Raw genomic sequence first — 72,089 nt, 5'->3', positions numbered from 1 at the left:
TCAAAAAATGTTTGTATGTTATCCAATAAAAAAAAATGTTTGTATGTTATTTAATCAAAAATTAAAATTTTCTTTATTAGAAATATTTATTTGTCTTTTAAATTTATTTGTGTGTTGTTTTTATAAATATATGTAAATATACAAATGTTGGTAATTAATAATATATACATGTAAAATAGCAATATGTAACTGTAGCCGATTAGACGTTTTTTAATATAATCTATTAGAAATATTTGTTATCGTGTCTACTAGAAAATTTTAAATTATAGTCTGTGTGAAATATTTACATGTTGTATATGAAATATTTTTATTTTCTATTAAAAAATATTAAAAAGTTAAATAAAATAAAATACGGATCAAGTGCGCTTGAAAGCCAAATCACAACGTAATATTAGGAAAAGAAATATATTTTACTTGTTTGAAATTGATAATATAAACTCCATCTTCAGTATGTTGCTTTCTTTCTTTTCTTTTTCCTCTCCATGTTGTAAAGTGGGAGAAAAAAAAGTAAAGAGCCGCGTGTTGTATCTCAGCGATTGTATTTTGACATCTTGGGTTGAGATTTGGCTTTCACATGCACTTGATGCGTATTTTAATGTTTTCTGTTTGAAATATTTTAATGTTGTCGATTATAAATATTTCAATGTTGTCAATTAGAACTATTAAAATAGTGTCTATGAGCACATGTTGAATATTCTCTATTCAAAATAGTTGAATGCTGTAAATGAGATATATTTGCATGTTGCCTATTAGAAATATTTGAATGTTGTCTACTACAAATACTTAACTGTTGTTTATTAGAAATATTTAAATGTTGTCAGTTATAAATATGTAAATGCTTTCACTTACAGATATTTAAATGTTTAAAATTAGAAATATATGAATGTTATTGATTAGAAATATTAAAATGTTGCCTATTTATAATTTTTTTATGTTGTCTATTAAAAATATTCAAATGTGGTCCATTAGAAATATTTGAATGTTATCTATTAGAAATATTTAAATGTTGTTTATTAGAAATATTTTACGTTGTCTAATCGAATTTTTTTGTATAATAAAAAAAATGTACACCTGAAAAATTTAAACTTTATAAAATATTAACATGTATAACATACTAAATGTACTCCTGAAACACATCAACTTTATAAAATACTTAAATGTATAAAATACGAAATGTACTCCTGAAACACATCAACCTTATAAAATACTAACATGAATAAAATACTAAATTTAATCCTGAAACACATCAACTTTATAAAATATTAACATGTATAAAAGACTAAATGTACTCCTGAAACATTAAAACTTTATAAAATACTAACATATATAAAATACTAAATGTACTCCTTAAACATTAAAACATTATAAAATACTAACATGTATAAACTACTAAACGTACTCCTAAAATATTTAAACTTTATAAAATACTAACATGTATAAAATACTAAATGTACTTCTCAAACATTTAAACTTTATAAAATACTGAAATGTATAAAATACTAAATGTACTCCTGAAACACATCAACTTTTTAAAATACTAACATGTATAAAATACTAAATGTACTACTGAAACATTAAAAATTCATAAAATACTAATATGTATAAAATACAAAATGTACTCCTACAACACATCAACTTTATAAAATACTAACATGTATAAAATTCGAAATGTACTCCTGGAACTTTTAAACTTCATAAAATACTAAAATGTATAAAATTATAAATGTACTTCTGAAACACATAAACTTTATAAAATATTAACATGTATAAAATATTAAAGGTACTCCTGAAACATTTAAACTTTATAACACACTAAAATGTATAAAATACTAAATGTATTCCTGAAACACATCAACTTTATAAAATACTAACATGTATAAAATACTAAATGTACTCCTGAAACCTTTAAACTTTATAAAATACTAAAATGTATAAAATACTAAATGTACTCCTAAAACAAATCGAATTAATAAAATACTAAAATGTAATAAATTCTAAATGTACTCCTGAAACATGTAAACTTTGTAAATACTAACATGTATAAAATACGAAACGTACTTCTGATATACATCAACTTTATAAAATACTAACATGTATAAAATACTAAATGTACTCCTGAAACACATCAACTTTATAAAATACTAACATGTATAAAATACTAAACGTACTCCTGAAACATTTAAACTTTATAAAAACTAACATCTATAAAATACTAAATGTACTCCTGAAACATATCAATTTTATAAAATACTAAGATGTAATAAATTCTAAATGTACTACTGAAACATTTAACTTTACAAAATACTAACATATATAAAATACTAAATGAACTCCTGAAACACATCAACTTTATAAAATACTAAAATGTATAAAATATTAAATGTACTCCTTAAACTCATCAACTTTATAAAATACTAACATGTATAAAATACTAAATGTACTCCTGAAAGACATCGACTTTATAAAATTCTAAAATGTATAAAATACTAAATGTACTCCTGAAACACATCAAATTTATAAAATACTAACATATATAAAATACTAAATGTACTCCTTAAACATTAAAACATTATAAAATACTAACATGTATAAAATACTAAATGTACTCCTGAAACACATCAACTTTATAAAATACTAAAATGTATAAAATACAAAATGTACTCCTGAAACAGTCAAACTTTATAAAATACTAAAATGTATAAAATACTAAATGTACTCCTGAAACACATCAACTTTTTAAAATACTAACATGTATAAAATATTAAATGTATTCCTGAAAAATTTAAACTTTATAACATACTAACATGTATAAAGTACTAAATGTACTCCTGAAATACATCAACTTTATAAAATACTAAAATGTATAAAATACTAAATGTACTCCTGAAGCACATCAACTTCATAAAATACTAAAATGTAAAAAATACTAAATGTACTCCTGAAACACATCAACTTGTTAAAAACTAACATCTATAAAATACTAAATGTACTCCTGAAACATATCAACTTTATAAAATACTAAAATGTATAAAATACTAAATGTACTCCTGAAACATATCAACTTTATAAAATAATAAAATGTAATACATTCTAAATGTACTTCTGAAACATTTAAACTTTATAAAATACAAACATGTATAAAATACTAAATGTACTCCTGAAACACATCAACTTTATAAAATACTAAAATGTAATAAATCCTAAATGTACTCCTGAAACATTTAAACATTATAAATTACCAACATGTATAAAATACTAAACGTAATCCTGAAAGACATCAACTTTATAAAATACAAATATGTATAAAATACTAAATGTACTCCTTAAACAGATCAACTTTATAAAATAATCAAATGTATAAAATACTAAATGTACTCCTTAAACACCTCAACTTTATAAAATACTAAAATGTATAAAATACTAAATGTACTCCTGAAACACATAAACTTTATAAAATACTAAATGTACTCCTGCAAAACATCAACTTTATAAAATACTAAATGTACCCCTGAAAAACATCAACTATATAAAATACTAACATGTATAAAATACTAAATGTACTCCTGAAACACATCAACTTTATAAAATACTTACATGTATAAAATACTAAATGTACTCCTGAAACACATCGACTTTATAAAATACTAACATGATTAAAATACTAAATGTACTCCTGAAACATTCAAACTTAATAAAATACTAACATGTATAAAATACTAAATGTACTCCTTACACAGTTAAACTTTATAAAATACTAAGATGTAATAAATTCTAAATGTACTACTGAAACATTTAAACTTTATAAATTACTAACATTTATAAATGTACTCCTGAAACGCATCAACTTTTATAAAATACTAACATATGTTAAATACTAAATGTACACTTGAAATACATAAACTTTATAAAATAATAACATGTATGAAATACTAAATGTACTCCTGAAACACATCAACTTTATAAAATGCTAACATGTATAAAATATTAAATGTACTCCTGAAACACATCAACTATATAAAATACTAAAATGTATAACAAATAAAATGTACTCCTTAAACTCATCAACTTTATAAAATACTAACATGTATAAAATACTAAATGTACTCATGAAACACATCAACTTTATAAAATATTGACATGTATAAAATACAAATTGTACTACTGAAATATTTAAACTTCATAAAATACTAACATGTATAAAATACTAAATGTACTCCTGAAACACATCAACTTTATAAAATACTAAAATGTATAAAATACTAAATGTACTCCTGAAACATTCAAACTTTATAAAATACTAAAATTTATAAAATACTAAATGTACTCCTGAAACACATCAACTTTATAAAATACTAACATGTATAAAATACTAAGTGTATTCCTGAAACATTTAAACTTTATAAAATACTAACATGTATTAAGTACTAAATGTACTCCTGAAACACATCAACTTTATAAAATACTAAAATGTATAAAATACTTAATGTACTCCTGCAACACAACAACTTTATAAAATACTAAAATGTATAAAATACTAAATGTGCTCCTGAAACACATCAACTTCATAAAATACTAAAATGTATAAAATACTAAATGTACTCCTGAAACACATCAACTTTATAAAAACTAGCATCTATAAAATACTAAATGTACTCCTTAAACAGATCAACTTTATAAAATAATCAAATGTATAAAATACTAAATGTACTCCTTAAACACCTCAACTTTATAAAATACTAAAATGTATAAAATACTAAATGTACTCCTGAAACACATAAACTTTATAAAATACTAAATGTACTCCTGCAAAACATCAACTTTATAAAATACTAAATGTACCCCTGAAAAACATCAACTATATAAAATACTAACATGTATAAAATACTAAATGTACTCCTGAAACACATCAACTTTATAAAATACTTACATGTATAAAATACTAAATGTACTCCTGAAACACATCGACTTTATAAAATACTAACATGATTAAAATACTAAATGTACTCCTGAAACATTCAAACTTAATAAAATACTAACATGTATAAAATACTAAATGTACTCCTTACACAGTTAAACTTTATAAAATACTAAGATGTAATAAATTCTAAATGTACTACTGAAACATTTAAACTTTATAAATTACTAACATTTATAAATGTACTCCTGAAACGCATCAACTTTTATAAAATACTAACATATGTTAAATACTAAATGTACACTTGAAATACATAAACTTTATAAAATAATAACATGTATGAAATACTAAATGTACTCCTGAAACACATCAACTTTATAAAATGCTAACATGTATAAAATATTAAATGTACTCCTGAAACACATCAACTATATAAAATACTAAAATGTATAACAAATAAAATGTACTCCTTAAACTCATCAACTTTATAAAATACTAACATGTATAAAATACTAAATGTACTCATGAAACACATCAACTTTATAAAATATTGACATGTATAAAATACAAATTTTACTACTGAAATATTTAAACTTCATAAAATACTAACATGTATAAAATACTAAATGTACTCCTGAAACACATCAACTTTATAAAATACTAAAATGTATAAAATACTAAATGTACTCCTGAAACATTCAAACTTTATAAAATACTAAAATTTATAAAATACTAAATGTACTCCTGAAACACATCAACTTTATAAAATACTAACATGTATAAAATACTAAGTGTATTCCTGAAACATTTAAACTTTATAAAATACTAACATGTATTAAGTACTAAATGTACTCCTGAAACACATCAACTTTATAAAATACTAAAATGTATAAAATACTTAATGTACTCCTGCAACACAACAACTTTATAAAATACTAAAATGTATAAAATACTAAATGTGCTCCTGAAACACATCAACTTCATAAAATACTAAAATGTATAAAATACTAAATGTACTCCTGAAACACATCAACTTTATAAAAACTATCATCTATAAAATACTAAATGTACTCCTGAAACACATCAACTTTTTAAAATACTAAAATGTATAAAATACTAAATGTATTTCTGAAACACATCAACTTTATAAAATAATAAAATGTAATACATTCTAAATGTACTCCTGAAACATTTAAACTTTATAAAATACTAACATGTATAAAATACTAAATGTACTCCTGAAACACATCAACTTTATAAAATACTAAAATGTAATAAATCCTAAATGTACTCCTGAAACATTTAAACTTTATAGAATACTAACATGTACAAAATACTAAACGTAATCCTGAAACACATCAACTTTATAAAATACTAACATGTATAAAATACAAAATGTACTACTGAAGCACATCAACTTTATTAAATAATCAAATGTATAAAATACTAAATGTACTCCTTAAACACATCAACTTTATAAAATACTAAAATGTATAAAATACTAAATGTACTCCTGAAACACATAAACTTTATAAACTACTAAATGTACTCCTGAAACACATCAACTTTATAAAATACTAAGATGTATAAAATACTAGATGTACTCCTGAAACACATCCACTTTAAAAAATACTAACATGTATAAAATACTAAATGTACTCCTGAAAGACATCAACTTTATAAAATACTAACATGTATAAAATACTAAATGTGCTCCTGAAACATTTAAACTTGATAAAATACTAACATGTATAAAATACAAAATGTACTCCTTACACAGTTTAACTTTATAAAATACTAACATGTATAAAATACTAAACGTACTCCTGAAAGATTTAAACTTCATAAAATACTAACATGTATAAAATACTAAATATACTCCTGAAACACATCAAATTTATAAAATACTAACATGTATAAAATTCTAAATGTACTACTGAAAAATGTTAACTTTATAAAATACTAACATGTATAAAATACAAACATGTGTAAAATACTAAATGTACTCCTGAAACACATCAACTTTATAAAATACTAACATGTATAAAATACTAAATTTACTCCTGAAACATTTAAACTTTATAAAATACCAAAATTTATAAAATACTAAATGTACTCCTGAAACACATCAACTTTATAAAATACTAACATGTATAAAATACTAAATGTACTCCTGAAACATTTAAACTTTATAAAATACTAACATCTATAAAATACTAAATGTACTCCTTACACAGTTAAACTTTTTAAAATACTAAAATGTATAAAATACAAAACGTACTCCTGAAAGATTTAAACTTTATAAAATACTAACATGTATAAAATACTAAATGTACTCCTGAAACACATCAACTTTATAAAATACTTACATGTATTAAAATCTAAATGTACTACTGAAAAATTTAAACTTCATAAAATACTAAAATGTATGAAATATTATCCTGTGTAAAATGCTTAATGTACTCCTGAAACACATCAACTTCATAGAATGCTAAAAAAACATTACATTTGTAGAAGCTCTATTCGTTATTTTTATAAAAAGTATGATTAAATTAAATCAAAATCGGAAACATGCTTTCGAAAGTCTTGCAGCACTCATTAACCTCCTTTGCCTTAAATCAACTTAAAGAGCTATGTTCTAAAACTGAAAATCATCGGGTAATTAGTTTCAAAGTTTACCTCACGCAACTATATAATGAAACACACACACATACACACATATATATATACACACATATGCGTGTGTGTGTGTGTGTGTGTGTATATGTGTGTATGCGTATGCAAAGCGAGTATAGTTTACTGATTTTTCTCGTTTATGCGAAATCTTAACTAATTTCGAGTGATCCTGGGACTAAGCAAACATTCTCCTCTCCTGGGTATTTCTCACTCTTTTTCTCTATTTCCCCCAATCTTTTTTTCGCGTTTCTACTTTCTAACGCACACACAGTATATTTCTGACGCACACACAATATATTTCTGACGCACACACACTATATTTCCTGCGATGCATGATGGTTGCTTCACGTCGCTTCTTGGGTCAACGGGTATGAAAGATGGTGATGTCAAACTCTTATAAAAATTCCATGCGGTGATTCTGTGTACCCAGATTACATGTAACCATCAGCGGGGATCCGATTTTGACCTATTAGCAATACCGCAACCATATGAGCATAAGTGCAAAATAGCTAAACACACAGGCACACGCACGCATGCACTCATATAGATGCTGCTGCTGACGATGATGATGCTTAATCCACGTATAGTTCTGTTGTAGTTTAAAATATGTTTATCGGCTATATATGAGGTTTTTGTTCATATTTGATGAATAATTTAGTATTTAGAGAAACGCAAAAGCGTGTTACTTATAAATGCTAATGTAATTTTGATATTTTGAATATTTTTCTAACTTTTATTAAAAAAAAAATGTATATATTGGATTGAAACCGAATTTGAACATTTTTTGAAAAATTTAACATTTTCCAGCTTGAATACTATTTATTTTGGACGCCACGAGAAAGATATATGATTGAATTTTGAAGAGTATATTTCGTTTTTATTATCAACATCTCGTCTTTAGCGTCTGTTAAGCTTTCAATATATCTTTATTGATGTCAATCACATAGAAATTGTTCAATTCACAAGGGATTTTGTCAAAACAAGATATTATACAAACTGACCTTTAAATGACATATATATATATATATATATATATATATATATATATATATATATATATATATATATATAAATACACAACAAATCCCACAATAAATCAATGTACAAATAAGATTAAGAGAATGCATTGTAAGAAAAAAATTAAAAGGTGAAAAATGAAAATATTAAAATAAAACTGACGTCATAATATGAAATTAGTTGAATCTTACATCCCATTTGCATCTGTTCCTATCATTATCATCATTATCATGAAATAGAGGGTCGTTCAACAAGATGTTTCTATTTTATTGCTATCATTTCTTAGAAAATGAACTATTGTGTTTCGGATAAAACTGATCAGTTAACAGAATAGTCGGTTCCAGAGAGGATGGAGATTTTATCGAGCTACTTACTGGCGAAATCATCAACAATTTTTTCCCGGAGAAGAAATACTCCAATCAGACTCAGAACAAAGAGCCCTCACCCTGAACATCTGGACGTCAGGAGGACAGAAAGTGCGCCGAATAACACTGAAGGTCGCGGTAAATCATGACTGTATACAACACTGTAGCTGTAAGACAAAGAACTTTTTTAACACGAGCAATTCAATTGTGAAAACTGATAGAACGCGTGATAATGAAAGCCGGATTCTCATGCTTTTTTATAAGTTCCGATTACTTCTTTATTGGGTTTCAAAGATTAACGCCTAAAGTTAATCTCCAAATAGAAAATATGCATTTATACACGCGAAAAAAAAAATCTTCTGAGGAAAAATGTTTTCACAGCGGCTCCGAAAATTCGAACATCCGAAAATTCGAGAATTCGAAAATTCGAGAATTCAGCTAAATAAATAAGTTGTGAAAATCGTTTGAAAGATAAATATTCATTCCTGAAATTATTTTCAAGATAATGAGTAAAAGTATTAAGATACAAAATCAAAAATAAGTATCTTTATTAAAAAAAATACTTAATTTTCTCCCTCAAAACATAGTTTTCTAACAGAAACTGACTTTCACTTAACTATAAAGATTAATATTTGCATATAAATTTTAAATTTAAGGGGATTTTTATAATAGCCAACAGTATTGTTGGTTCAAATTCCCAAATTCAGTAATATTCTGAAATATTGATGAAGTCAGTGCTAAAACAATTATGTATCACTAATAAAATATAATGGATTGAATCAGATGCAAATCCTATTTTTGTTGTTGTCCACTCGTACTTCTCCAAATAAAGCGTTAGTATAAATAATTCCATTTTGTAAAAATTATTCTTTTATTGTGACCTCAAATTATTGATTTTGCAAGATTATAAAAACAATTCTAACGCTGTTATTTCACATCCACGCCTACTGGGAAACTATTATAATATTATGTTTGAAATTTTTGTGAGAATTGTTGTCATTAGAATCACATAAAATACTTTTGCAAATTTTTATTAATTTTTGGTAAAACACTTAACAAACAATGCTTAATTCAATGATAATATCGTTAGTTCGAGAACTTAATTTTTCTTCTAATTATTTTAATTTCATTAATATAGACTTTGGAGTTTTTATCGTAATGTTTCTGAAATATTAACAATGTGTTTTTTGTAAACATCTACGATGCTATATTTGCATTAAAAAAGCTAAAATAAATTTATGTGTTTTTATTAGTACTTAAAAGTATAACTTTAGTAAACCTGTTTTTTATATGCACAAAATGATACATTTTAATTAAGATTCTAATTCATTTCGTGATCGTTATATAATAAATACTGCAAATTACATTAAAAGTGGTTGATTTCCCTAATTTCAATTAATTTTAAGTGGAGGGTCAAAATGTTTATTCATTTTGGTAATCGACCATTAATTTCGCACTGACCTACACCTTAACTATTGAACTGTGCTCGCAAAAAATATGACACGCAAAACTTACATATCTGTAATATAGGTCCACGAAAAGGAATTTTAGAGATTTCCTTAAAAATAAATGCTGTATCATCACAAATGCTTGCACGGTCTAGGATCACAACTATTACGCAACCGGGTGTAATCGCATCTTGTATATATATGTTCAGATGAGGAATGAGTTTAACGATCGTGTCAGCTGCGGAATATTCTGCAACATGATTTTGAGCATATTGAATACAAAGAATATCATGATGGTGAAAATTATCCAACAAGAACATAGAATGATGCGTGGCTCAAGCGCTGGTCAAAGTTTCTCCATGAACACCTAAGGCTAAAACGAGTTTTAAATTATAGCATCCCATATGACGATTATCAGTAAGGAAGAAGGGAATTAGTAAATGGTTCTTCATTATTTATGCATGCATGTGTGTGTATGTATGTAAGTATGTATGTGTTTGTATGTATGTGTGTATGTATGCTTTTTAACACAGCATCGTGACCAAGGTCTGCCCATTACACGTAGCGTTTCTGTCGGATATTGTTTTCATTTATGCCTTAATTTATTCATGTGTTCATCATCATTATCGCCATAACACATCAAAAGAGACCAGCCATCTTTAAAGCAGTTTTTCCTATATGAACTTTCTAACAGAAGATCGCGACCAAGGTCTGCCCATTACGCGTATCGGTTTTTGTCCGATATGTATTGTTTTTGTTTATGTATTTATTTAAATAATATGTATAAATAGTTAAAAGCAAATTAATTAAATTAATTTAATTGGTCCCATCATCACCGTCGTCGTGACCGATGGGGAGTTATCCCATTTTGGACGCTCCTTCGGTTTTTGATTTACACAGACATCGCAACTCATGGCCACCTTTTTTACGTGTCGTGTGCTTTGGGTTTGTTTGTATTTATTTATTGTTGGGACTGATGAACAGCCTATGTCCGGCGCTGTATAACAGAACACCACTGCCTTGTGGGCCAACCAAAGGCTAATTGTAAGGAAACCCTGCCAGAAACCTCCAAAGAAGCTTGGGCCCTCTTCACTGCGGCATGCATGACCCACCGGTGTGTGGAATACGCTCCGGTGCCCAGCAACCCAACTCCCAGACATGTATCGAATAGCATTGGGGTAGAGAAGGCTCCCGTAAGCCGTGGTGAAGACAACCCCTCTAGAAGAAGCAAATCTCTGATTAAAAAAAAAGATAAAGCGGAAGACCAGTACCTGCATTAAGCTGGTCTGCAGTTTGACTTACTGGCTATCATACTCTTTCTTGTTGCTGGATCTAAAATTTTTGAACCGAGAGAGAGCTGTAGTACAAAGCTAACACTGTGCAATAACAAATAACATCTTTGTACAGATAATCCGTCAGACATTTGTCTACAAAAATATTTTTTCTTACAGGCTGCCACCTTTATATGTATGTAAGTATGTATGTTGTATGTTGTATGTATGTATGTGTGTTAATACGTATATATATATATGCATGTGTGTATATCTGTATGTATATTTATATATGTATATGTGCATGTATGTGCATATATATGTATGTATATGTGTATGTGTATATGTTTGTGTATATATATGTATATGTGTGCCTGAATGTATATATGTATATTTTTGTGTATATATGTATGCATATGTATGTGTATATATGCATATATATGTATGTGCATGTAAATGTATGTTTATATATGTGTATGTGCGTATGCACGTATATATGTATGTGTATGTATGTATGTATATATGTATATATGTGTATGCATTTTTTTTACATGGAGGTCACCACTTATCAAGGCCCAGAAGCCACTCGGAGAAAATTGTTATTGCGTGTACAGTAATCAATGCGATATTCGTTAGTATTGGAGATTTGATAAAGTTTCATTACTTAAGGGGCGGTTCATCGGGAATTTTTTATGTTGGATTTGAAGACATCCAAGTTGAAGCCAGGTGTAAAACAGGCAAGCGGTAGGGAGTTCCACAGACGTGCATTTCTAAGAAAGAATCTTTGTTCATGGAATATATGTTTTGATTTAGGCACAGATAAAGAGTGGGGAAAATTATTGACAGTGGTTTCAGCTAGTCGGGTGTTTATCTTCTACTAGTGTTGTAGTATGCCATAAGTGTCAACGAATGATTTAAGTCTGTGCTTTGGGAGATCCGTGATGTAGATCAGGAAGAGAGTTGGGTCCAGGCTGGACCCTTGAGAGTCTCCAGCATTAATACTACGGGCCTCTGATTTCTGCCCATCAACCTATCTTATGAGCCTATCAGAAAGAAATGATTTAATGATTGAGAAAACATTTCCAGTTATACTGTAGCTGGAAATCTTGTGAAGTAGGCCTTTATGCCAAAGTTTATAGAAGCCTTTGATGTGTCAAGAGCGATTGCCCTAGAAATGAATCCTTTGTCGAGAGATTCGCTAATCCTATGAGATATAACCGCTGTAGATCTAACAGAACGGAAACCATATTGCGTGTCACTAATAAGGTTATTTCTGCTGAGGTGGTTAACTACTTCTCTATTGAATATGGATTCCAGCAACTTACTCATGACACACCGGAGACATTGGTCTGTACTGAGAGGGAGATGACTTATCACCTGAATTCTTAAATACAGGGCATACTGATGAGGTGTTGAGAAGCACTTCTTTTAAAGGCAACGCTTAAACAGTTTTGTAAGTATGGGATAAAGTTCTGGTTGAAGCTTTTTTAACACTATAATTGAGATGCCGTCAGGGATTAGTTGCTTTACTGGATCAAGGTTCTTTATTAGCTTGGCGACCTCACGCACATATATTTGTATGTTGCATAGCGTGTGTGTGTTATAGGAGAAAATACGGGGAGCTGATAGCCTTCGTCGCATAGGGTAGAATTAGCTTCAAAGTTCTTGTCAAATAGTTTGACCTTGTCTGATACTAATGAGATGACCTCTGGTCCATTGATAATGGTTCGGAATGATCGCAAACTTCTGTTCAGGATCCTTTTTGTTATTTGCCAAAACTGGTGGGAACCAAGCCGCTGCTCAGCTACTTTGGATTTAACAGACTGAGCATATAGCTCTCTTACATTTTATTACTCTTTTACAATGATTGCTGGCAGTCCTGAAAGCAGATTTAGTCTCAGTGCAACTATTACGTTCGTAGCTATGGAAAAAGTGATTTCTGTACGCGATGGCAGCAGCACATTCAGGGGAGAAACATGGCTGGCTGTTAGTTTTTTTTGGGGGGGGATTTTTTTTGAGTGTATGAAACGGTCTATGCCTACAATTAACCATTCGGTCAGGTCTGATAATATAGAGGACACATCCTTTTTAAACACGGAATGCAGGGGTAGATCAGATATGAATGTACGGAAGCTATCCAAGTCAGCCATAGCATATCGGTATACAGTACGGTGGAGAGGTACGTCATTTCTATTTTAACTGATACAAAGGAGTGATCGGAGGATCCCAGAGGATATAGAAGGGAACCTTAACATAGCTCAGGGGAAGTTTAGAGAAAAAGATATTTGATACTGACAGGTAGTATCGGGCACACGGGTGGGCTTGCGAACAATTTGAGTGAGGTCATAGACAATGGCAAAATCATGACAGAACCTCCCCTCATCATCTGTCTTATTTGAGAAAAGACAAGAAATCCTGTTTTTTAGCACATGATAAGGTAACGCCGTAACAATTACCCACTAGTAGGGCATCGAGAGGCCCCACCGTGTGTGTATGTATGTACATTATGTGTATCTATGTGTGTGTATACGTATGTATGTATGTGTGTATATATGTGTGTATGTATGTGTATGTATATTTAGGTCATGTCATATGCTACTGGTACCATGTAACCCAGTAGTACCTGCCTCATGGTCGGGTCACCGGCGACTAAACTGGTTCCTCCACCAGACTTGCTTGGTGAGGAGGGTGGCTAGTCTCCCTGAAGGATTAAAAACAAGACCTTCCAAAGGGCGAATGAACTCTTTTTCTGGGTCAACGGCCAACTAGCACAGTATATATTTGTGTGTGTGTGTGTGTGTGTGTGCGTGTGTGTATATGCGTATTGGCGTGGAGAGGGCTCTCGTAAGCCGTGGTGAAGGCAATCTTTCTAGGAGAAGCAAATCTCTGATTTAAAAAAAACAAAGCGGGAGACCAGTACCTGCATTAAGCTGGTCTGCAGTTTAATTTGTTGCTGGCTATCTTGCTCTTGCTTGTTGCTGGATTTCAACATTTTTAACCGAGAGAGAGACTTAGCTGTCGTACAAAGTTAAGACTCTGTAACATCATCTTTGTAAAGATACTCCCTCAGGCATTTGGCCTCATGGATTTTAAATGTCTGAGGGAGTGGCACTCGTCTGACAAGACGTTGCAATCATCATCATGTATATGCATGTATGCATGCGTATATGGATACGTGTATGTATGCGTTGTGTATGCATATATGCATATATGTGGGTAGGTATATATTTGTATGTGCATATGTGTGTATGTGTATATATGTGTATATATCCATGTATGCGTATATATATATATATATATATATATATATATATATATATATATATATATATATCAATGACCGTCTTCAGTGTTATGCCTGCTTGAAGGTGTGCAAGTCGCTGGCAGAACTAAATAGTCCTCTTCGGGCACATGGACTTTCAGTGACTGAGGGAGTAGCACTCGTCTGACATGACGCTGTAATCATCATATTATGTATGTATGTATGTAAGTTTATGCCAGGTCATGTCATATGCTACTGGTTCGATGTAAACCAGTACTACCTGCCTCAGGGTCGGGTCACCGGCGACTAAATAGGTTCCCCCACCAGACTTGTTTGGTGAGAAGGATGGCTAGTCTCTCAAGGATTAAAAATGAACCCTTTTCGGGGTCAACGGCCAACTAGCACCGTGTGTGTTTGTGTGTATGTATGTGTGTGTTGGGGTGGAGAAGACTCCCGTAAGCCTTGGTGGGGGCAACCTTTCTAGGAGAAGCAAATCATTTAAAAAAACCATAAAACGGGAGACCAGTACGCGCATTAAGCTGGTCTGCAGTTTAACTTGTTGCTGGCTATCTTGCTCTTGCTATTTGTTGGACCGCAACATTTTGGACCGAGAGAAAGAGAGAGAGAGAGAGAGAGAGAGAGAGAGAGAGAGAGAGAGAGAGAGACTTAGCTGTCGTACAAAGCTAAGCCCCTGTATCATCATCTGTGTATAGATACTCCGTCAGGCATTTGTCTATTAAAATGGTCCTGTGGCGATGGAATTAATTTTGGGGCTCATGAACATTAAGTGTTTGAGGGAGTGGCACTCGCCTGACAAAACGTTGCAATCATCATATATGTATCACCTAGTTACTTATCGCGCTATACGGACCCACTCTTTTAAACACGACATATCTTAACACATATATATAAAAAATAAATAAAAAGTGTAAAAATGTATATTGACAAAAAACATGCAATTAAATAAGCAAATAATTTTATTAAAGGTTTCACGTTTAGTATAAAAACCAGAAAAATATGAAATAGATGTTATAATATTTACGAAAGATAAAATAGATACAGGGTATTATTTTCGTTGCATTGCCGCGTGGCTTTGAGAGGAGTTTGAACTCGTTTTGTTTGTCCCTATTCAATTGCCTTCGTACATCACACAGTTGCACTGTGAATTGAGAACAAAAATGAAAAATATCACAGAGGGGTTGTTTTCATTCTGGCGAACAAATACTACACTTTTATCCAACTTTAATTTTTTTCTCATTTTCATTTTCGATCCATCTTATATCTCTATTTTGATTATGTTTTACCCTCTATTATTTTTCTCGTGTCTCGGAGTTCAACTTGAAATAGCAAAGTGAAATCCCTTTCTACAATTTGAACGTTAGCATTAGTTTCTCTATAAAAAGCGTAAAATAGTTTTCACTTTGTTTTACTTACTTTCTATGAATATCAAAATGCTGGCATGAAACCAGAAGTATATTTCAATTAATGACATATCTATATATTCATTGTATTTACAAGTATGCTGTGCTTACTAGCGAGGCATCATGGAAATTCCATGATGCTTTCGACACTAATCTGCACAATGTTTTCTGTTCTATTCATTTTAAAATAATAAATGTCAGCGTCAATGTCAATACTATTAATAAAATATACCCTTTTTTCTTCCGTAAAAATAATTCCTATTTTAGCTAAATATTCTGCGAATAAAACGAATGTTTTTCATATTAATTTTTGTTTCGGTTTAGATTGGGACTTGTCTATTATATAAATAAACATATTTATGTGAAAAATATAACATACGATACATTCATAAATGTAAATAAACATATTTATTTATAAATCTATTTCTTATCTAACTCTTCTTTAAGTATCATTGCGTTTTTTTGTAGTATGAACATTTACAGTTTGTGTTAAACTTTGTTACATTAAATTAAGTAGTTGAAAAAAATGTTGTGAAAATCAGCAGTCAGTTTTTTCTTTTATTACAAATTCTCTAATTTTTCGTCAGTTTTCATATTTTCCTGCTTTATTTATTTAATTTTTTCTTTTGTAATGTTAAATCGTAAGTTTGACCCTGGAAACCAAAGAGGAATATTCAATACTTATATTTTGTTGTTATTATTAATTTTTTGAACTTTGAAGCAGCATTGGTGTTAGCGTCATAAATTTTTCTATGCAAATATCTACGAATTCAAAAGAGCAACCGCGAGCATCCAACACCATTTGTTAAAATAGTACATTATCTCGATTTTGTTTACGTAAAAAAATAATGTTTTATCGACAATAATTTGATGAAAGAAAAAGCAAAATAATAATAATAATAATAATAATAATAATAATAATAATAATAATAATAATAATAATAATAATAATAATAGAAACCTTTTTAAAGAGTGGCTATAGTTTTATGCCACTAAACGAGAAATGTTAAAGAAAAGGATAAAGAACAAAGCGTGACCAAAAATTTGTCGCATTCGATTGGCTGGTTTCAAGATACACAATTTCGAAAAAAGTATTTTTAATATTGTAATAATTTTTATATTAAGTATAAAAAAACATGGTTGAATGCCACTAGAAAGCTATAGCGAAATTTCAAAATTTATTTAAATTTAGATTATCGGTTAGTACATTTTGTTTATATAGATTATTATTATCTATATATTAATATGATAGCATGTTTGTTCTTTTGTGTGTCACGCTTTCCGGCAAATTTCATTGGGTGAGATTTAAGAACACACATGCTGGAATCTTAAGGAGATATCAACCATACCAGTTATCATAGATACCACAGGCCTTATGGAGAAAAACCTAAAATCCTACCTAACATATTCCTGGTGAACCAAGTGCAAAAGAGATCCATACAATTGCACTTGAGTGCGTGGTAATGTTTTTATGTATTAAATTCGAAAAGCTGCTAAAAATTTTCATTTAAACATTTCTTTATTTCAAGTATATTTTTAACAGTGGGGTGGGGCATATGAAGTCAGTCCGTAAATGGCTAAAACTGTTTACGATTTAAACACTACTTTATTTCATGTATATTTTTAACATTGGGGTGGGGGATATGAAGTCAATCCTAGAAATGGCTGAAACCGTTTACACATTAACTATTATTTTATTTCATGTATATTTTTAACAATAGGGTAGGGGATATGAAGTCAGTCCCGGAAATGGCTAAAACCGTTTACCATTAAACATCACTTTATTTCATGTATATTTTGACAGTGGGGTGGGGTATATGAAATCAGTCCCGGAATTGACTGCAACCATTTACGTTTAAACATTACTTTATTTAATTTATATTTTTAACAGTGGCGTGAGCAATATGAAGTCACACCCGGAAATAGCTAAAACAGTTTACGACTTAGAGATTATATTATTTCATGTATATTTTAAACAGTGGGTTGGGGATATAATGTCAGTCCCGGAAATGGCTAAAACAGTTTACGATTTATAACATTTCTTTATTTCCTATATATTTTTAACAGTGGGGTGGCAGACATGAAGTGAGTTCCGGGATTGGTTGAGATAAGTGCAAATATATACTAGTAGAATATCCAGTGTCGCCCAGAATTGAAGAGCTCAGTGGAATACATATAGTAGCAGAATAGCTAGCATCGACCGGGATCGAAGGAGATAGATCGAAGAATACACGACGTCATCAAGGATTATATAAGATAGGTGGAACATACATACTATGAAAATACATTGAATTGATTGATGTGTGTAATGAAATAATCAGCCCAGGCGACATTGTGGGCATTAATTATGAAAAATGATGGTCGAAATTAGTAACGTATCCAATAATTATAAAAATTATGAAATATGTGTTCATTGATTAGTGTGTTTGCAATGAAATAATCAGCCCAGACAATATATTAAAAAAATATTATTTTAGTAAAAGCAGGGGCGACAATTTGGATTAAAATTATAAAAATTTATCGTCGAAATTAGGAACATATCCACGAATTATAAAAAAAATGATAACATGTGCGTCGATTGGTCTGTTTGTAATGAAATAATAAACCCCGGTAATATATCAAATTATTTTAATAAGGGAAGAGGCTATAATGTGGGTTAAAATCATGAAAAATTATTGTCAAAATAAGTAACAGATCCAAGAATTATGAAAAATTATAAAATGTGAGTTATGAGATTGGTGTGGTTGTAATAAAATTATCAACAAAAAATATATCAAAATATTATTTTAGTAAGGATGGGGCGATATTGTGCGTTAAAAAATATAATAAAATGATTGTCGAAATTAGTAACATATCAAATATTTATGAAAGTTAATGGATTAGCATGTTTGTAATGAAATAATCAGCCAAAACTATATATCAACGGTCTTATTTTAAGAAGAAGTGCCCGGTAATGTTTGTCAAAGTTATGAACAATGATTGTCAAAATTAGTACCATATCCAAGAATTATGAAAAATGATGAATGTGAGTTATTGATTGGTGTGTTTGTAATGAAATATTCACCCAGATAATACATCAACGTTATGATTTTAGTAAGTTTTGGTGATAATATGGGTTTAAGTTATGAACAATGATTGTTGAACTTAGTAACATATCAAAGAATCATGAGAAATTATGAAATGTGAGTTCCTTGGTGTGTTTGTAATGTAATAATCAGTCTAGGTACCATGCCAAAGTTATGACTTTAGTAAGTGGGGATTTTGTGGGTTAAAATAATGAAAACATGATTTTCGTATTTAGTAACATATCTATAGTTATTATTTTAGTATGGAGGGCGATAATGTGGGTTAAAATTTACAAAAAATGATTGTCGAAATTAGTAACATATTCAAGAATTATTAAAAATTACGAAAGATGAGTTAAATGATTGGTGTGTTGGTATTGAGATCATCAGCCCAGACAATACATCAAGGTTTTCATGTTAGAAGACAAAGGGGGGGACGATAATGTGGGTTTAAATTATGAAAAATAATTGCCCAAACTAGTACCATATCTAAAAATTATGAAAAATTATTAAATGTGTGTTTATTGATTGGTGTTTTTGTAATGAAATAATCAGACCAGACAATAATATCAAAGTAATTATGTTAGTAAACGGGTATAATATGTGTTTAAAACTTTTAAATATAGATTGTAGAAATCAGTATTAGATCCAAGAATTATGAAAGATGATGAAATGTGAGTTAAATGATTAGTGTTTGTAATAAATTAATCACCATAGGCAATATATTGAAGTGTTTATTTTAGCAAGTGGAGGTACTGTGGGTCAACATTATGATTTTTTTTCGATATTATGAAAAATTATGAAATGTTATTTAATGGTGTGTTTCTAATGAAATAATCAACGGTAATATATCAAAGTTATTATTTTAGTAAGGTTGGGCGATAATCTAGATAAAAATTATGAAAAATGATTGTCAAAATTAGTAACATATTAAAGAATTATGAAAATGATGAAATATGTTTTAATTGATTGGTGTGTTTTTAATGAAATAATCAGCCCGGACAATCCACCCACGTTATTATTTTAATAAGTATTGGGGCGATATTGTGGACCAAAATTATTAAAAATGATTGTCGTGTATAGCAACATAACCAAGAATATTGAAAAATTATTAAATGTGTCTTGATTGATTGGTGTGTTTGTAATAAAATAATCAGCCTAGACAATATATCAAAGTTATTATTTTAGTAAGGGGACGACAATATTAACTTAAATTATAAGAAAATGATGAAATGTGTTTTAATTGATTGGTCTTTTTGTAATGAAATAATCAGCCCCGGTAATATATCAAAGTTATTATTTTAGTAAGGGAGGAGGCGATAATGTGGAAAAAATTATTGTCGAAATACGTAACATATCCAAGAATTATGAAAAATGATGAAATGTGATTTAATTGATTGGTGTGTTTATAATGAAATATTTAACCCAGATAACGACGTATTTTTTTTAGTAAGAGTGGCGATAATATGGGTCAACATAATGAAAAATGGTTGTTGGAATAAGTAACATATCTAAGAATTATGAAAAATGATGACATGTGAGTTAAATGATTGGTGTGTTTGTAATGAAATAATCAGCTCAGACAATATATCAAAGTTATCGTTTTATAAAGGGGGTCGATAAGGTGGGATTAAATTATTAAAAATAATTGTTGAAATTAGTAATATCCAATATTTATGAAAAATGATGAAATGTGATTTTATTGAGTGGTGTGTTTATAATGAAATAATAAGCCCAGACAATATATCAAAGTTATTATTTTAGTAAGTGGGGGTAATATGGGTCAAAATTATGAAAATAATTGTCGTATTTAGTAACATATCTAAGAATTATAAAAAATGATGAAGTGTAAGTTAATTGATTAGTGCGTTTGTAATGCAATAATCATCCCAGGTAATATATCAAAGTTATTATTTTAGTAAGGGGTCGGCGATAAAGTTTTAACAAAAGGGCTTGAATAATATGAGAGTGTCTTTATTCATGCTAAACGCCCACAGAATGCCAGCAGTAATATATTACGTATGAAAGATGCCGCTGTGGAATTTCCACAGGTCCTGCTAGTTATTATTATTATTATTATTATTATTATTATTATTATTATTATTATTATTATTATTAATAATAATAATAATGAGGTTTTTACACAAACCATCATCAAAAAATTATCTTTGACAACAATCTACGGTGTTCTCTTGGCTGCGTCTTTGTGTTTCACTTGTTTTGCAGTTTCTGTATACTCGGTTATAGTTTGTCGCTAATGTGCATATATGCTTACTTCATGAAACAGTGTATTTCTTATCAATTTTTGAAACTATAAAGTATGGCCTGGGGAAGTTGTGCTATTTTCCAATTGAAACGTAACCATGTTTACGCATATTTGTATGAAAAGCAATTTTATACCATGTATGTATAATTCAGTATCTTAAATTTAAAAGTAAGACTAAAACTTAAAAATGAAAAATAAAAAATAATTTTAATTAATAATCTTAATTATAGCATGTCTCTATACTATGTTTTGCATCTTCCAGCTGAAGAAAAAAATGCACATTTTTGAAACCCTATTTAATAAGGAAATAATTAACTTTACCTTATATTTCTTGTTTTTGAACAATAAATATTGTAAATTATAATTTGCATAATTTTCAACTCCCTTCATACCCCCCACCCCCCCACATATATATATATATGCATATATATATGCTTGTATACATATAATCCAAGGTAATCCAAGATATATGCTTGTATATATATAATCCAAGTTAAAGTCCAATGTAGAGTGGTCCATAAATGGAGTAAAAAAATCCTCGATGCAACAGTAAAGCTAACTGTAATATTTATTTTTACTTTTAGTGAATACAGAATATTATAGTTTATTTTGGCAGACACATCCGATCTGCTTCGTCAGATATTCCGTATTAAATGGGAAAAAGAAAAGATGGCGGTAGATACCCGTGATCAAGCAAACCAATGATTGTTATAAATGCTGCAGAAAATATGACAAGTGAAAATATATAAAGTAAAGGGAAATAATAATCATCATCATCATTATCATCACCACGGGCCCCTAGCCTGGACCAATGTGACTCTTCCTCTCCAGAGTTTCTTGTCTTCCAGCAGCTGCCTCAGATCTTCAGGTTCACAGTTGGCGTCGTGTGCTATTTGCTGGATGTACGTGGATCTAGGTAGTCCTTTGCTTGCGCGTCCGTGTCCATAGAAATGCACCACTCACCAATTCATGCTTGCTCCTCAGACAATGACCAGAAAATCGTAGCCGTCTTTCTCTGATGGTATTAGATATGACAGGTAGGTTGCCATAAAGTTGCTGCTTCGTGGGATGATTTTGCCAAGATATATTTAATACTGTTCGTAACATACGGGTTTATGTGCCGTCTAGTTTTCTTTCCAATCTTTTGGTGAGTGTCCAGGTTGTATCACCGTAAACAAGGACAGACTCTTCTATTGCCCTGAAGAACTGCCTTTTCAGTTTGTTAGTTAAGCTCGAAGTCCATACTGAACGCAGCCCATCCAATGCGGCCCATTCTTTTGAGATGCAAATCTCTCTGTGGAAGCTCTGTTGTTGCTCAGATACGTAAACTCAGCGACTTTTTCAATGCTGATCCAACCAGATCCCTGATCTCTCCTTTCACACATTGAAATTCATAAGGGAAATAATACTAATAGACTAAATTAAAATGATGTATTATATACTTCGATAATACTATACTTTCATATTGCTTTGATACTTTAAACATCAAATGTGAGATTACCATTGTTTTCTTACTGAGATTCTCGTAGCATATTATCTGTTATTTTTAAAATTAACAATGGAGAAGGTGTGATTGCTGGAAAAATGATCTAAATTATTTTGGTACATTAGCATTTTTTTAAATATCTGCGTACAAAGCAAATGATATTTTAAATCTAGAAATAAACGATGATGTCCATGTAATAATATGACAACTAAAAAGTCCCAACAAACTTTATAAAATCGCCTATTAAAGTTAAAAGCGAATAAAAGAAAACAAAACGAAACTAAAACAAATCAAAACAAAAAAAATCAAAACAAAAAGAAGTTGTATATTCTCTCCAACATGATCGAGGACAAAGGTCTGGGATGTAGTTTTCTGTTGTGTCAGCACGTATAGATTTACGTTATACTGAAGTATTTGCTAAAGCTGTTTTTAGGGCTGTGTTTATGTCTGTGTTTGAGAGATTTTAATTAGCGTCTGGTACTTCTAAATGGCCGCTACACTAATACTGTGTGAGAAATTCTATATTCAACCGCCATGTTTCTTTTAGGCCACTTACACAGTTTGCTAGCCGGTCTGTGATTGGTTTAAATTTGAATGTATCAGGTGATTTTGATTTGCCGCCCTTTTTGTATTCATGCTTATTTTTCAGTCTAAGAAAAACCACGGAACGGAATAGACTCAACGCAGCGGCACCTCTGTCGAGGAAGCCAATATAATTCTTTCATGGACAACAAACAGTCGGTGAATGAAGAACTCAACTCTACAAACAGAGACAACCTATTTGCCGAACCTATTCAAACCAAACGTTCGGCATGTTATTATCCGATTATTGGAACTTATCTTATTTCTCCATGAGTCATAAGGGACTTACTTTATGCCTGCATATAGGCGCCATCATTCCCACCGTGTTCTCCATGTACAACATGGATCCTTCCAAAGGAACAATGAACTAACATTCCACCAGAGGCATCCTTACTAAAGCCTCCATGAGTATGGAGACAAATTCGACCATCGTTTTTGCAAAGGACTTACCAGGACCAAAGAACTTTCAGTGCTGTTACATTGTAAATAAAATTTTAGTTTAAAGGCATGGCTTTGTTTGTGGAATTCATTTGCTTCTGCAGGGAGGAAAATTGAGCGGGTAGGAAAGAAATTTCTTACACACTCATTTTATTGCAAAAACGATCAGTTTAGGAAGATTTTCATTCTAATTCAAACGCGAGTTAAAAATGATTCGCCTGTGCAGACGTTTAGATTCTTATTTTGCAAAATGGCTTGTTTAAATATATTCTCAGTTTTTTTTTTTACAAAGCGTAATAAGATCTCATTTTGCTAACGTAATGATTAGTTATAATTTGTGTAAATTCTTGATTTAAGACGAGCAGAATTTTTTTTCATAATTTGAGCAGATTAAATGATAAAATATTTTTTTCTGTTTCATCAAATCAGAAATGTAATTATTTCGTTAAGGTAACTTATGTCGCAAAAAAACTAATAAGACATTAATAAGTTTCGTTTAACGATGTCTTGCACTCTTAAAAAAATTGGAATTCTTCTTACGTTTAAAATAACGTTAGATAATATTTAATTCGACCTTGATATTGGGGTCGTAAATTACTAGCGTATTAGAACTGTATTTTTTTCAAATTAAGATCCCACGTGGATCATTTATACGTGACTAAATTGAAAAAAAAAAACTTCGGTTCAAATTCTGTAGACGTATTGAAAAAAACTCACAGGAACCGTTAATGATTTTTCGCAATTTAACTGTTAATTGTAAAAGTCACTCTTTGAATGTGTTATATTAATTTGATTCAAATCATTGATTAATTTAAATTGAGATTAATCGCTGGCGGCCATTTCGTTAGCGTGTTTAAATTGAAATTGCTAATGTTGATTGTAATTGTGATGCCATGTTAATGTATTAATGGCTTGTGCGGCTCTGTCAGTTTTCAAATGATAGGGTGAATTGAAAATTTGTTATTATTAAAAAAATCTTTAGGGGACAAGAAAGGGTTTAATCCCCCCACTTGCTAAGCATCATAGGTAGCTCAGGTATTTCGAATTTGGTTATAAATGTGTAACTCGATTATTCGATAGAGTTTAGCCCTAAGTTGGCTTCTTAATCGCTGGCGGCCATTTCGTTAGCGTGTTTATTTTGTGATTCGTAATTCTATTTGGAATAATATTGGCGATTTTCACCATCTTAGCCTTTTGGATAATTATAACGCTACTATTTTATTTAAAAATAGTGGGAGAGTTTTTATTTGTGATTACCTAATTCCGTTTTGGAATATTGGCGGTTTCGCTACCTTAATCTTTGCAGATAATTACATCTGTTATTTTATTAATTGTTCTCGAGGCACGAAATATGGCCCTAAAGGAACTAACGTCCAAATGGGAGACCAAAAGGTTTCGCATTGATAGTGCAGTAAAATGGTTGGAAGGTAACGGCCATTCACCAGATTTTTTCAAATCCGGAGAAACGGTAATTAGAGTTTGGTTAAGAAACTTGGATGCCCTGATAGACCAAATTCAAGACTCCAGAAGAGGAGAAATTACAGCTTTGCAAGGTTTCAGAAAGGTTTTCTTCAGAAATAGAAGAAAAATTGCTTTTCATTAAAATTAAAATGAGATGCATCTCAAGTTATGCAAGCTTCGATGGTTATGCCTGTAAAAATGCAATTGAACTGCCCGAGGTTTTCCGGCATGTCCACAGATGAAAAATTGTCGCTCAGAACATTTCTGAACAAATTCGAATTTTGCACTGACAGTTCGTGTTGAAATCAAAATGTTCTATCGCATATCCCTCCATATCTCCATGAATAAACCGGAAACCAGCAATGGCGACGCTAGGACAAATCTGTTCGTCGGCACAACGCAAATGAACACAATAAATACACATGACAACATGATATCCCATTTCTTTAGATACACACATCATTAGAATAACTCGCACCTTACTTCAACAAAGAAAACAGCCAGAGAAATCCGCACAGCAATAGAAAAAAAACAAAATACAAAACATAAACAGTACAGTAAACGCAACTCCTAAGCATATAATCACCAATATATAATTCACAAATCATTGCAACTTCATAACACCGACTAGATTATATTCACAATTTTATCAGTTTCAAATCGATATAACACATTCATACATACACCAAACAGGACGGTTCACTACAACACATTATAGCACGAAAAACAAACATAATCAAGAAGCAAACTCAAGCCAGCGATTAAAAAAGCTTCCTTTGCTCCTTACTACGTCCGCTTCATGATTATAAAAACACCAGCCTTTTCGACAACCGACAGATCGGCCCTAGCGTCGCGCGCTGTGAACTTGCTCCGTCTTCAACCAGCATCCGTCCCCTCGCCAACGACATCAGACGCGGAGCTTACTACGCACAGCCAGTATCGCCCACCGCTATCATCTCACCCGCGATCCTGATACAAGCCCCTTTCCTTCTTCGGCTAATACCAAAGCATCACCTCTCACCAACCCCGCGCTAAGAGACATCAGCTGACAAGGATCGCCGCACACGCTAAGTCAAATTTATCCCATCACCGTCCCGTGCCCAACCACACCCAAGGCAACTTTGATCGTTGACGAGGCCAGCTATCATAACGACGACGACTTAAATGTCTGATTTTATGAGAAATAATATATATATATATATATATATATATATATATATATATATATATATATATTTAACCTTACTCGGTCGTCTGTATTTTTCTTACAACCATATGCTTGTTTATTTCAAAAACTACACCTTTTACACCTCAAATTAAAAAAGCACAACTTCAAATTAAAAAACACAACTTCAAATTAAAAAAACTAAACTTCAAATTAAAAAACATAACTTCAAATTAAAAAAAGACAACATCAAATTAAATAAACCCAAGTTCAATTTAAAAGCACGTGACATTATGTTAGAATTATTCATACTCAAACTTTGTAAGGTAATTTGCATAACATCACTTATGCAAATTACCCACTATTACTTGTAGTTGCTCGCAACAATAAAAAAAGAAAAGTTTCTAACAATTAACATTACAATAATTTAAAATATGGAAAATAACAATGGATCTCCGGTAGTTGTGCGATCAAGTAGAGGAGTCAAGAGAGGCACAGTACGTGGTCAGTACAAACGCAATCGAAATTCTCCTAAGCGTCGGATTCTGGAAGCCGCTCGAAATAGCAGGGACTGGACAACTGTCGCAGAGAACTGTGGGATAAATAGGAACACCGCGTACGCCTGGGTGAATAAACAGGCCAAGGGGCAAGACGTGGAGGATAAGCCGCGGGGTGGAAGGCGACATGGGAAAGTGAATCCGGACATGGTCAACAACATGCTTGATCTAATCGGAGAAGATCCTACCATCACTCTCAAGGAGTTGGCCTTGAAGATTTCGGAGATGCATGGAATCAACCCCCCAATCAGCGTTACTACCATAAATAACCATCTCGATGGTAGACTCTTCACTGTAAAACGGGTTCACAAGCAAGCCGAGAATGTCAACACTCCGGAGAATAAGGTAAAACGTCGTATCTATGTAGAAAGGGTTATGGCCGCATTGGGAGCTGGTAAACATGTGGTGTATTTGGATGAGTCAAACGTGAACTTATTTTGTACTCGAACCGTTGGACGATCCGCGAGGGGCCAGAGAGTGGTGCTACATGTTCCAGGCTCGAAAGGTCCAAATATTCACATGGTTGCTGGTATTAGTCAACAGGGACTCATCAACTTCACCCGCAGGCGTGGCGCCTACAAGCACCCGGATGTCAACCAATGGGTTGCAGAACTACTCAATTCTGTCTTCGCAATGGGATATGATGCCGGACAGGTAGCTTTGGTAATTGACAACGCCCCGTGCCATTCCCGAGTGGAACAACTACACGACCAGGCAGCTTTTGCAGAAGTGGAGTTTATTCGCTTGCCTCCATACAGCCCGGCTCTCAACCCCATCGAAATGACCTGGTCAGCCATCAAAGCCGTCATCAAGAGGGATCTACCGAGCGTTATACATGTGCCACAACCGGAAGATATCACAAAAGTGGAGCACCGTCTTCGTCTTGTGGAGACCGCCATCGACCGAGCCTACCAAGTGGTAACTCCTGCCATGTCTCAGGCATTCTGTAATCGGGTTCAACGCCATCACGCTAGATGTCTCAGGGAAGAGGACCTCCCTGTTGGAGAATAAATGGTTTATCTATCATGTAATAAAATTTTAATTTAATTTGAACTTGGATTTTTTTAATTTGAAGTTGTGTATTTTAATTTGAAGTTTAGTTTTTTTAATTTGAAGTTGTGTTTTTTAATTTGAAGTTGTGTTTTTTTAATTTGAACTTTAGTTTTTTTAATTTGAGGTGTAAAAGATGTAGATGGAGATGCATTTGATATAATCTCCAGTCTAGATGTAACATCAGATAATTATGATGTAGCCCTGAAAATGTTAAGGAACAAATATTTGAACCCTGATTAGATTAAAAACCGTGTTTCTGAGGAAATTATTCCTCCTCCGTCGGTTATAACGGGTTTTAAAAGTTTGAAGTCGTTTCTCAAAAAGATTAAGAGAGATTTTACCGAACTTGACAAGTCCTATGGAACTGATTTTTTTGCTGAGGGTGGAGCCTCAGAGGCGTGGGTAGCCCACATATTATTTGCTAAATGTCCTAATGTTATAAGAAGAGAATTGATTAGTAGAAGTGGTGAAATATTCCCTTCCTTGAATAATATTATGTCTCATGTGTTTGAAATTACGGAATATTTATTAACTGCCCCGCTCGATGTTCGAACTCCCCAAATCCCACACGCCCAAAACAGCCAGGGAAACCATCCCTTGTACCCACAAGAACACTACAACGAAACCCATCACTAGAAAGGTCGATCAACGACCTAAAAAAACACCAACCCCGTCACCAGAACCCCAACACCCGACCCCCTGTCCCCTACTCCTCCTGTCCTCACTCTCCATCCAACCAAGGAAGACCCACCCCACCAATCCGCACGGAGCGAACAAAAGACTTCCCTTCCTTCCAGGTGGAAGGATATGTAAGACAACACCAGAGCTCAAAGGCCAGCAGAAGGTCTGCTACAACCAATTGAAGGTGGCGACAACGTCACCGACCCCACCAAATTTAAAGGTGGCGACAACGTCACCGACCCCACCAAATTTAAAGACCTTCCCATGTTGACCACATTCATTTGAGTCAACAAGGACTCTAGGACCGAAGCCTATGTAAGGCTATGTTAGAAACCGCAAAGGATTCAATTCCAGGCCAGCATCTGGTGGACACGGAACATCCTTCGCTTAACAAACTTTTTTACAAATGTGAGAGAAGAATCCCGATCTACACCCATCCTTCTTTCTATAGGGCATTAAAGTTAACTTTTAACCCTGGACGTGGGAGGCGCGACGAAAGACGGACATACCTCAACGGAACTCCTCACCGGCAATCTCGGTCAGGCCTACCACATCCACACCCCGTGGATTTCAGGCCAGTGTGTGACACTGAATCAGGTATGTGATCATTTATTTAAACTTGGCTACTTTTAATGTGAGGGGCATCAGATGTCGAAGCAAAGCCTCGCGCGTGCTGAGAGATCTGGTGTCCCTCAACGTAGATATTATGCTATACAGGAGACCCACTTTATTTGTGACGGAGATTGTCAGGTACTGGTGAGCGACTACGATGTTTACTCAGCATATGGTAATACTTATAGTCGTGGAATTGCCTTGCTAGTAAATTGCCCCCTATCAGCGTCGGTGAATGTGGTTCACATGAACGAGGACGAGCGGGCGATTGTCGTCGATGTTGCCGTTAATAGCAGTGTGTTTCGGATAGTCGCTGTTTATACGCCTAGTTCCGCTGTGAAGAGGGCTTCCTTCTTTCGACGGTTGGAGGGTTTTCTAGATGATCCAGAGAGGGTAGTCTTAATGGGTGATTGGAATGCCATCCTTGATCCCAAGATAGATAAGGTCGGGGCGACTAGCAGGTCGGTGTTGTGTGACAGCACTCTGTCTGATCTGATGGCTTCGTTCGACCCGGTCGACAGATTTCCCCTGGATCACCCGGGGTGGGAGATGTGGACGTAGTATCTCAGTATGCCTTACCATCCAAGTACTTACTTGAATCGGATGTTAGTTAGAAGAGGCGATGTAGACTTCCTATCTTGCCCCACCTTTTAGGACACTCGGACCATAAACTAGTTATGGCCCGTTTGAACTTGAGCTTAAACTGGCCAGATACTGGAAGTTCAACTGCACCTTGTTGGAGCTGGAGGACTGCCAGTTGAAGGTTTCAGAGTTAATCCAGCGGGCATTAGTGAGGGCAGTTACCGGGAGTAAGTGGTGGGTTAGTCTCGGTCCAGTACAGCCAACGCCTCGCGCTAGATAAGGCCAAGATCAAGAAGGCTATAGAGAATAGGCTGACCCGGGCGGTTGAGGGGGACCTCCTAGAGATAGCGCTAGCTAAACAAGGCCTCAACCGCTTGGCTAGCGAGCGGTACGAGGGCCAAGAGTTAGGGCTAGGTTAATGAAAGTCTCGAACGAGGCTGTTAACATCGACGCTGTTGAGCGTAAGGTTGCTCTAAGGCGCGGCTCGGACGGGTACATTCGAAAAGTAAATAACCTGGAAAGGCACGCCCTCATTTCGACGCAGGAGATTTGCGAAGGGTTTCGGGAGCATCTATCGGAGCGCTTCAGCCAACTACCCAGACTCAGGGTCAAAGAGGTTGGCAGCTATTTGGCCGATTCGGTCCGCCTAATGGCGGCTCAAGCGGCTAGCTGTGATGGTCTTGTCACGGAAAGTTAAGTCATTACTGCGTTGTAGCAGGTCGGCTGCAAAAAAAAAAAATGGTCTACCCTACGAATTCTACTCGAGGTTGTCGCCCATGTTGGTCCTTATTCTGAAGGATATGTTCAACCATTGGTTTGTTCAGGGCAGGTGACCACATTGCTGAGGAAAGGTCAACGGCATGGTAGGGAGGAAATTTCGATGATTTCAGATCCTTGATTCTGCTGAACACAGAGTTAAAGATTTTAGCCAAGGTTCTTGCGAATCGTTTGCAAGTTGTCATCCCTGACGATCAAACCAGACCAGAGCTATGCTGTAAAAGGGGAGATCGATTCAGGACAATCTCCATTTGATCATAGAGGGGACAGAAGACGACGCCGAGGCCGCACTGATCAGTTTGGATCGGTTCCTGGGATCTGTGCTAGAGGCAGCCGGTTTTAATCCGGATTTCCGCAAGTGGATCTTTGTACTGTATGACAGGCCGACGGTGGCGGTTCAGATCAACTGTAAGCTGTCGGAGTCATTCGCCATCTCTCGATCGGTGCGACAGGGTTTCCGCTGTCGCCTCTTTTGTACGTCCTGGCGCTGGAAACCCACCTTCGCAAGTTAAGGGACGAGGCGACTACACCAGTCCTGCGTGGGATAGCTCTCCCTAGAGGCACACGAGCCAGGGTTTCCACGTTCGCTGATGACGTCACGTGTTCATGCCTTGCACCACGGACATACAAGCGGTCACCGAGGTGCGCGCTCGATATAGAAGTTACAGGGGCCGTCTTTAATCGCAGTAAGTCGGTGGGTCTAAGGTTGGGTGTTTGGACCGGAGTAAATTCGCTTCCGGGCATCTTCAGTTGGACCGACGGCCCAGTCCGGATCGTCGGTGTGTGGTTCGGACTGGGTTTCCAACTGAAGAAAAACTGGTCGAAAGTAGAGACCAAGGTCGAATCTTCTGTCAAGACTTGGATTCGAAGGAAATTGTCCTTGAAGGGTCGGGCGGACGCGTGTGCTAGATATGTCTTTCCTTTACCGTCTGTCTGTATTTCCCCTTCATGCAGAACGACGAATCAGTTTACAGGAGCACCTCGACTCACTCTTGTGGAACGAGGGTAAGCATTATGTTTGCAGAGAGGTCTGTGTTCGAAATCCGAGCGAAGGATCGGGCAGTCCCAAACTCCTGTGTCACAAGCACGTAGAAAGGTTTGCCTTCCAGAACCGTTCGCTGTACGAGACGTTCCATGGGTCACTGCGGTTGGAAGCTCGTTTTCCAATCTCATATCTGATCTCTCGATTGCAGCTTGGCGGAGACCGAGGGGGAACAAAAATTCTACGCCGAATGACGGTCCGCACTTAGAACGTTGTCGAGGACCAGTGTCCTCGAAGGGTCTAGGAACAGGCTTTATCGGGAGCTAGTGGGGCGTAGGACAAGTGAACCGCTAGCGAAGCGGGTAGGGGGATGTCGTTACAAACTTGGAATTTCCCTCACCTGGCGACTTGTCCGGACCTCACTGCCCCTCTTTGACGAACTCAACATGTACAAAGAAGAAACCCGGGTTTATTGCCTGCGCTGCGACGAAGGCATGATGAAAACGGTCGGTCATGCATTTTCCGCTGCAGCAGGCTTAAGATCCTCCTAGAATACGTCAACGAGGTAATGATTCGCATCGATGCCAAGCGCCTGTTTGAACTCGATGAGTCATATTTTGTGGGGAACATTGATCCGCCGGTGCCTAGGGATAAAAGAATGTTTTTTCTTGCAATCCTAGTAGTAGTAAGAATGGTAATCATGGGTACATAACACTAGCTTGTGCATTCGACGAGGCGCCAAGTTTGAATTCGTGTTACCACTATAGGCATGGCACACGCGGTACTGTACCTACGGAACCCATCCCGCTAGGTTAGCAATAGAAAATTAAATAGACTCTTGACTGGTGGTACAAAGGAGATCCCGTCCCCTGATTGTTTGTTTTAGCACTAGAGAACCTTCCGAGGCTACCCTACCACTACCTCCCTCTTTTGTTTTGTTACCCCTGGTCAACCCTTACTAGGATGTCGCCTTTTACCACCCCGTTTTTGTTTTTTTTTATGTTTTATTTATTTTCCCCCAATACCTGATAAAGATCCACCTCAATCCCCACCAGGGATCTCCGCACTTGTTTTCGGTGCCCCGGAAAACAGTAAGTGATCTAACTACTTAGATTAGCTAAGAGAGGGACCTTACTTACAATGCACTAGGCAATTTTATTTGAACATTTTTTCTAGGTTGTTTTCCCCACTCCCCAACACGAACTTTTTGTTACCAAATTAAAGAACTTTTATTTTTCCTTTTATTTTTCCAATGAATTGAAATTTTTTTGCATACACCTACACACACTTAAAAATGCACACACACACACACTCACGCACCCATACACACACATACACAACCACACACAGAAATTGTAAATATATTCTTTTTGCAAAAACGCTGGGGATTCATTAATTAGTCTAGATTCCACAGTGAGAGTGAGGTATTGTGATAAATGTTGCCAGTCAAGAGTAAGTCCTCAAAGACTCCATATTTACTTTAGTTACAAAGACCCTGCAACACCCACTCCCTGAGGGCCCTTTTGACAAAGATTAAAGAATAGTACCTGTTCCGACAGTATACTGGTTGTAACTTTTGCAAAAGCTTTACCCACTTGACCCTTGTTGGCCAAGTTCAAGAGTTTTTTGTTCGCTCTAGGAAGCGACCCCTTCTTTGGGTGAGTGGTCCATTAAGCATTGTATTTTACTAACTGGAGGCGGTCACTGAGTATGAAAGTGTCACAGGGGCCGTAGTCAATCGCAGCAAGTCTCTTGGCCTGCGGTTGGGCGCCTGGACGGGGGAAACTCGCTTCAGGTGAGTTCGGCTGGACGGATGGCCCAGTAAAGATTCTCAGTGTGTGGTTCGGGCCTGGAGTCCAGCTGAAAAATTAGGCGGAAGTACAGATGAAGGTCGAATCGTAAGTAAGGACTTGGATTCGCAGGGGCTTATCCCTGAAGGGTTGTGCGGAAGCGTTCACAAGTTATGTCTTTTCGCTGATGCTTTACTGCTTACTATTACTTCCCCTGCCTGCGGACCGCTGTATGGCTTTAGAGCAACTAATTTTCAAACTTCGTTGGAAAGGGGGAAATCCGTATGTCCGTAGACAGGTCTGTACACAGAAACTCAGTGAGGGAGGTTTAGGAATGCCTGACTTATTAAGTCATAAGTTCGCGGTAAGATTGACGTTCCTGAGTGGTACACTGCTTATGGAATTGCACTGTGTACCAGTTGTGGAGCAAGCTTTTCCACAGTTCATATCTTCCCCTGCCACTGAAGTCACAGAAAACAAGTGGGGGAACGGCAGCTCCTCTCCGAATGCCGAACCGTCTTTAGGGCATTGCCGGGTCCAGTGACCTTGCACGGTCTAGGAGGAGGCTATATCGGGATTTAGTGGTGGGTACTGCAAAAGATTCGCTGGTTGAGCGGCTGCACATGTCGAGGGAGGAAGTCCTCTCTTAGTGGAATTGGGTGCCAGCAAGGAGCTTTTTAAATAATTCACAATTTTCTTTAACATGGAGGCTTGTCCGGAATGCGCTGCCATTTTTTTGCGTGCTTGCCAGGGACTGCAGGAGTGATGAATACGTCCCCTTTTGCCCTCGCTGCTTGGAGGACGAGGATGAAACAAGGGATCACGCCTTTTTTCTTTGCAGCGGAGTTCGGAGGCTCTGGGAGTTCGTCGGGGAGGTAATGGCTCGCATCGACCCCGAGCGTTTTGTGCCACTTGATTTGGCGTACGTCGTTGACAACATGGACCCACCGTTTACTGGGGAGAAACGGTTCTTGTTTCTCGTGATCCTAGCTGTAGCTAGGTTAGTGACGTGGATTACACGTCTTAACATTGTCTATGCGATTGAATCTGTTTCAGATCGGGATCTGGTCGCTTATTTAAAGCTGATGCTTAAAGTAAAGATCAGATGCGATTGAAAAAGATTACATAGCATAGACTTTGATAGGAGATGGGTGCACAACACTAGTTTGTGTACTCGACGAGGCGCTAGGTTTAAGTTTGTTTTCCCACCCTAGTGGTATTGGTCAGGCGGTGTTAAGGTTCTATGGAACCAAGTCCAGAGCAAAGTTTTTAGAGTAGGGTTAGTTAGGTTGTAACCACTTCGAATGGGAAATACTTTATTAGGTGTTAGACTAGGGCAAGTATGATAGTTTATCCTGTCCCCGATTTTATTTTTAATCGCCACTAGGAGAGCTTCCAAAGACGCCCAGTCCACCCTTTGTTTTGTCCCCGGTCTGTTGCCCTTATACATAATTTATCTTGGAACACGCCGCCCATTTCCTATATCACCTATCCCTGTCTAATTTGTTTTCGAAATATTATCCCTAGGTCCCCCACTTCCCACTAGGGAACGACCTACTTGTTTCCATGTAGTAAAAATTGAATGTGACTGCAATCACGGTGGTGGGCTGCATGTGCGAACTCGAAACCCGAGCGATGGAAGACGAGAAGGCGACGAATCAGCGGGTTCAATTGCGCATTAATTTGCATAAATGAGATAATATAAGGCCGGGAGTTAAAATGTTTGGGAAAGTCGAGCCGTTGAGTTCTTGAGAACCGGATGGAATCTGGTTAGAGCGGAGAGTGTCGCTTAGAATCGAGTCCCAGGCTTTTTTTTATTTTGCGATTAGGAGCTATTTCGCCGTTAAATATGGAACTAATGCGGCCGAGATGAAATAAGAAATTTTAAAAATGCTTCGCGTCGAACCTGAAAAATTAAAAGTCGCGTTGAAAATTGAAAAGCGTTGTCAAAGAGAGAATTGAATGAGTCGTGCCAAACTGTGAAGGTTGAAGATATTAAGTAAGTCGGACTTTTTTTGTCTTTTTGTTTGTAATTCCCAGTGGGGTTCGTTGGATTTCTTTAACTATCGTCGTCAAAAGAACATTTGAAATGAAATTCGCTTATATTTGAAAAAAAAAGTCGCTGTTTACAGAACATTTAAATTCGTTTTTCACCGAGGAATTTAAAATGAGATCCTGTTGTGTTACAAAGAATTTTTTTTTTAATTCGATTCAGATTTTATTGTGTTTGAAAAAAGTCATCGTTGTTAAAAGAACTTGAAATGCGATTCGAATGACTTGTATGTATAGAAACCTTATTTCAATGCGGAATTTAAAATGAAACCCTGTTGTGCTGACAAGGGAGAAGGGTGTCGTTTTTAAACGATGGATTTATTTTCTGAAAGTTCAGTTCTAGTCGGATTGTATTGTTTGAAAAAAAAGTCATCGCTGTAAAAAGAACTTGAGATGCGGTTCGAATAACTTGTATGCATTGAATTCGCTTTTCAACGAGGAATTTAAAATGAAGTCCTGTTGTGTAAAAATTGTTAATTGTAGGTATTGACCATTTCATACCCTCTAAAAAGTTTCAGCAAAAACCTAACAGCCAGCCATGGTTCTCTCCAGAATGTGCTGCTGCCATTGCGCACAGAAATCACTTTTTCTACTGCTTCAAACGTAATAGATGTATGGAAACTAAAGCCGTTTTCAGGACTGCCAGCAACCATTGTAAGAAAGTAATAAGGAACGCAAGAGAGTTGTATGCTCAATCTGTTAAGTACAAAGTAGCTGAGCAGCGGCTTGGTTCCCACCAGTTTTGGCAAATAGCAAACAGAATCCTGAACAGAAGCGTGTGCTCCATCCCAACTATTATCAATGGACCTGAGGTAATCTCGTCAGCATCAGACAAAGCCAAACTCTTTGTCAAGAACTTTGCAGCTAATTCTACCCTTTGCGACCAAGACCGCCAACCCCCAATATTTCCTCCTGTATCAGAAAACACGCTATGTGATATACGTATATCTGTACGTGATGTTGCGAAGCTAATCAAAAACCTTGATTCTAGTAAAGCAACTGGCCCTGACGGTATTCCAATTAGAGTACTCAAAAAACTTCAACCTGAACTAGCGCCCATACTTACAAAACTGTTTAAACGTTGTCTTAAGGAGAATAGTTTCCCATCTCCCTGGAAAATCTCATCAGTATGCCCTGTATTTAAGAATTCAGGTGATCGCTCATCCCCCTCTCAGTACAGGCCAATAAGTCTCCTGTGCGTCATGAGTAAGTTGCTAGAATCTGTTGAATACAGAAGTAATCAACCATCTCAACAAAAATAACCTTCTTAGTGACACTCAATATGGTTTCCGTTCTGCTAGATCTACAGCAGATGTCCTTACAGTTATATCGCATAGGATTAGCAAATCTCTCGACGGTGGCAATCTTTCTAGGGCAATTGCTCTTGACATATCTAAAGCCTTTGATAGGGTATGGCATAAAGGTTTACTTCATAAGATCGCTAGCTATGGTATAGCTGGAAATGTCTTCTCAATTATTAAATCATTTCTTTCTGATAGGTTCATAAGAGTAGTAGTTGAGGGGCAAAAATCAGAAGCTCACAGTATTAATGCCGGTGTCCATCAGGGATCCATCCTGGGCCCAACTCTTTTCCTGATCTACATTAATGATCTTCCAAATCATATCCTTACATCATTTGTAGACATTTATGCTGACGAGACTACCATTTATGGTAGCACATCTAAGACAGTAAACGACCAAGTTCTCTCCAATTCTCTCTCCTCTGATCTTGAGCACGTAGTACAATGGGGAAAGGAGTGGCTGGTTACTTTTAATGCATCTAAAACCAAGCTTCTCTCTTTACATCATCAACATTCTAATCCACATTTGGCATCAATTGAAATGAATGGCTCTCGTCTTCAGGAGGCCTCAAGTTTTGACAAGCTTCTGGGCTTGACCATTACTCCTGATCTTAAATGGAACACGTACATCAAATCTGTTGCCAAGGCCGCTGGAAAAATGGTGGGATCTTTCTATCGATCCGGTAGATATCTCACTGCTGATGCTATTCTCTATCTATATAAGAGCCAGGTACGTCCAATGATGGAATACTGTTGCCACATCTGGGCAGGAGCTGCTAGAAAGGGCTTGGCCTGCCTTGATAGAGTTCAAAATAGACTTCGTAGCCTCGTAGGAGATGTCCTTTTCTCCTCCTTGCAACCTCTATCTCACAGAAGAGATGTTGCGAGATTGTCTCTGATGTATCGTTATTTTCATGGAAAGTGTTCGACTGAGCTTCAATCTATGGTCACCCTCGCCAAACTTTCACAAGAAACACTCGTCTAGCTGTAAACACTATCAATAATTTCCTCCACTCTTTATCTGTGCCTAAACCTAAACGTAGATTCCATGAACAAAGCTTCTTTCTTAGAACTGCACGCCTGTGGAATTGTCTTCCGTTTTCCTGCTTTCCGGCTGACTACAATATGGTTGTGTTCAAGTCTAAAGTAAATAAGTTCTTGATGAGCCGTTCCATATAAGTTATCAAATTTACCAAATTTTCATTACTAATGATTACTATATTGTCCAATTTCTACTGTACACTCTTTAACCCTTATCCTTGAGTGGCATCTGGACCTTGATAATGTGGTGATGCCTATGTAAAAAAAAAGTGTCGTTTTTAAACGACTTTAATTTTGAATGAAAATACAATTCGAGTCGGATTTTATTGTTTGAAAAAGTCATCGCTGGTAAAAGAACTTAAACTACGATTCGGACGACGTGTATCTATTTAAGTTATTTTTAAATACAGAATTTAACATGAAATCGTGTCGTGCTGAAAACGAGAAAAAAGGTGTCGTCTTTGAACGATAGTTATTTGGGTGCGAATACAATTAAAGTCGTTTTTAAATGAGAAATTTAAAAATTAATTTCTGTGTGTAGCCGTGTAGTCCCATTTTGCTAAGTAGTCTTTGTCGGAGTGTAGAGAGCGCTAGCTGTGTCTAGCAGAGACGGATACTACTTCACTACCCAGTTTATGATCATGAGATCGGGGGGGGGCGTGTAGTGAAAATTGAATGTGACTGCAATCACGGAGGTGGGCTGCATCTGCAAACTCAAAACCCGAGCGATGGAAGACGAAGGCGACGAATTAGCAGATTCGAATGCGCATTAATTTGTATAAATGAGATAATATAAGGCAGGAAGTTAAGATGTTTGGGAGAGTTGTGCCTTGAGTGCTCGAGAACCGGATGGAACCTGGTTAGACCGGAGAGTGTCGCTGAGAATCGAGTCCCAGTTGGGTTTTTCTTTTTCGCATCAGCAATGAGATATCTACTCCCACCATTTTTCCAGTGGCTTTGGCAACAGATTTGATGCAAATGTTCCATTTCAGGTTAGGAGTAAAGGTCAAGCCCAGAAGCTTGTCAAAACATGAAGCCTCCCTAAGATAAGAGCTTTTCATTTCAATTGATGCCAGATGGGGATCAGAGCGTTGAATCTTGCACTAATCAAACACGACAGTGATGTAAATATCAATAGTGTACTGCCTACCTACCTACGTGTGTCACGCTTTTGATTAAATGATTGAAATGTTTTTGCCATTAAAATTTCTCTCTCGCACACAGACATGCACAAAAGTCCCGACTGACGTTCATTAATTTAGATCGGTCATTAAGTATACCTCAAAGTAACCCTTTTTAATTTTTGTGAGCACATACTTGATTTCAATGCTTTTCACATCTAGATGATTAATCTAAGACCCTGACGTCACTTCTTTCATTTTCATGTTTCTGAACTTCGGAGCCAGAAGACAGTGGGCGTTCCATATTCACTTACTAACCCGCCCCCATAGGCATTTAATTTAGTTGCATAATTTTCCTTTCTTTTGGGGTGTATCTTAGTTCCCCCCCTCACTCTCATCTCATCCTTCATTGAAAAAAAATCCTTTCCGTTTGTATATATAATTTTTGTTTTGTTAACATGTAAATATCCATTTTTTTCAGATTGTATATAAAGCCGACTAATACGCTGGGGAGATTTTAAGTGGTAAGAATGTGGTAGTGTCTTAGTGTAGGGAACCTAATAAAATCTTCTCAAAGACCTAGCTCTTTGTTTAGCAGGACACTTGACACCAACTTCCCCCTACCGGCTTCATGCCTAAGTGCTTTGGACCCCAAATGAGTCTCTGGCAGTAGATAATGCCAGGGCCGGGGCCAAACACTAAATAAACTGTTGTTTCTGGTCTTCGGACCGGGATCAGGGTGTGGTATCTGTTCTGCAGATCCTGCACATGAGTTAATTGGTCTTTGATCAATGAAGGGGGGACCCTTCATACTGAGACAATTACTATTTTTTTTTTATACTGCCAGAGTTCCCCCTTTTTACCCTTGTTTTAGGGGAGCTGATAAATACCATGAATAAACTGTTCTCCTTGGCCTTCGGGCCGGGATCAAAGTGTAGTATATGTTCTGCGGATGCTGCACTTAAGGTAATTTGTCTCGGTCTACTGGGACAATTAATATTTTTGGTCCCAACCAGAGTGCCCCTTTTGCCTTTTTTTTCGGGGAGCTGGTTTAAGCCCACATTAAAAACGACCTCGTGCCACATTTTGCTTTGGTGGGAAAGCAAATAAATACTGATAGAAAAGAAGGTTTTAATATGACTATCAACACACACACGCACACAAAATCGAATTTATAGAAATGCTAGCATTTCAGCCCGGCGTTGCCCGGGTGTTTGGATGTGTATGTTGAGCAAAAAAAAAAAAAAAGTGGTAGTAGGAAAACAGGCTCGAACCCGTACCATGAAGGAGGAAACGAACGGGGAAAAACTGACGTCTTTGCTGTTATGACCACCGCCAAACCGGGCGTGACTTTTGTTTAAATTAAGGCTTGACAATCGAAAAATATCACCGAAAAAGCGATCCCCCTGTATAAAATTGCCCAGTTGTAGGTGAAGATATTAATGTTTTTAGTTGGTTTGTTGTTTTCGTTTTACGGCATATCCATCCTTTTCGGGTTATTTAATGCCGAATCCAAAGATTTTGAAGAAAATTTTTTTAATAGAATATATTTGTTTTCAAGTCGGTTTCTATTTAACCCATAGTTGAGACCCTAACAGGTATGACCACTCCAGGTCAGAGTGGACCTGGAAGCAATGGTAATTAAAGGGAGGCTCTACACTCCCCAAAGCCTGCAAGCTGGGGCGTCACCACTGGATATAGTTTAAGGTCATATCCAACACCAATGTTTTTAGCCAATTATTCGATGTTTGTCGTCTGAAAGGGCGAACTCCAAAACGATACAGATCTTGATAAAATCTGTCGCCTCTGTCGATAACTTGATTTGAGCTCAAAACAATAAATTTTAAGGAGTCATAATACGGGTCAAAGTTAAAAAAAAAATTGACCTCTGCGGTTTCTACCGAATTACTCAGATAATTTCTGGTCTAAACATTTGAAATTTGACATAAAGGGTATTCAGAGATGGGACAATCTTTTTGATCGGTTTGGGTCGAAAATGTCTAGTTACTAACATATAAATGTATGTATGTATGTATTTATGTTTGCATGCCTGCTTGAAACTTTCGACAGAGGCGGCGGATTTTACCAATATCAGTATCGTGTTGAAGTTCGACCTTTCATACGACAAATATGGAAAAATTGGCTAAAAACATTAATATTTTCACCTTCAACTGGGCACTTTTCTACAGGGGAGGGGTCCCATTTTTCGCCGATATTTTCTAAAGATATCCTTTCCTTTCGATTGTCTAGCCTTAATTTAAACATAAATCACTTCAGGTTTGGCGGTGAAGTCAGGGTTTTCCCCCCGTTCTTTTCCTCCTTCGCGGTATGGGTTTGAGCCTGTCTTCCTACTACCAGATTTTTTTCTTTTTTTTGCTCAACACACACATCCAAACACCCGGGCAACGCCGGGCTGCAATACTAGTATATATATATATATGTGTGTGAACATGTCTGTGTATGTATCACTGTGTGTACATTTCCCTACGAAATAACTCTGTCAGTTTAAAGTCTACAGACTCGAAATTTGATATACAGGGTACTGAGATTTGGGGGAAATCTGTGATAGGTTTTCGGCCAGAAATTTGGGTGTGAACTCTACCAAACTCCTCTTCCAACTTTTGGTTTAAACACTTCAAATTTTAGATATAGGTTCCTTGGACATGGATCTAACTTAATAACTTAATTTGAGCCCAAAACAATGAATGTTAAGGAGTAGTAATAGGGGTCAAAGTTAAAAAAAATTGATCGCTTTTTTTTTTGCTCAACATACACCTCCAAAACCCGGGCAATGCCGGGCTGAAATGCGAGTATATCTATAAAAGTGAACATGTCTGTGTGTGTGTGTATCTTTGTACCTGTGTAAATTTCCCTACGAAATAACTCTGCAATTGTAGGTATACAGACTCGAAATTTTATATACCGGGTATTGAGATTTGGGAAAATCTTTGTAATCAGTTTTCGGCCAGAAATTGTGCTGTTAAGGGGTCAAAGTTAAACGATTTGGCCTTTGAGAACTCTACCAAACTCCTCTGACAATTTTGTGGCTAAACACTTCAAATTTTAGATATAGGTGCCTTGCACATGGATCTAACTTAATAACTTGATTTTAGCCCAAAACAACAAATCTTAAAGGTGTTATATTAGGGGTCCAAGTTTAAAAAAAAATTGACCGTTTTTTTTTTTTGCTCAACATATACCTCCACACACACGGCCAAGCCGGGCTGAAATGCGAGTATATCTATAAAAGTGAACGTGTCTTTGTGTGTGTGTGTGTCTGTGTATCCGTGTACATTTCCCTACGCAATAACTCTGTAAATTATATGTTTGCAGACTCGAAATTTGATATACAGATTACTGAGATATGGGAAATCTTTGTGATCAGTATCCGGCTAGAAATTTGGCTGTTAAGGGTCAAAGTTCAATGATTTGACCTTTGAGAACTCTATCAAAGTCCTCTGACAATTTTGGGTATAAACACTTGACATCTTAGATATAGGTGCCTTAGACATGGATCTAACAATAACTTTATTTGAGCTCAAAATAACAAATCTTAAAGGTGTTATAATAGGGGTCCAGGTTTAAAAAATTGACCGCTTTTTTTTTTTTTTTTGCTGAACATACACCTCCAAACACCCGGGTAATGCCGGGCTGAAATGCTAGTATCTATAAAAGTGAACGTGTCTGTGTGTGTGTTTGTCTGTCTGTGTATCTGTGTATATTTCCCTATGCAATAACTCTGCGATTGTAAGTCTACAGACTCGAAACTTGATATACAGGGTACTGAGATTTGGGAAAATCTTTGTAATCAGTTTTCAGTCAGAAATGTTGTTGTTAAGGGGTCAAAGTTCAACGATATGACGTTTGAGAACCCTACCCAACACCTCCGCCAATTTCAAGTATAAACAGTTGACATTTTAGATATAGGTTCCTTGGACATGGATCTAACTTAATAAGTTGCTTTGAGTCTAAAACAATAAATGTTTAGGGGTCATAATTAGGGGTAAAAGTTTAAAAAATTGACTTTTTTTTTTGGTCAATATACACCTCCAAACATCCGGGCAATGCCGGATTGAAATGAGAGTATATCTATAAAAGTGAACGTGTTTGTGTGTATCTGTGTGTCTGTGCACATTTCCCTACGCAATAACTCTGTTAATTTAAAGTCCACGAACTCGAAATTTGATATACATGGTACTGAGATTTGGGGAAATTTTTGTAATCTGTTTTCGGCCAGAAAATTTTCTGTTAAGGGGTCAAAAGTTAAACGATTTTACCTTTGAGAACTCTATCAAACTCCTCCGCTAATTTTGGGTATAAACACTTGAAAGTTTAGATATAGGTTCCTTGGACATGGATCTAACTTAATAACTTGATTTGATCCCAAAATAATAAATGATAAAGAGTCATAATAGGGGCCAAAGTTTATAAAAATTGGCCTCTGCAGTCTCTACCAAATTACTCAGACAATTTCTGGTCTGAACAGTTGAAATTTTACATAAATTGTACTCAGAGGTAAGGCAAGGTTATTAATCGGTTTGGGTCGAAAATTTGAGCTATATATATATATATATATATATATATATATATATATATATATGTATATATATATATATATATATATATATATGTTTGCATGTCCGCGTGAAACTTTCGACCGATTTTCACAAGATCAGTATCGTTTGAAGCGTGACCCTTCCGATGAAAAATACCGAAAAATTGACTTAAAACATTAATTCCTTCACCCTCAACTGGGCATTTTTCTACAGGGAAGGGTCGATTTTTTCGCCGATATTTTCGAAAGTCATCCCCTCTTTTCGATTGTCTAGCCTTAATTAAATATTACGTCACCCCCGGTTTGAATGTAACAGCAGCGACGTCTCTTTTTTCCCATTCTTTTCCTCCATCACAGTACGGGCCCGAGCTTGCTTTCCTACTACCATTTTTTTTTTTTTTGCTCAAGTTACACCTTTTCAAACACCCGGGCAATATAAGGTTTAAGGACAGGGACAACTATTAAATACCAAACAAGAAACTGCTATATTCTGCAACCATTTCAAAATGCATGCGCTTAAAGAACTGTAAGTTACGAAGATCTGAACTGCTACTATAACATCAACTCCTATCTTACTTTAAAAAAAAAGGAGTGAGGTCATTTGATTACATAAGTTCTGCTAATATTCTATTTTCTCTAGCGAGTATAATATTACTAATCTGAAAAAATACTTGTATAAATATATATAAACCAAACAAAAGATCAAAACCTTATATATAGTTATATATCTGTATAAACTTTGAGGGAGTAGTTATTTGATCTGTGGATAGATCTATGGACTTCAATGGGCATTCACTACTAATTATTTCATGTAGCAAAAAGCGTGCAATCTACGAGAAATAGCAAGTAGGTGGGTGCGCGTAATATAATTGTGTAAACTTCTATTCAGGTATACGCGTATATGTTGTTGGTAAAAAAGTTATGTATAAAATACGTTCATATCTATGTATGTGTATTATGTATATGTGTGTATGTGTGAGTATGTATGTATGTATGTACGTTTGTATGTATGTATGTATGTATGTATGTCGATGTGAGCTATTGGAACGGTTATCTAATATAAGGGAATTTATTCGATGGGGTTATCATACTGTCGAAGTTAGAGTGCACTTTGTTAAATAAATTTGTGACCATTAATTAATGTAACGTTTATAGCATACTAGAACGTGTGCCCGGCGTTGCCCGGGTGTTTGGAGGTGTATGTTGAGCAAAGAAATCCCAAAACAAACAAACAAACAAACAAAAAATGGTCAATTTTTTAAAACTTTGACCCCTATTATGACTTCTTAACATTTATTGTTTTGGGCTCAAATAAAGTTATTAAGTTAGATCCATGTCCAAGGAACCTATATCTAAAATTTCAAGTGTTTAGACCCCAAATTGTCGGAGCAGTTTGGAAGAGTTCTCAGAAGTCAAATCGTTGAATTTTTAGACATTAACAGCCAAATTTCCGGCCGAAAACCGATCACAAAGATATTCCAAAATCTCAGTATTTTGTATATCAAAATTTGAGTCTGTAGATTTAAAATTGATAGAGTTATTGCATAGGGAAATGTACACTGACAGAACCACATACAGATATGTAGATAGATAGACTAATAGATTAAACAAAAATATATACGTATACATAAATATATATATGAACAATTTTGTGTTTACTGTAAAGATTTTACGCAAATATTATGCAAGTATAAATTATGTGGAATATCTGCATGAATATAATTACACGTAATAGTTAACTCTAGATGATACTCCCATTAGAAAACCGAAAACATTAATAGGGAATTAATTAAAATGAATGTTTAAAAAAATATGCAAATTATCTAGACCTTTTTCTAGTGAATACCCATATATAAGAAAAATGTATTTTCTTTTTAAATAAATGTAAAAAGGGGTTTAATATTAATATCAATACACACAAAAGAAAAACGGATTTATAGAAGTATAGATAGATTAAATTAACTATCGAAAATTAACTGTAACTAAAAAGAAGAAATAGTATCACAGGGCTACAGATGCACGAAATCGTAGTTATATGATGCATATATGTATGTGTGAGCATATAGTTGTGTGTATGTGTCTATATGGGTGTATGTTTATATGTATGTGTTCGCGGTTGTACCTGTATATTTATGTGTATATGTATGTATATATATATATATATATATATGTATATAAGTATCTATATATCTTTGTATGTATATGTGTGTTATGTGTATTGTGTATATATCTCTGTTGGTTTATGTGTATCTGTGTGTATGTGTATATATAATGTATATATATGTGTGTGTATGTATGTGTATATATATTTATTTTTAAAAAGTCCAGGCGTTCAGTTCGATATTTGTTTTCGTCTGATTTCCACGTCCATTTATTTGTAAAATAATATGTGAAGTTTGTCATCATCATCATTATCTACAGCAGAAGTGTGTGTCTTGTAAAAAACATTTTATTCAAAAAAAAATTCCAGGTGTTTAGTTGGATATTTCTTTTCGTCTGATTCCTACGTCCACTTATTTGTAAAATAATGTGGGAAATTTGTCATTATCATCATTATCTACATCAGAAGTGTGAGTCTTATAAACAAACATTTTATTTTTAAAAAGGTCCAGCCATTTTAGTATTTATCTATTGGATTTTGTTTTCGTCTGACTCCTACGTCTATTCCTTTCTAAAGTTGTACAAACTCTTCAACGAGTGACTATCTCTTCTACAAATTGTTTGTTTTGGCTTGTTTTTTATGTCATACTCCTAGAATTGTACACATCACCTTCATCCTGATCATTGGGGATATATGACATTTGGAACGCTTCTTCATGTGTATTTTACATGTATAGTGTGTGTACGTGTGTGTGTGCATGTGTGGGTGAATGCTTATATGTGTGCCTCTATGTGAATTTGTTTGCACGTGTGTGTACATGCGTATGTATATTTGCATGCATTCTGCGTGTATGCGTGTATGTGTGCATGATTGTTTTTATTTCCATGTGTATGTGGGGTGGAGCAGGCTCCCGTAAGCCATGATGAAGGCAACCCCTTTAGGAGCAGCAAAGTTTTGATTAAAAAAACATAAAACGGGAGACCAGTACCCGCATTAAGCTGGTCTGCAGTTTAACTTGTTGCTGGCTATCTTGCGTTTGCTTGTTGCTGGATCTCAACATTTTGAACCGAGGGAGAAAGAGAGAGAGAGAGAGAGAGAGAGATTTAGCTGTCGTACAAAGCTAAAACTGTAACATCATCTTTGTATAGGTACTCCCTCAGGAATTTGTCTATAAAATAGTCCTGCGGTGATAGAAAATTTGTGACGCGTGTAAGCTTGAAATGCTGGAAGCATGGAATAATTTATCTGCCATCATCATATGTATGTATGCATATGTGTATGTATTTATGTATGTTTGTATGTATGTGTGTATGCATGTCTATATATGTACGTGTGTATGTATATGTATGTATATCTATGTGTATATGTATATATGTATGTGTATATATGTTTCTGTGTATTTGTATGTATATACTTATATATGTTTCTGTGTGTATGTAGATGTATGTGTATATATGCATATGTGTATGTATGTGTATAAATGCATATATACATATGTATATGTACTTAAATGTATGTGCATGTATATATGCATATGTGTACGTATTTATGTGTATATATATGTTTATGTTTGTTTGTATTTGTATATGTGTGTGTATATATATGTACTTATGCATGTGTGTATGTATATGTATGTATGAATATTATGTATTATCTATGGACGTATATATGTATATATGTGTGTATGTTTATAGATATATGTGTGTATGTGTACATATGTATGCGTTTGTGCATATATACATATATATATATGTGTGTGTGTGTGTGTGTACCAATAACCGTCTTCAATGTCATGTACGCTTGAGCGTGTGAATTCGCCAATAGGACAAAAAATACATTCTCGGGCTCATGGACTTTAAGTGTCTGAGGGAGTGGTACTCGCCTGAAAAGACGTTGCAATCATCATATATATATGTATATCGAAAGGTAAATGGGATTATGATATATAGGTATATAGGTATGTCTTTAGATATTTTAAACTTTCTAATTGATAGTTTATTTGTGTTGGTATAATACCAGCTGTATATATATATATATATATATATATATATATATATATATATATATATATATATATATATATATATATATATATATATATAATCTTTTCTCATACGTATAAAATGCTATCTTTCACATTTCTTTGTTCTTACAATAAATATTTCCTCGCAAGCTTACGTAGTGGGCCATAATGTTGAATTTTTTATATTTACTATTGATTAATCACAGTTAGGTCTGCATTTATGTCAACAATAATTATTTATATGTATATATATATATATATATATATATATAATGTGTGTGTGTGCATGTGGGTGGGTATATGTATGTGTGTATGTCTATCTATATGTGTATATGTATATATATATATGTGTATTAATGTCTATTTTATATGTATGTCTATATGTATGTATGCATGTGTGTATATTGTTACGTTCAAAGGTGTCATAATTAAATATATGGACGATATGAAATATGGTTTTGAAAATGTTTGTTCACAAATATTTACAACAATTACAAAACAAACGAAAAGGGTCGGTTAACAAAAGATACAGTTGTTTAGAATTACTACTATCAATACTAGAAGAAATGACGGCTTGGTGAAACTCGGGTTAAAAACCAGGACGAGAAAGTGGAGGGTGCGAGGGAGAAGGGAGGTAGTCAAAATTAAGAAACGCTAACAGGCCAGACTTCGCGTGACTATTCACTCTATTTATAATGAAATTCAATGACAATAAGATTCAATTTTGTCAAAATTGTATTTACCACTAATTGTATTTACCATTAGTTCAGAAAACAGTTTCTGTAAACTTGCCGTGTTTTGGATTCTTTCGGCTGGACATGAATCAGATACCGGAGTTACCTTAACGGGCACAAGCTGATAACTGATCTGTTTCCCTCTCCCCCTTAATTTATATGGCACCTTAAATCATTCTAAATTATTGCTGAACCCTCTGGGGCCTTCTAGATAATTCTAAAACTTCTAATCCTTCTAATACTATGTTTTGGCCTTTCAGCTATCTCGTGAATTAAAAACTTTTGAGATTTGATCATTAGGGCTGCCTAGAATACGTTAGCACACATTTTAAACTGTTTTATTGATTGTTTTTATCATTATTTTATAGAAAAGCTCCCTCATAACAATATGTAGATTTATATGCAACTCTCATGCATTGGGAGTGTATGTAGTGCTCAACGCATACATGAAACTTTATATGAGAGGTTATGTGTTTTTCCGCTATATATGTAACTAGCAGGGGTTACCCAGCGTTGCACGGGCGATCCGCCCACATCCCCGGAGAAATTAAAATATAAATATATTGTATAAACTATTTAACTCCTATTTCAACGTTTCAAATACTGAATGAAATGTATGAGTTTATTACTTTATGAAACGATTTAGTTAATATATGACGGGAGTAAAGTTTAAGGAAATGCAAGCAACAGACGTTATTTTGGAAACGAAATAAACCAGAAATGATTTTTATTTATTATTATTTTTTTTTTGCGAAAAAAAAATGGAAAGAATCGGAATTCTTTTAGTGGCCAATTTTTTGGGGAAAATGACATTATTGTTGATGTTTCAACTAACGCCCTACTGGCAAAGAAATGAAACTATCTATTTGTCCTCCCCCCTGCCAAACAAAGGGAACCGAATTTTTTTAATCTGAATGTTTTTTGCACGAAAAAAAAATTAAAGAATTACTAAAACAGTAAAAAAAAATGCCACATTATAGGTTATGTTTTCATTATCCTCCCTCACGGGCGAAGAAATAAAACCAAATATATGTTTTTATTTTTTAAAGAGAAATAATTGAAAGGAATGAAGTGTTAAATTCCATTCCAGTTTTGTAGACAATTGTGTTCTTGGCACAGAAATACAACGGAATCTAGTTTAGTAAATGGAAAATGTATATAAACTTAATGAATGGAAGGGTGTTTACAATTCCATTCTAGGTGTTTAGGAAAAAAAAACACGACTAGGTAGGCGCGAACGTGAAAATATAATGTGAAGGGACCGGAACGCTAACCACTACACCACGGAGCACTGCTACTCAGTTTAGTGATTTTAAGTAACTAAACATGAAAGAAGTGAACGGTTGTATAATGCCCATGGTGCGTTTCACCCAGTAGAACGCATGGAACGAAAAGGAACGTTAAAATTCCATTCCAGTTTTTTGAAGCAACTACAAAACGAAATAAACCGGAAATGATGTTTTATAATTTTATTTCATATAAAAAAAGGAAAGATTCATTTTTTTAGTGTAAAATGTTGGGATAAAATGACATTATTGTTGATGTTCCCAGTAGGCTCCTCTCAGCAAAGAAATGAAACGCAATTTATTTATTTATTTGTTCCTCCCTCCCCTGGCAATCAGATGAAACTGAATGTTTTGTTTTTAATTGTATATGAATGTTTTTGAGCGGAAAATTGAAAGAACCACTAATTTCGTATTGCAAAAACTGGTAAAAAAATCCCACATTATAAGTTATGGTTTCATTCTCCCCACTCGCTGGCGAAGAAATGAAACTAAATGCATGTGTTTTTTAAGAGAAATATTTAGAAAGGAAGAAAGTGGGAAAATGTATTCGCGTTTTTAGGCAACTGTTTAAATTAACATAATTTACGAAAAGGTGGCATTCGGCTAGTTTGGAGCATGTTAGTGTATTTCATGAAAAAAAGAAAAACGTAAAAAAAATATTGGAATCCAGCGTTTTACAGTGGAAGACATTGAAAACGTTAAGCCTAAACGGACTATACATTTTGTAAGCGCGTTTTACGTGAATGGCGTAATCGATAAAATTACATGGAAAAAGGGAACAGTTGTATAACGCAATGTGATATAAAAGTCCATTTACCTGTCATAATAAAAGTTGGAAACGTAAGTAAGAGTTGGAGACCAACTGAGTTTGTAGTAAAACATGGAATCAAAGGTTAGTTCGTTTCGGATTTTTTTAATAAACGCGATTTTCTATGTGTAAACTGAAGTCGTATTGCAGTACACGAATTTATGTAAGAGACTGTTTTAATAGTATGCTATGCAATTTGTTGAAGTAATTTTTTTAATGGAGAGTAGATAATACAGGGGATGTGTTAGCGGCAGCTCCAGTAACTCTCGCTTCTCCTTTTTTGTCCCTCAGACCTCATTCAAATGAGTGATTTTTCTGATGAAAGGTGAAGAAAAGCTGTTTCAAAGGTCGGTAGTACTTGGTGAACAGTAGTCTGAGATCTCGGAAATTTTTCTGTCTCTATGTCTATCCTTGTGGCCAAGTCACTAGTAAGGGTGCTGGAGGTAAACGTTTTGTTTTGGCTGACGTTATCCCCCTGACAGTAGTCTCTGGTGGGGCCTCTCGGTACCATACTAGTGGGTAATTGTTACGGCTTTACCTTTCATGTGCTATAAAAAACAAAAAACACATTTCTTGTCTTTTCTCTCTCTTACTTTCCCTCTCTACCCTGCTCTAAACAAATATACCGACCTGTTCCACAAATCCCAAAACCTCAACATGAAATATCTCTAGAAAAAAAGCTCGAATAAACCTAGAACCCCATTTTCTAACGTAGACCCCTACTACCAGGACTCCTTCTCCAACATCAGGGGTCTACGTTCAAACTTTCCAGAAGTTGAAACCCAATTACAGGAGACGAAACCGAACATATTCTTTCTAAGCGAAACTGGAATAGGGCCGACCACTTCCCTAGATGAGTTCATAATTAGCGGATACTCTAACTTAACAGCAAAATCTGACCCCCAAGATCGCCATGGGCATGGAATATGTGCCTACATAAAAGGTGGCTTCCCGTGTGGCAAGGATATCTCTAGAGAAGATCCTAATTTACCCTATATGTGCTTCCGGGTTGCACTTGCTTACACCACTGCATTTATATTTGCCCTCTATCGGCCCCACAACAGCGGAGTTACTATCTTTTAGAGTATATCTGAGAAAATAGACCACATCCTGTCTGCACATCCCTCGGCTAACATCCACATCTGTGGTGACTTCAACATCCATAACGTGGAATGGCTGATCCATTCAAATAAGCAGACGATGAGGGGAAGTTTTGTCATGATTTTGCCATTGCTTATGACCTCACTCAGATTGTTCGCGAACCCACCCGTGTGCCCGATACTACTTGTCAATATGCAAGGCTCCTAGACCTTTTTCTCTCAACTTCCCCTAAGCTATGTTTATGTTCTGTTCATTCTTCTCTAGGATCCTCCGACCACTCCGTCGTATCAGTTAAGATAAAAATGAAATGTAATAAGTCCCCAGACGTACCCCTCCACCGTACTGTATACCGATACTCTATGGCTGACTGGGATAGCTTCCGTACATTCATATCTGATCTACCTCTGCATTCCATGTTTGAAAAGGAAGTGTCCTCTATAGTATCAGATCTGACCGAATGGTTAATTGTAGGCATATATCGATTCATACCATCTAAAAAATTCCAACAAAAACTTAACAGCCAGCCATGGTTCTCCCCAGAATATGGTGCTGCAGGCGCACAGAAATCACTTTTTCCATAACTACCAACGTAATAGATGCACTGAGACTAAAGCTGCTTTCAGGAACGCCAGATACCACTGTAAAAGAGTAATAAAAAATGCAAGAGAGCGATATGCCCAGATTGTTAAATCCAAAGTAGCTGATCAGCGGCTTGATTCCGACTAGTTTTGGCAAATGACAAATAGGGTCTTGAACAGAAGTGTGCGTTTTATCCCAACCATTATCAATGGACCAGAGGTCATCTCGTCAGCATCAGAAAAGGCCAAACTATTTGCAAAGAACTTTGCAGCTAATTCTATCCTATGCGACGAAAGTCACCAACTCCCCATATTTCCTCCTATAACACAGAGCACGCTAGGTAACATACAAATATCCGTGCATGAGGTCGCCAAACTAATCAAGAACCTTGATTCCAGTAAAGCAACTGGCCTTGTCGGCATCCCAAAAATCCTAAAAAAGCTTCAACCAGAACTTGCTCCCATACTTACGAAACTGTTTAAGCGTTGCCTTAAGGAGAAGCGCTTTCCGACTCGCTGGAAGACCTCATCAGTTTGCCCTGTATTTAAGAATTCAGGTGATAAGTCCTCTCCCTCTCAGTACAGACCAATAAGTCTTCTGTGTGTCATGAGTAAGTTGCTGGAATCCATATTAAATAGAGAAATAGTCAACCACCTCAGCAGAAATAACCTTCTTAGTGACACACAATATGGTTTCCGATCTGCAAGATCTCCCGCCTGTGCTAACGGTTATATCTCACAGGATTAGTTAATCTCTCGACAAAGGCTTCCTTTCTAGGGCAATTGCTCTTGACATATCAAAGGACTTCGACAAGATATGGCATAAGGGTCTACTTCACAAGATTTCACATAAGGGCCTATTTCACAAGATTTCCAGCTACGGTATAACTGGAAATGTTTTCTCTCATAAGAGTAGTGGTCGATGGACAAAAATCAGAGGCCTGCAGTATTAATACTGGAGTCCCTCAGGGGTCAATCCTGGGTCCAACTCTCTTCCTGATCTACATCAATGATCTCCCTACACACATACTTAAATCATTCGTTGACATCTATGCTGATGACACGACCATCTACAGCAACACATCGAAGGCTGTAAATGACAATGTTCTCTTTGATTCCCTCTCCTCTGATCTCGAGCACGTGGTTCAGTGGGGGAAGATGTTGCTGGTTACCTTTAAGGCATCTAAAACCAAACTCCTATCTTTACATCATCAGCGCTCTGATCCCCATCTGGCATCAATTGAAATGGATGGCTCTCGTCTAGGAGAAGCCCCATGTTTTGACAAACTTCTGAGTTTGTCCTTTACTTCTGATCTGAAATGGAACACGTACATCAAGTCTGTTGCCAAGGTCGCTGGAAAGATGGTGAGATCCTTCTACCCTTCTAGAAGATACTTCACTACTGATGCAATTCTCTATCTATATAAAAACCAAGTACGTCCAAGGATGGAATACTGTTGCCATATCTGGGCAGGAGCTGCTAAAAACAGCCTATCCTGCCTTGACAGAGTACAAAATAGACTTCGTGGCTTAGTGGGGATGCCCTTTTCTCTTCCCTGCAACCTCTCTCGCACAGAAGAGACGTTGCGAGGGAAACATGAGTTCATTTCATATATATATTTTAAGCAACTACGAAGTAAAGAAAACCGAAACCGGCGTTCCTTCGTAACTGTCCCTTGTGAACGATCCCGGAAACGACGTAAGTTGTGGGGAGGAAGGAGGAATTAATTAGAGAGAAAAGATTTTACTACTTCCATTGATTTTAACCGATTTTAGCAGTGATTTCTTCCCAGAAAAAATATAGGAATCTACGCTTATCATGGAAGTGGAGAGGTAATATGCCTATAACACACCTCAGATATTGTGCTGCAGTTTATGCATATTACATTTGCATGAAATATCTTAATTTTTAATCCTATTAAGTCCAAAATGATACGGGAAACATGAGTTCATTTCATATATATAGGGATAACAGTGGAAATATGTTAAATGACTCAATTATCTAGATAAATAAATCATAGCTTTATTTATGTTTTGTGTCGTTATAGTTTCCTTCGTGTATGTGTGTCTAAATAAATGTTCTATGTGTGTATATGTAAATGTTTTTATGTATATGTGTATGTTATGCGTGTATGTATATGGCTATATATGTAGATATATGTGTGTGGGTGTAAGTACGTATATATATATATATATATTGTATGGATATGTATTTACGTTTAGTATAAATATATGGCTGTGTATGTGTAGATGTACATGTATGTATATCTATGTATATATGTACGCAGATGTATGCGAGTATATGTCTATGCATGTATATACTGTATAGTTGCATTTCATATTTTTTGGTTCTCTTACATTTTTATATTTTATATTTCTGTGTGTAAGTGTATGTGTGAGGAATATACTACAGGTGTGCATCAACTCCTGTGTATTTACGTGTGTGTATACTTCCGAAATATGCATGTGTGAAAATCAGAAATATCGTTTTGTCCATACTGGGTAGCCGTTTGGAATTGCTGACCACTTAAAGTTTGACCGTTGGTTATAGGCGACATATTGGCGGACTTCTCAAGTAATGTACAATGCTACACGGGAGAGTAGGTACTTAATTTTAAGGTTATAAAAAAGAATAATACTAAAAATTGTCCCTAATGAAGTTAAAATGAAAAAAAAACAGCCTGAGATAAATGGATTGATCAGAGGCCTTGTCATTGCTTACCCTCCCCCAGACCAACCCCACCCCTATTCTATGACAAGATTATAATTTTGTAAGTGATATAAGAAAATGTTTTCGAGTGAAATTCTTGGCCTGAAGACGTAATCTCATAATAACGGGTGATCACAAAAACGTGTATGCACATATGTAGCCATCAATGTTTGTATATTAGTGGCCTGGCAAGGTCATAGGGGAGACAATCGAAGAAGCAAAGCTACAGGACACTATATATAAAATGTACGCAAAATTTGACATATTTTATAGGTTTGAAAATATAGTATTTTTCTGACAATTTTCATAAAATTTTAACCATAGAATAGTATTATAATCTCCACAAATTTTGTCCAATAGAGCCAAATATATGAGCATTTTAATATTAAATTTGGCTACAAGGATAGATGTATGAATATACCACATTTTTTGGCAATACTTAAATTCCAAATCTCAGCGATTACTGATCAGAATTGACTAAATGTATATATTTATTATATGTATTTACGCGTATGCAAGTGTGTAGTTGTAGATGCTGGTATACGGTTTTTTTATAACTATGGATCATGAAACGATATATTGTTGCAATTACTTCTTGTAAATATGTATATATGTCACACACACACACACACACACACATATATATATATATATATATATATATATATATATATAATCTTAAATAGTTTTCTGTACTTTTACCAGATTATTAGTCCGCCAATGGCAAAGGGCGGCCATTTATATCGGCTGAGAAGGATATTAACTTGGACAGCCGACCCAGAGGCTGTCTAAGAGATATGGGGTGTGCTGGGGGATTAGTCAGGATGAGGATAGGTGCAGCACAACTTAACTGCCAGATGAGTTGATGTTCTCGTTCTAGACCCAGAGATTCGATAGTCGGCTATAAATTAGTGAGTATGACAGTGATGATTTAACACAAATACACCGGGTGGAAGCTCACATGCCTCTGGCAGTGACTTAGTCCACATTACAGTGTAGTCTATATGGCACTGCAGAGAATCTATTGTTGATTTTATAAAATAATGGCTTGAATTAAAGTTTAAAAATGCAAAAGTCAAGTATCATACTTGCTCTAACCAGTTTCATTTATTTTACCCCTGTCATATCAAAGAACCTACTATTGATTTTATAAACCCTGGCTTTACTAGCCGTGTGGTGATAATTGCTTGAATTTACATTTAAAAAGGAAAAGTGAACTACCATGGTTCGATTTTGCTTTAAATAAAAGCATTCAATTCAATTGCGCCCTCGTAATTTCAAAATGATTTTATATGTCGGGACTGTCGCCTCGTGTTGTAATAAAACTTCTCAAATGTATTTGTGATGTAAGGCGTTAAGTTTGGTTTAAATCGCCTATTTCTTCTTCCATCGGATTATTTTGATTATCGATTACCGATGCTTATCGAAGAGATTTCGATACAAAACTTTCAGGGGCATAAAGTACTTTCATGTGAAATTTCATAAAAACCGACTCAGCAGTTTTTGAGTCAATAGGGAACGATCTGTCTCACACACAAACACACACAGAGAAAACATCATTATAGTAGTGATATATCTATCTCTCTCTCTCTTTCTTTCTCTCTCTCTTTATATATATATATATATATACTATATGTCTGTATACATCTTTAACTTTTTATTAATGGCCTGGCAAGGCCACAGTGGAGACAACCAAGCAATAAACTACCTATAAAATAAAGGTGAAAATCTGTATAAATGTATGTATGTATGTATGTTTGTATGTTTCACAAAAAACTTTCAACCGAGGGAACGGATATTCACGAGATCGGTATCAATTTGAAGACGACCCCTCGGAAAACAAATATCCAAAAATTGGCTAAAAGCAGTAAGTCCTTAATCCTCAACTGGGCACTTTTCTACAGCGAGGGGTAGCAAAAATCGTTCCTTCATGACTTTAGCCATACATGCATGTGCAAAAAACGTTCTTTCTTGAATTAGGTTAAATATAAAAACGACCTATGTTTGCTTATGCAGTCATAGACGAGCGGATATAGCAGTGTCATCATCTTAAGATTGCACGTTCGAGCCGAGATGCCAGATATTTTTTCGATTTTTAAAGTTATCATATTGAAACAGGATAATTTATGCCATTTTTTGTTAGTTTTATTTTTTATTTTTCCATCACGTTTGGTGTTTTTTTGTTTTTGTTTTTTCGATTTTTTTTGTAAACATTTTTTTTCATTTTTTTTTATTTCAAATGGAATGGGAATTTCTTCATCTATGATATAAATCTCATCTGTTTAAATATATGTTATATGTATGTTTCTATGTTTGCCTCAAACTTCCGACCGCGGAAAATTTGCTTAAAACATTAATTCCTTCACCCTCAACTTTGCACTTTTCTTCAGGGAGAGGTCGTTTTTTTCGCCGATATTTTCAATTGACTAGCCTTAATTTAAAACTTCGCCACTTCTGGTTTGGCGAATTTTTATGTAGATTCGTCTAATAGAACGAATGATATGCGCATTTCAATTTTGCAACGAGCAGTGGCGGGGGATGCAGCACGTTCCAGATGCGGCATTTTGAGAGGGTAAAAAATAAATAAAAATAAATTAAAGCTAACAAAAAATCTGAAATTTTATGCCCGAAAGGTTGTAAAACTTCGGGACTTGAATAGATATCGGAATCAGAAAAACGTGTCCCTATTTTATGAGCGGCGCATGTCATCGGTGCGGCATTTTGAGGAGATAAAGATAGAAAAGAGAAAAATAACTAAAAAAAAAGAATAAAAGCTAACAAAATATTTGAAATTGTTTACAGAAAAGGTTGTAAAAATCGAAACATCTGAAGGTATCGGAATCAGAAAAATGTGTCACTATTTACGAGAGCCCCATGTCCAGGTGGCAGCATTTTGAGATGCTAAAAATAGAAAATAAATAAAAATGAATAACAGCTAACAAAAAATTTGAAATTTTATACCGAAAAGTTGTAAAAAAATCGGACCTTTGGAGGTATCGGAATCGAAAAAATGTGTCCCTAATTTACGATTCCAAAACCTATTGTTTTATTTTTTAATTTAATTTTTCATTATTGGTACTAATGATAAATATTTATCGTTTTTAAATTATCACTAAAACTAAAATGATAATAACATCAAAATACGATGTAAATTTATTTTATTTGTAAAACAAAGTTTTTAAAAAGATGCATAAATTCTCTATGTTACTTTTCAAAGAAAGCAGATGATTTACATGTTCCAAAAATGTTGGAAAATTAAAACATTTTTGTCAAGAAAATACTTTCAAACATCACTGATAATTAAATGATACAACAGAAAATAAGCAACAGAAAATTACGTAATTTTGGAATTGTAGAAACATTAAGCAAGTACGGAATAAAAATAAACTGTAAACAGATTTTATGATAATCATATCAGGGAATATGATTTTAACTGTGAATTAAACGCTACACCTCAAATACTATGTAAGTGGCTTTCTATTTGATAGTTTAAATACTGCCAAATTTCCATCTAGTTTCGAACAATCACAGAGTAATTGATTTTTTTCAAACTATTAAAAAAGTTTATAATCACTGATATATTTATGGTTAAACCTAAATTTATTATGGTGAATTAATTCTGGTAATAGGATTTTAATTTTTTACTTTTTTATTAATATGATAATTATAAAAGATAATACAAGAAAAATCTCCTTAGAACGCGTACCTAACTAAGAAAAATCGACTTACTTCCTTTCAAACAAGAGTAAATATTTAAAAATATCTATATTTCTGTGAGAGTCCCTTGAATCCTATTTAAAACTATATCGTCTTTAAGAATTAAACTCTATTTTCAATTGACATTTATTCCGTAGATGCTTAATTTTCATACCTCGCCGAAATTAGTTCCTCGTCTAATTTTCCTAAATTTAATTAAATTAAAATAAAAAAAAGATAAAATATGATTTTTAATGTTTTTGATTCATTTTGGATTTTATCTGTGTTTGCTACAATTAGATGGTGGTTTTGTTACGGTGTCTATTGTCCGATCCCCGTGGTGTATATATATATATATATATATATATATATATATATATATATATATATATATGTGTGTACTAGTAGTTGGGATGATTTCAAATTTATTCCCGATTCCGATTCAACTACCGAATCTGTCTAAAATTCCTGATCCGATACGATTCCCGATTCCGATTCAATTCTTTTTTAATTTCTAAATATTTAATTTGTTATTTGCCTTGTTTTTTCGAATTACTCGAAAACATTCTCATATGTGCATATTTATTTTTGCAAACAAAAAATGCACTTAGTGTGTGTATGGGAGGGGCATATATAAAATATACGGGGGGGATTCTATTATTTTTCTCCAATGTTTTCCTTTTAATTGATTGAAAATAATGAAACAGCTAAAGATGCATTTCTCTTTTAAAACAAAGCCGATTTGCATTTTTCATTAGTTGGCAAAATGCTATTTGAATATTTTAAAAACAATTGGAAATAATCAACGATTGTTATGCAAAATAAAACGGTATAGGAACAGAATAGTTAACAAAGTCACCTCTCCATTTTAAATATGAGTTTCTAAATAACATAGTTACTATATAGAAAACAATTCTTAACTTAAGAACGGATGTGAATGTATTCTTAACTCTTCTATACGTTCATGTGTTTACCCTAATCATCAATATTTGCTTTGTTATTACTACTGACAATGCCATAGATATGTAGTAGATTGATTTGTCTAATGCAATATATATACATATATATATATATATATGTACGAAACAAAAAACAAGATACAATAGAAATACTTTTTACTAATATTGTGAGAATTTTAGAATTTTAGACTAACCCCCTTGGTTAAAATGATATTTCCTTTTGTTTTATTTGACTTTCATTTTGTTTTATGCGATTGCATATGGACACCTTGAAAATCCTGCCGGAAAAAGCACAAACAATTATTTTTAAGTTTAAACTTTCGTGAATAATCATCACTTCCAGGCTACATTAACATTGTAGAAATGTTCACTAAGCCGGAGTCTGACTGGCAAGGTTGTAAAACTATATATAATCGCTTAGACCCCCCCCAAAAAAAGCTTACAGAATTTATTTCCATGAGGAAAATAATAATTTTTGGTTAGTGTTCTAAAATGCTACAATATATTTGAAATGAAAAATCATTTTACGTCCAAATATTGCTGAAGCGTTTCTCAACTGGAAGGATCAAGAGATCCGACTTGCCGAAGGAAACATAGTTGACATAGTAGAGCAACATATTAATGAGAAGGAAACTAAGAAGTGGCGGGAAATTCTAGCTTGATTGCTGGACATCAGGTTTCTCGCCAAGCAGAATCTGGCACTACGGGGTCACTGGGAAAACATCCATAATGATAAAAGAGATCAAGAAAATAAATGGAAGTTTTTAGAATTAATAAATTTATTGGCCAAGTATGACCCTTTGCTCGGCGAGCATTTGGTGAAAGTTAAGCTGGGAAAGAAAATCGTTACTTCTTATTTATCACGAGAAATTAAAAATGAGTGAGCATTTTGGAAAAGCAGGCGAGAAAGGCAATCATCGATTAGATGAGAGAAAGCAAATATTTTTGCATAATTTTTTATAACACTCCTGGTGTATGTCACTAGGAGCAGATGAATGAGGTATCGCACCATGTAAAAATTGACGAGTGACAATATTTCTCCGCTCCATCGAGACAAAAGGTAAAAGCGCAGAGAACATTTCTAAACTGATTTGGAGAGAACTGGAGAACGATGGGATTCAGATTGGTGACTGTATTGGCCAGACATTTGACAATGCTGCTATCATGGCACGTCACCAATCGGGTGTGCAAAAAGGAATGTCCGAAATCAACCCAAAGGCTCTATTTGTGTCATGTACTAACCGTTCATTAAATCTGGCTTGTGTATATGCCGCTTCTGTAGCAGTTTACTCTGTTACATTTGTTGACATACTGAATCGGTTATTCTCGTTCTTTTCTGCATACATTATATATATATATATATATTCGTTTGTGTAAATAGGGTCATATCTTGTTACGATGTGTAGACCCGTTCTGATCATTATTGATCTCATCAGGCAAAAAAAAAAAGAAAAAAATGCAAAATTAAAAAAAAAAAATAAAGGAGAAAATATTTTAGCATGTTTAATGTGTGGCATGTTTTAATGTTCCTCCATATTCATAAACTAATTTTATTTGTTCAATTATTGTATTGAGTAGTAAATTTGTTTTGAAAGAGTCTTAACATAAATCACACAGTTGACAGTGATCACATAATGCTACTGAAGACATTGATCGGTCGATCATCGAGGAACGTTCCCACCAGACGAATTAGTTATTTTATTTTTTTCTCTTTTGGTACATATGAAACCATTTACTGGTTATTGATAATCGAAACACACTATTTATGGTAAACGATTTAATTGCATAGGACTAGTGGAAGACAAGTTGCTATTTTACATCTAAGTGGCAAAAGTGTGTATATCAGAGTTTGTAGTGCGTAATTAAGCGTAATAAATTCGATAAATATTTTTTATTTTTCAAATATTATTTAATTACCAAATATTAAAATCAAGCAGTACTATTATTAATTAGTGTTAGTGGTAATATTCAGTAATTATATTTTGTTTAGCATCAAGAGGAAATAATAAAATCAATGTTAATTTTAAAATGAATCATTTGAGACTAGGGTAGGATTTGTCGATGAACTTTGACATTGATTTTTTAAGATAGTAGCTTCAATATAAAAATATTTTTATTAAACTGACATTTCATCTACTTCGTTTTCCTTTGTTCTCGATTAGTATTTAGTCTTGATAAGTGATTGGTTCAATAAAATTTCGAACACATTCGCCAATCCTATTCAACAAAATATACAGAGATTATTTTCAAGGCCTTCCTGTACATGGAACATATAACCGCGAGGCTGCATTCTTGCAGATTACAACAGAGAAACTTGTGGCGAACTGCCTCACAAGTAATCAAATTTAGTTATTCGTAATGATAGATTTCAACTGAGAAATGTCACCTCAAGTGTATTTTGACCTTGATAAATTGCGAAAAATTATCGTGTAGAGTCTACAGCATGAGGATCGTGGGATTTTAAACAACAGAGATTCGTTCAAACGTGCGCGCATGTATTTAAGACGATCCGTAAAAGCCCAACTGTGATATCTAAGTAGAAATGAGATCTGTTTAGATTACCTGCGCAGATTGCATGGATTCGTCGCGCTATTGGAAAATGGCTCACATATTAATATGGGCCAAGCATTGTTGGTTTAATTGGCATCAACACACACCACAGAATCAGCTGAAATCTTATCGAACCCACAACGATTATTTATGTAGAAATCCCGCTTGGAAGAGGTATTAAATGAAATAGCCCACTAACTTTTTCTCAGCGAATCGTCTGCAATGAATCCTCTGCAATCAATTTGTATTTCCGCAACTAATTTGTGAATTCTTTTTTTTTCCATTCGACTATCGGCGAACGTCCGCTGTGTTTACAGGATAAAATTTACTCTAGGATAGAGATACAAAATAATTTTAAAACTAATAATAACAACAGAAAATAAACAAATAAAAAATAAATAAGTAAATAAATAAACATGTACATAAACTATCACACACAAAGCGGACGTTCGCCTGTAATCAAATGGGAAATATTAAGACAAGCAAACACATGTGGAGACCTAGACGATCCATGTAGATTATGCATTCATGAAAAATTTGCTATTCTATACTTTAAAGAATCCCAACATCTATTAAACTGTAGAGAGCAATAGCGAACAACTGTGTTCACAGGATAAAATTTACTCTAGGATAGAGATACAAAATAATTTTAAAACTAACAATCACAATAGAAAATAAACACATAAAAAATAAACATACGTATACATGAACTATCACACACACCCACACACCCACACACACATATATATATATAAACGCGCATATATATTTATATATATGTGTGTGTATATATATATATATATATATATAACATTTAACCTAGATTCAAAATAGGTCAGGACACTAGATATCTACGCTAAAATAGCACACACAAAGGAACAGGTCAACGGAGGTCAACTGGACCGTTGTCCTATAAGTACCTGTTCATTGGCTTATTAAGAAGGTTGCGGTGGAAACTAGGAAGCTCATTGGCTAACTAAAAAATCAATAGAAGGTGCGTATATAAAAACGCGAGACAACCACAGAATTCTCTCATAAGCCTGATTAATCCTAGCTTGGATGAAACGCGGAATATTCTGTATAGTTTAATCGCCATATATACTTTATAACTTACTACCTTGCTCTACCTACGCATGGAGCACTGTTGAAGTAAATACTTAAAGTTTACGCATAAATTTATACTTACATATATAAATCTATATGATTAAATGAAGTAGTTATATATATGTGTGTGTGTGTATGCACACATATATACGTAGGGAGTTAGAATTAGGGACTCAGAAAATTAGTTGATCAGTTCGGGCGAGAGATAATTAAATCAGGGGTTGGTTGAGTTGGAGAGAGGGCGCATAGCAAGATGTGAGATCAAGATAAACGCGCAACTCCAAAGACGAGGGAACACGAGGAAATAAAGTTGCATAAAATAACCCAACTATCGATTGTAATTCTTCAGAAAATCTTATTTCCTCTGGAAAGCTTACATACCGTCAGTCAGGATCAACCGACGGGAAAAAACATGCGTCCCCCCTTTTTCGCCTTAATAACCCTTCAGAAAGATGTTATCATTCTATCTATTAAAAAGAACTGTCCTGATGCATTATTGTCCGGTTCGGTGAACTGTTTATTATATATGTTAACACACACACACGCGCGCGCGCAAGCAAAGAACATTATATAGACGATTACACATCATCATACGTATTAACGCGTACATACACTCTACACTCTAAAAAAGACACTGGCGGCTGCACAAACATGAAGGCTTGATAATCACAGACAAACGTAAATAGACAGACACGTACGAACACGTGAATATAACACATTAATTAGACTCGTATATACGCCAGACTATATAAGAAATAATCAAATAGCTGTGAACACCTTTATTTAATGGAATAGGAAAATTAATTTTGATTCGAACAGATAAAATGGGTTTGGATTTTGATTACTTTCAACATTTCTTTTGTGTATAACAAGAATAAAAACAATAGGATCATTTAATTTTGCATATTTACGGATAAACATGCTATTTCACCTGACTTGTAGTTGTAAATATCTAGTGAGAGACAACTAGTATATAATGGGACACACCAGAATTTGTAAATATCTCTACTGGACTATCTTTAAAATGCTGAATGTCCAATGTAGCAACGAGTCTTGGAAACAGATACGAGAAAAACTGTGCAAAATACCAAGCTCTTACGTACGACATAAAAAGAAACCCGAATCTTATAAAGATCATTTCAGCAACCATGGGAGGTATCAGGAAATAATTGAAACTTAGAAAACATACTCGGTGAACCGCGTACAAAAGAGTTTCTAAAATTGCGTTTAAAGAGACGATAAAAATTGCACAAAGATATTTCAGTTAACGTTTATGAAATAGCGAGTAAATGTTTGTCATCTAGTGAAACGCTAAATTCCCGGTAAGAAGAAAAATAGAATAAAATTTTATAAAAAGCGTGACATACGAACGGAAATATTAATTTAAATTTAAACGTAATACGCTAACGCAAATGCTATTTCAGTTGTGTTGGGTGTGTGGTCATCTAAAATTTAAGATATTATAAAATGAGGAAAAAAGAAAAGGGAAAATATTTTTAAAAAATCGAATGATTTTTTCCTTCTTTTAATAAAACCTTTGCAAATTCAAGTGGTTTCAAAATAGTTTATTTTCTAAGCTTTTTAATTTTATTAATGGTGCTTCTTAGAAATTCTGCCAACGTTTTGACACTAGGATGACCACGCACCCGAAACAGCTTAAAGAGAGAAGGTCTTTGCCAGAATTCTGTGTGCAACTAACATCGGCACACATCAACGATACGATGACACTATGCACCTGCAACGCTATGTGTAGAAATGCCAAGGCATTACACAATACCGGCGACGTCATCACTTGGTGGGTACATTATTTTTTGAGTCAATTTTACGGATGCTCAACGGCGCTATAATCGTTAATGAAAGTAAACATTTTTTTTAAGCTAGCGGATTTTCATATTTATGTTTATATTATGTTGATTGTGAAAAAAATATTAATTTAAAATATATATGTATCTATTAATTCGCTTTACTTCGATTTTCATTTAAAATAAATAAATGTATTCTATTATCTGCAAAATGGAATTTACTTTTAATAGTTTTTCAATTTTAACAATTGCATTGAAATTGTATTTAAAAAAAACGAACAAGAAAATATCAACTTATTAATTATTCTGTTCGTTTGCTAATATTAAAAAAATACAGTCTCCCACTATATGTAACATGATGAAACCAGTAATAGTTTTTTGAATATTGATAATTTGTTTTTAATATAAATTATCATTTTAGCACAGTGACATAAGTATATAAGTCTAAAAAAAGTGATTTCTCATATATTACGAAAAATTTATGATATAAATGTAACTGTAAAAAAACCCGCAAAAAATCAAATTTTCCTTGATAAACTTTTATACGTTTTTATGCAGAAATTTATGAATAAACCAACATTTACAATAAAAAAAATGGATAAATAATGATATAAAACTTACCTTTTATGAAAAAATAGATTTCTTTTTAATGAACTACACAGACGAAAGTTAATCGTATTAAATTAATTTTAACGTCATTCTCTGTTGACGATAATTAAGTAAATAACGGGACTGTTAATTAAAGGCATCCATACATTTTTTGAAAAAAGCGCCAAAATAAAGTTGACATTCATCAATTTAAACAATCAAACCAAAATGATTTTTTGTTGAGGTTGATGCTGGCTCTCCGATATTAACGATGTCAATATTCATATATTCTATTATATGAATATATTTTTTTATATTGGAAGTATGTTATAAGAAATTCTGTGTTTAAACATCACATCGCGGAATATTGGAATTCAATATCATTTTAACCTTTTTAAAAATAATTATTTTTCAAAATTCCGGTTTTTTGTCGTAACTCAGATAATTTTATCATCGAAAAGAATATTATCGAGGAAAAAAGTTGAATTTTTAAAACTTAATAATTTTATGTCAATTTTTATTTTAAACTTGAAGGTAAGTGACATAAATAATTGGGGTTTATATGCATATATAAATAACTATTTTTTAATTATTTAAACTCTTCAGTTTTGTTGCTTTTTTACGGACCTAAATTTATTTTGTCTAGGTTTCGTAATATGAAATATATAAGGAGTTAGAACACCTAAAATATTTCCACTCATATATTAAAAGAAAACTATGTTTCATATGTAAGATATTTTAAAAATGAATAGGTATCGAAAATTTCATGAAAATCTGACCATTAGTTGATTTTTGCTGATTTTTTTACACATGGGTGTGCTTATAACTTCACAATAGTCACTACATAGGAACGTTGTTTTAAATCTTCGTGTGTGTGTGTGTGTGTGTGTGTGTGTGTGTGTGTGTGTGTATGAAAATGGATCATTTTTTTAAAGATTGTTCGATGAGAGAGAGAGGGGGGGAGAAAGTAGGAAAGATATATCAATGGAAATTTATGCGTGAATGCATTGGCGTGTAGACATGTACTTATGAACCAGTAATTCAACTCAAACATTTTTCATCATAAATGAAGGATAAAATGTATTGTCAATAAAACTGAAATAATTCACACACAAACACACACGTATATATATGTGTGTGTGTGTGTGTGTATTTTTGTAATGCGTCTGTGTGTATGTGTATATATTGCGCCTGTATGCGTCTCTGCGGTAAAATCTATAAACGTCAACTTGCTCAATCGCATAATTTAGGTTACACATATATTATATGCAAAACTATAATATTAGTCTGGCAGTTGTGTGTCTGTCCGTCTATGTATCCAGCCATATGCTATTATAAATAAAAACGTTAACATTTCTTGGAATATGGACAGTTGAACAAATGTTATATCGTTTATTTTTACCAGCATAACTATCAAATGTTGCCCGGATAAAAAAAAAATATATAAAAGTTCGAATATGTATAATATACTTGATACGGCGGTTAGAAGTGGGTAACAGTCTAAACATCGTTTAGTTACTTATAGCGTCAACACTGAGCAACTTGCATCGATTACACGCCTGCTCCAAATAAAGAGGAGGACAATTTCACAGAGTATTAAACTATATTCCGTATAGAGTTCAGATGTTTTAATGATTATGTTAGTGAAAAGATAAGATTGAGTCGCGCACATTGCTTTTATCGGACTTTTGTCACTTTACACTTCCTCATTTACCTCACTCTATACAGTCGTGATTTTATTTATATAGATAATTATAATAAAAAATTTGCAAATAACAATCAAGCGATTGAGAGGTGGAATATATATATATATATATATATATATATATATATATATATATATATATTTCAAATGGTCATTCTTTTGTGTCAATCGAGATTGTGTAGGAAAGTTCCTTAGTTATTTTCATCCATCTGTTGCTTTTTTGCAAGTACCTTCAACTGATTTTCTTCAGTCGTCTTCAAATCCAGCAGTTTTTGATTACTGTATGTGAAAGGTGTAGTTTAATCCTCTGGATAATGTATTCGCCGTGTGTCGAATGGTGTTTCTATTGTTGGAAATACTTTCTCTCAATTATTAATTGGTTTCGTCCACTGATTTTGTTGTCTGGGAATTGTTGTTTTTAATTATAAGATTAACAGTTGTTCATTTCTTGTAGTATATGATACATAATGTATTATTATTCACTGGAGATATATATCGATGCATTATATTATTTAGTATCTTTTTTCCTGATTTAAAGTTATTGTGTGGCTGATTGCGATAGAATATTTTCGAACATTTATCGACTAAGAAATTGGCGAATTAGTTATTAATTAAGACCCGTTTTATATTTTTTAATTCGCTGTGGAATATTTTTTTTATTTAAGGAGATCAATTTGGCTTGATTAATTAGATTCTTTGTAATTGCGGTTTTGTATCGGTTTGAAGGTTTGAAGTTTAGACACAGGAATTGGTTGCAATAGTTTTTTGTACGGAGAATTAATGAATTCGTTTTTGTTGGAGTCTACTAGAACGTAGGGAAATGAAATACAATTATTTATATGTAACTGATGTTTGAAAGCAAATAAGGAGTTTGAAAATTATCCTTTAGTTTTGCTATTTCGTTATAATTATTAGCAAGAATAAAATACCACCAATGTATCTAGCGTAATAGTAATTAGATATTTTCTTCTCCAGTTTTGACATATAAAAGTTACTAAAATGAGTCCAAGTACAAAACCCATCGATCTGTAAGAATACTGACTAACCATTTATTATTCAGAAGTGGTTTACTAATTTATACAGAAAATTGTTTCAGAAACGGATGATTTGAAATAAATTTTAATTTAAAATACGCGGAATTATTAAGGTATCAGATTGGATGCAAACTCTGCGAACAAAGAGACGAAACGACAAACCATATTAAGCGAATGCAGCATAAAGGGCCAAAAGGAATACAAGAACAGGAACGACAAATTAGGGAGGGCAGTGCACTGAGAATTATGCACACAACTTGATCTTGAACGTACAGGCAAATGGTAGAAGCATAAACCGGCAACAGTATTTGAATACGAGAATCGAAAATCCTATGGAACATAGACATACAAACAGATGGACCCATCCGAGCAAGAAGACCATATATCGTAATAATTAACAAGAAAGAAAAATCCTGTCAAATCGTAGACTTTGCTGTTCCAGCTGACCACAGGTGAATATCAAAAAAAAAAAAAAAGGGAAAAACCAAACAAATACACATAGTTACCAAAGAGCTGAAATGGATATGGATGATAAAGAAATCAATATTATACCTATAATAGTAGGAGCACTAGAAACAATTCGGAAAAGCTTCGAAAAAAGAATGGGAGAAATTGGAATCAGAGGAATGACTGGAAAGATAAAACGAAACAGCTGAAATATTAAGGAAAATCTTTGAATGCGGAGACTAATACACGTGATCCACGTGAGCGGGCAAGAAAACCGTTGCAGAGGTAAAACATGAAAAAGCGTTGCATGGAACCGAGAATATTGAAGCTGCATATCTATAAGTTCGCTATCCTCTCCCATTATCAACGCCTCCCCTTTAAAAGAGTGATACCAAATAGCCAAGAAGGGTCAAAGAGGATGTAAAGACCGAGGAGAGAGCACTGACCAGACCTCCCCTGGACAAGTGCCAGATGAACTGCGACCTTGGGAAAGCTTATTGCCACTCAAATTCAGTGGAGATTAATGCCCCTTCCAGCGAGAAATCAATTACAATTGAAGCGGCTGTTGCGATAACGCAAATTCATTTGCAAATATTGCCGATAAGGTAGAGAGTACTGAGAACCTAAGGATACTTGTTGTCACTCAGCTTCCAGGGAACACCACAGGTTATTTTCAAAGAAACATCTTTGATGTGTGAAAGCTCATTGTGAGACAACAACAATAATAATAATAATAATAATAATAATAATAATAAACATTATATATTTAGCTAATGTATTTTCAAATAAATTTTGCAGACATTAAAACTGATAAAACTGATAAAGATGTGCAGAATATTAAGGACTTAAAATAGCTTTTGGAATAGAACACTGCAATAAATAAAAGAGGAACCACTGAAGACGTGGGATAGCATGGAAGTGCTCAACTAAGAAGACAGGAGAGCAGTATTTAACTATGACATCGATAACTATTTGGGAGTTAAGAAAGCATTAAATCACCATCAAATCAGCAGAAATGAAAGAGAAGTTTGGAAAGGAATACCCAAGAAGAACAAGAAAGTCTAACAGAAACTGAACAAATAATCGTAATACATCCATGAATGTGCTATCGCCCTTGCCCATAAAATTGCTTTAACTGCTTTAAACGTAATAGATGTTTTGAAACTAAAACTAGTTTATGACTGCCAGCAAGCACTAAGAAAGAATTATTAAAAAGAAAACGCGCGATCATATGCCCAGTCCATCAATTCCAAGTACAAGAATAGAGTCTTGGTTCCCATGAGTTTTGGCGAATAACAAACAAGGTCTTGAACAGATGCCAGTCATCTATTCCGACCATCATCAACGGGCCTAAAGTGATTTCGCCAACAGCTGACAAAACCATCTATTTGTCAAAAACTTGGCATCAAACTCAAACTTATGCAACCCGTGCCACCTACCTCTCGATTTTCTTCCAATGCCGAAAATAATTTGAGCCAAATGCGCATATCTGTTTTTGATGATGCTACACTTATCAAGTACCTCGATGGCATCAAAGCCTTGAGAATATTCCAGTTTTAGTACTCAAAAAGTTACAGTCGGAACTAGTACCAATTCCTGCAATGCTGTTCAGTCTAAGAATTGCTTTTCAATACCTCAGAAAACCTCATTAGTCTCACCAATATTTTCAATTGCTTGACTTTGTGTTAAGTTAAGAAACCGTCAACCACCTATTTAGTCACAAGGGATATGGTTTTCGCTTCGCAATATCTACAGCTGATGTACTGACTATTTTCACATAGGATCAATAAATCGATCAACGAGACACTCTTCTTCAGAACAATAACTCTTGTATATCAACAGAATTTGATAGAGTTTAGCATAAATGGCTACTTCACAAAGTTTCCAGCTATAGGAATATCTGAAAATGTCTTTTCAACCATCGACAGATCTGCTTAAATCGTTGTTAATGGACAAAACTTGAAAGTTCAAACCATCCTGAGCCGAACTCTCTTATTGACAGATGATCTCGCAAATCACATTCTAAGTTGATTCGTCGACATATACGCAGACAGCACTCCTATAAATGGCAACATTTCTAAGGCCAGTAACAATCAACATCTCTTTGAGTCTCTCTCTCTCTCTCCATTCCGAACTTGAGCGCTACCAACGCTCTCATCCCCACTTGGCCCCAATTGATATGGGTGTCTATCGTCTCGTCTCTCTTCTTCTTCTTCTTCTTTTTCTTCTTCTTCGATAAAACAAATAATTGATTCAGAATTGACGATAATTGTATTAAAAATTCAGAAAAGTCTTATCTACAATCCAAAATTTACTTTTGATATAATTTCTTCTATCTATTATAGCTTTAATATTTGTTTGGGGTTACTGTTATTTGCAACGTGTTTACGTAAAAACTAAGGTATAACTGGCACACAGTATAATCAGTAACCTTCCAAACTAATGGTTGTTTTGTATTTAGCTATTCAATAATATATACCAGTTATTCTTGAATACCCTCGAGAAAAGCCGAATAAGGACGTTTAACATAATAATAATAATAATAATAATAATAATAATAATAATAATAATAATAATAATAATAATAATAATAATAATAATAAAGCCTCTCATTGATATATAACGTTTACTAATTCATTGGATAAAACGTATATACAAGTATATGTGTATATATAATGAAAGGTTTGTATAGATTAATATTTTTAATTTGCGTACAATATGAGTCATGGTCATTTTAAACCAATAAGAAAGATTCAATACCTTACGCCCCAAATTATAGTTGCTTTCTCAAAATCCAATTTACAATAAAATTTAATGAAACTGAATAAGGATGCTTAATATCAAGTAAAGCGTCATATTTTGATTTTAATCGACCTCAAAGCTGTGAATGTATATTAGAATACGCGTCTTATGCCGGTATT

Source organism: Euprymna scolopes, chromosome 32 (assembly GCF_053919585.1).
Source record: "Euprymna scolopes isolate OS-2025 chromosome 32, ASM5391958v1, whole genome shotgun sequence".
In the NCBI taxonomy this organism is placed as follows: Eukaryota; Metazoa; Mollusca; class Cephalopoda; order Sepiida; family Sepiolidae; genus Euprymna; species Euprymna scolopes.
This window is presented reverse-complemented; position numbering follows the sequence as displayed.